This window comes from Salvelinus alpinus, chromosome 9 (assembly GCF_045679555.1).
Source record: "Salvelinus alpinus chromosome 9, SLU_Salpinus.1, whole genome shotgun sequence".
In the NCBI taxonomy this organism is placed as follows: Eukaryota; Metazoa; Chordata; class Actinopteri; order Salmoniformes; family Salmonidae; genus Salvelinus; species Salvelinus alpinus.
In genome coordinates this window covers 58006736-58078824 of record NC_092094.1, presented here as the reverse complement: position 1 = coordinate 58078824, position 72089 = coordinate 58006736, and the positions used below count along the sequence as shown (strand labels likewise).

The 72089-nt window shown below is 44.8% G+C and overlaps 2 non-coding genes and 2 pseudogenes across 2 annotated transcripts; all 4 read right to left on the bottom strand.

Moving 5' to 3' along the window:
- Positions 1–22467: 22467 nt before the first annotated feature.
- On the bottom strand, positions 22468–22584 carry LOC139531153 (U5 spliceosomal RNA). Its single transcript, XR_011666260.1, has one exon. It is a non-coding gene; the product is annotated as a U5 spliceosomal RNA (small nuclear RNA).
- Positions 22585–22907: 323 nt separating this feature from the next.
- LOC139531052 (U2 spliceosomal RNA) lies at positions 22908–23088 on the bottom strand (annotated as a pseudogene).
- A 19871-nt stretch (positions 23089–42959) lies between these two features.
- LOC139531152 (U5 spliceosomal RNA) lies at positions 42960–43076 on the bottom strand. Its single transcript, XR_011666259.1, has one exon. It is a non-coding gene; the product is annotated as a U5 spliceosomal RNA (small nuclear RNA).
- Positions 43077–43395: 319 nt separating this feature from the next.
- On the bottom strand, positions 43396–43571 carry LOC139531054 (U2 spliceosomal RNA; annotated as a pseudogene).
- Positions 43572–72089: the final 28518 nt, after the last annotated feature.

Genomic DNA, 72089 nt, shown 5'->3' with positions numbered 1-72089 from the left:
TCCACAATGGCCAAGACCAGAGAGCTGTGTAAGGACATCAGGGATAAAATTGTAGACCTGCACACGGCTGGGATGGGCTACAGGACAATAGGCAAGCAGCTTGGTGAGAAGGCAACAACTGTTGGCGCAATTATTAGAAAATGGAAGAAGTTCAAGATGACGGTCAATCACCCTCGGTCTGGGGCTCCATGCAAGATCTCACCTCGGGGGGCATCAATGATCATGAGGAAGGTGAGGGATCAGCCCAGAACTACACGGCAGGACCTGGTCAATGACCTGAAGAGAGCTGGGACCACAGTCTCAAAGAAAACCATTAGTAAAACACTACGCCGTCATGGATTAAAATCCTGCAGCGCACACAAGGTCCCTTTGATCAAGCCAGCGCATGTCCAGGCCCGTCTGAAGTTTGCCAATGACCATCTGGATGATCCAGAGGAGGAATGGGAGAAGGTCATGTGGTCTGATGAGACAAAAATATAGCTTTTTGGTCTAAACTCCACTCGCTGTGTTTGGAGGAAGAAGGATGAGTACAACCCCAAGAACACCATCCCAACCGTGAAGCATGGAGGTGGAAACATCATTCTTTGGGGATACTTTTCTGCAAAGGGGACAGGACGACTGCACCGTATTGAGGGGAGGATGGATGGGGCCATGTATCGCAAGATCTTGGCCAACAACCTCCTTCCCTCAATAAGAGCATTGAAGATGGGTCGTGGCTGGGTCTTCCAGCATGACAACGACCCAAAACACACAGCCAGGGCAACTAAGGAGTGGCTCTGTAAGAAGCATCTCAAGGTCCTGGAGTGGCCTAGCCAGTCTCCAGACCTGAACCCAATAGAAAATCTTTGGAGGGAGCTGAAAGTCCGTATTGCCCAGCGACAGCCCCGAAACCTGAAGGACCTGGAGAAGGTCTGTATGGAGGAGTGGGCCAAAATCCCTGCTGCAGTGTGTGCAAACCTGGTCAAGAACTACAGGAAATGTATGATCTCTGTAATTGCAAACAAAGGTTTCTGTACCAAATATTAAGTTCTGCTTTTCTGATGTATCAAATACTTATGTCATGCAATAAAATGCAAATTAATTACTTAAAAATCATACAATGTGATTTTCTGGGATTTTTGTTTTAGATTCCGTCTCTCACAGTTGAAGTGTACCTATGATAATAATTACAGACCTCTACATGCTTTGTAAGTAGGAAAACCTGCAAAATCGGCAGTGTATCAAATACTTGTTCTCCCCACTGTATATAGTTAGCCACACAATTTTGCTCAAGTGACTGAACAAACACGGCTCGGTCAATCTCATTATTGGGTGCATAAACGTTCTAAAAATGTAACACTTAAAAGCTTACACTCAACTGTGCACTTCCCTAATATTCTGTACACTATCCCGCTCAATTCAAATTGCAACCCCACATGTTCTCTCACTACCATTATTAAAATAAAGCAAATCCATCCACCGCTTTCTTATTCTATCCATCATACTGTCAGTCCAGTGTCTCTTGAAGGCATAAAATATCAGCCTGAAGTAGGCTTCCTGTCTGGTCTAACTTTTCCATATGTCTTAGTCCATTAATATTGACAGACATATGACTCACCATGAGTAGGAGTATGATGTTTATTATTTCCATCATCAAGACCCAGTCTTTTTCTTCTTCTTGACCTGCCTCCTTTCCTTCGCTTCTTTTCTCGACCTTTGGACTTCATCCAAGGACACGTCACCCACAGGCTGAATACAAATTCGGCACACTTTAACCTCACTAGGGTATGTGGGGCGGTAGCGTCCCACCTCGTCAACAGCCAGTGAAACTGTAGGGCGCCAAATTCAAAACAACAGAAATCCCATAATTAAAATTCCTCAAACATACATGTATTTTACACCATTTTAAAGATACACTTGTTGTAAATCCAGCCACAGTGTCCGATTTCAAAAAGGCTTTACGACGAAATCAAACCAAGCGATTGTTAAGTCAGAGCCAAGTCACAGAAAAAGTAAGCCATTTTTCAGCCAAAGAGAGGAGTCACAAAAAGCAGAAATATAGATAAAATTAACCTGTTATGGCTGCAACCTTTGTTCTCAATTTCTGCCTGAAGACAGATTAGGGTATAACTGCCTGTAGCTCAGCTCCAGAAGCAAGGATATGTATATTCTTGGTATCATTTGAAAGGAAACATTCTGAAGTTTGTGGAAATGTTAATTGAATGTAGGAGAATATAACACAATAGATCTGGTAGAAGAAAATACAAGGAAATAAACATACGTTTTTGTTTTTTATTGTTGTAGCATCATCTTTCACATGTACTGGAATAGCCAAACAGTTAGATAGGATGCTGGGGACAATTTAGATGGACAACACAAGAGGGCAACTGTAGTTGTGCAAAGTTTTAGACTGATAACTTCAGGAATGGGTGAGCTACATGACATTTAGCATGAAGTCACCCAGGTGTCCCACACAAGTTGCCCAAATGTGCCCAAGTGGCCGAATTGGTGAAATGACCTATAACTATATATAACAGTGCAAATAACTATATACAACATATCAAAAAGCAATTCTAAACACACAAAAAAAATAATAGAAATATTAGAAATAAAAATAAAAACAGGGGTAGAGCCTTTAGAAGTCCTCTACACAATATTTTTCTGCCTGTGCCATGTCCCATAGCAGTCTCTTTCTGAGGTAAAGCAGAGACAAACTGAACACGTGGTGCAGATGATGGGGGACTTCATGTGACACAGAACACAACGCCGCCTCCATGCTGTGGCCTTTTGTCCATGAGGCACAGTCATGCCTGCAGTAATGAACTGTGGCATATGAACACCACTGGAGGCAGGAGTAGAGGGGGCAGGAGTAGAGGGGGCAGAGGTAGAGGGGGCAGAGGTAGAGGGGGCAGAGGTAGAGGGGGCAGAGCGTGATGCAGTGGGCTTTGTGCGATAGGCAGCAAGCTCCTTGATGAGCAGCTCCCTGAAGGCTAGCTGTGTGATGGGGGGCTGTCCACAGCTCTTCGCCATTTCCTCCTGCAGGATGAAGGAATTCACCACAGCAATGTCAATGAAGTGGTAAAACAATGTTTTGTACCACCTCTTGGTTTTATGAAGAACATTATAGTACCCTATCAGTGCGTCTGATAGGTCTACACCTCCCATGCTCTTGTTGTAGTCCTTGATGGCTGCAGGAATGGGGACATTTTTGTTGTTCCATGCACCCAAAGCATCTTTTACACGCCTACTGACATGGTCGCCATTGAATGACTTGTGAATAGTCGAACACATCACCACCTCCCGAGTGTCCATCCACTTCACAAACAGCAGGCCATCTTCACGGATCCATCGCATGGTACCCCGCTCAGCCCGCTTAGGCATGTCATTTACCTTTGTCTTTGGAAATCCCACTCTGTTGGTCCGAATAGTGCCACAAGCCCACACATCCCACTTCCTCAGGTCTGCAAACAGGGTAGGGCTTGTGTAAAAGTTGTCCACAAAGAGTTTGTAGCCCTTTCCCAGCAGTTGGAAATCCAATAATGCCATCACAGAGTCATAGCTAAGTCCCTTACCAGTCGCACAAGTGTTCTTCCCCTCATAGACAAAAAAATTGCATGTGTATGCACACACAGAATCAGCCAAAACAAACAGCTTGTTACGCATGTATTGTTTTAGGCCAATTCTGGCCTTTGAGGCTACCATCCTTTCATCTATGGACAAGTTCTGTGCGGGCTGAAAATTGACTTTACAAGCCTCAACCATGCTCTGGTAGAGAGGTTTGACTTTGCAGAGCCTGTCAAACCGTGCGGTGCCTCTCCTCCTGTCATTCTCCTCATCATCTTCTGGGTCACTGATGTGCAGCGCCCGTGAGATATTTAAAAACCTGGTAGAGGACATGACAGTGGGGGGGAAAGGCAGTTGATAGAGTTCGGATGTTTTCCAGTAATCCTTTAGGGTTTTGAACTTCACCAGCCCCATGTAAATTACCAGTGAAAGGTAGCAGAAAATGTCAGACATGGAAATGGGCTTCCATGCCTGTTTCTTTCCTGCTTGCTTCCGAGCCCCATACTTGTTAGTATTACAAACAAGGGAATCAACAACTGCCGGGGTGAAAAACAGTTGGAAAAGTTGCATCGGGCTATACTTCGAAGTCATATCCAGTTGGGGTCCCGGTTGCCGTTTAGGTCGGAAAACTGGAGCACGGGGCTCCACATCTTCCTCCAGCACAGAGTGCCATTGCCCCTCTACCTCTCTTCCAGCAGGTTCCATATTTCCCTTCCTCCGCTTCTTTGGTACCCTCTTCCCACCTTTAGATGGCCGGGCGGGGGTAGGTGTGGAGCCAGAGACAGCAGGAGTCCGGCTGGATGAACCCGCTTCAGTGGGGGATGGGCACCTTGGCACCGGAGGCAGTCGGAGTCTCTATCACTGTGAAAGAAAACATAAAACAATTATTTGTATTGTATGAGCCTTTTATCATCACATGAAATAAACAGATATGTATTGTATAGAATACTTCACTATGGTGAAGTGCTGTTCCATTCAACTGCGGCCATTGTTTTGGGCCTGCCCTCCTCCCAACAGCACCCAATTGCTATTTCATATGAAAATGGAGAGGAGTAGCAGTGGCCATGTGTTTTCTGTTGTATTCCATACCAGATATATATATATATATATACATCCATATATACATACATACATACATACATACATACATACATCACACACACACACCCACACCCAAACAAACACACACACGTGGCTTATGTGCCCATGTGTGTGTCTTTTATTCCAGTTGAATAAAAAATGGAAAATATATATATCTGACATGGCATATATATATATATATATATATACATCCATATATACATACATAGATACATACATACATACATATATACATACATACATACATACATACATACATACATACATACATACATACATACATCACATACATCACATACAGATAGACATACAGTGGGGAGAACAAGTATTTGATACACTGCCGATTTTGCAAGTTTTCCTACTTACAAAGCATGTAGAGGTCTGTAATTTTTATCATAGGTACACTTCAACTGTGAGAGACGGAATCTAAAACAAAAATCCAGAAAATCACATTGTATGATTTTTAAGTAATTAATTTGCATTTTATTGCATGACATACAGTGGGGAGAACAAGTATTTGATACACTGCCGATTTTGCAGGTTTTCCTACTTACAAAGCATGTAGAGGTCTGTCATTTTTATCATAGGTACACTTCAACTGTGAGAGACGGAATCTAAAACAAAAATCCAGAAAATCACATTGTATGATTTTTAAGTAATTAATTTGCATTTTATTGCATGACATAAGTATTTGATCACCTACCAACCAGTAAGAATTCCGGCTCTCACAGACCTGTTAGTTTTTCTTTAAGAAGCCCTCCTGTTCTCCACTCATTACCTGTATTAACTGCACCTGTTTGAACTCGTTACCTGTATAAAAGACACCTGTCCACACACTCAATCAAACAGACTCCAACCTCTCCACAATGGCCAAGACCAGAGAGCTGTGTAAGGACATCAGGGATAAATTGTAGACCTGTACAAGGCTGGGATGGGCTACAGGACAATAGGCAAGCAGCTTGGTGAGAAGGCAACAACTGTTGGCACAATTATTAGAAAATGGAAGAAGTTCAAGATGACGGTCAATCACCCTCGGTCTGGGGCTCCATGCAAGATCTCACCTCGTGGGGCATCAATGATCATGAGGAATGTGAGGGATCAGCCCAGAACTACACGGCAGGACCTGGTCAATGACCTGAAGAGAGCTGGGACCACAGTCTCAAAGAAAACCATTAGTAACACACTACGCCGTCATGGATTAAAATCCTGCAGCGCACGCAAGGTCCCCCTGCTCAAGCCAGCGCATGTCCAGGCCCGTCTGAAGTTTGCCAATGACCATCTGGATGATCCAGAGGAGGAATGGGAGAAGGTCATGTGGTCTGATGAGACAAAAATAGAGCTTTTTGCTCTAAACTCCACTCGCCGTGTTTGGAGGAATAGAAGGATGAGTACAACCCCAAGAACACCATCCCAACCGTGAAGCATGGAGGTGGAAACATCATTCTTTGGGGATGCTTTTCTGCAAAGGGGACAGGACGACTGCACCGTATTGAGGGGAGGATGGACGGGGCCATGTATCGCGAGATCTTGACCAACAACCTCCTTCCCTCAGTAAGAGCATTGAAGATGGGTCGTGGCTGGGTCTTCCAGCATGACAACGACCCGAAACACACAGCCAGGGCAACTAAGGAGTGGCTCCGTAAGAAGCATCTCAAGGTCCTGGAGTGGCCTAGCCAGTCTCCAGACCTGAACCCAATAGAAAATCTTTGGAGGGAGCCGAAAGTCCGTATTGCCCAGCGACAGCCCCGAAACCTGAAGGATCTGGAGAAGGTCTGTATGGAGGAGTGGGCCAAAATCCCTGCTGCAGTGTGTGCAAACCTGGTCAAGAACTACAGGAAACGTATGATCTCTGTAATTACAAACTAAGGTTTCTGTACCAAATATTATGTTCTGCTTTTCTGATGTATCAAATACTTATGTCATGCAATAAAATGCAAATTAATTACTTAAAAATCATACAATGTGATTTTCTGGATTTTTGTTACAGACCTCTACATGCTTTGTAAGTAGGAAAATCTGTAAAATCGGCAGTGTATCAAATACTTGTTCTCCCCACTGTACATATACACACACACCCACACCCAAACAAACAAACACACGTGGCTTATGTGCCCATGTGTGTGTCTTTTATTCCAGTTGAATAAAAAATGGAAAATATATATATATATATATATGCATACATACATACACTATGTATAGCCAATGTGTACTTTACCCATTTCATCACACATTTCATTGCAAATTGCAAAAAAATATATATATATATTTTTTTTTTTGCAAAAAATAACGAAATAATTAATAATATTTATATTTAAAACATTTATATTTAAAACAACGGCATTAGCACTCACCGATCGAGAATTGCGTCCTGTCCTTGCAGAAAAAGCTCCTCGATGTTGGAATCATAACTGTGTTCACTCATCGATTCTTCAAATAAATATTCCGTGTCACTTTCTCTATCAAGCTCATCAAGAATGTCGTGCAAATCTGTATATCGAGACTTCGATTTCACTTTTCCAGATTTGTTGGCCATGATGCCTACAATGAAATCTTACAAATAACACTACAAAAACTACTTTCAAAACTTTCAAAACAATTCCGTGCGTAATAAGATGTGGTGCTACTACGATGGTGGTCGATGGCGAAAGAACGCCTGTTGCGCATGCCTTCACGAACAAAGAATGGTGGTCCAACCCATAACATCACATACTGGCATTTAGCTCTACTCATTGGCTATCGATCCAGCTAGATTTCAAGAAGATCTGTGGTCATTGGGCAGAAATACAGTCAATCAACGACGCTTCGCCAGTATTACAGGTGCGCAAACATGTCATTCCTTGTTGTCGTCAAATCAGCTCACTTCGGTCAATACTCACCGCAAAAAAAACAGTTACGTCTGACTGTGTCGCAAACATCCAGAAGATTACAATGAAACCAACCATGAGTAGATAAATGATTGTTTACTGTATGTAATTGCTTCGAATGCGCCGTAAAAAGTTGATAGAGATGGAAATCGCTACGCAAACGTTATCCTAAATGTTTCGTTTTAGGCTACAAAAATGGATTTTATCAAAGAAAACGGCACTTTGTTTGATCACAGGGACACTCGGGAAGAAAAAGAAGAGCAAGATATCAGAATGTAAGTCATAATTTTACCTTCAGAAGTGAATTTGTCAAACGTGTCATGGCGGAAAATGGTTGTTGTTGTTGATCGCTCTTCTCAAACAAAAGCATGGCATTTGTTCTCTGTAATAGCTATTTTAAATCGGAAAACGTAGTTTGATTACCAAGATTCTAATCTTTTGAAGCATGTAAGACACTTGCATTTTGAAAAATGTTTCATGTTACGACGTTGTATATAAGTTAGTCATTATGAAATTTCACCGGATACTGTACCGGTGTCGGGCTGCAGCCATAAGAAGTTAATCACTAACCTTTGATGAACTCCATCAGATGACACTCATAGGACTTCATGTTACACAATACATGTATGTTTTGTTCGGTAAAGTTCATATATATATCCAAAAATCTGAGTTTACATTGGCGCGTTATGTTCAGTAGTTACAAAACATCCGGTGATTTTGCAGAGAGCCACATGAATTTCCAGAAATACTCATAATAAACATTGCTAAAAAATACAAGTGTTATACATGGAATTTGATGCACTTCTCCTTACTGCAACCACTGTGTAAGAATTCAAAAAAGCAAACCGTGCAATAATCTTGAGGTCGGCGCTCAGAGCCCAATCAAGACACAAATATAGCCGCCAAATTATGCAGTTAACAGAAGTCAGAAGTAACATTATAAACATTCACTTACCTTTGATGATCTTCATCAGAATGCACTCCCAGGAATCCCAGTTCCACAATAAATGTTTGTTTTGTTCGATAATGTCCATCATTTATGTCCAAATTCCTCCTTGTTGTTCTAGCATTCAGTACACTTTCCAAACTCACGTCGCGCGGGCAGGTCCAGCTGAAAGTACGGACGAAAAGTTTAAAAAGTTATATTACAGTCCGTAAAAACATGACAAACGAAGTATTGAATCAATCTTTAGGATGTTTTTAACATAATTCTTCAATAATGTTCCAACCGGAGTATTCCTGTGTCTTCAGAAGTGCGATGGAACAGAGCTCGCTCTCACGTGAACGCGCATGGTCAGGGCATGTTCAGGTCATGATAGACCTTACTCATTCCTCTCTCCTTCGGCCCCACTAAACAGTCGAGGCATCAGACAAGGTTCTAACGACTGTTGACATCTAGTGGAAGCCTTAGGAAGTGCAACATCACCAATATCCCACTGTATCTTCAATAGGAGCTGAGTTGACATTCGACCAACCTCAGATTTCCCACTTCCTGGTTGGATTTTTTTCTCAGGTTTTTGTCTGCCTGATGAGTTCTGTTATACTCAGATATCATTCAAACAGTTTTAGAAACTTCAGTGTTTTCTATCCAAATCTACTAATAATATGCATTTTCTAGCTTTTATGGGTTTGTAGCAGGCCGTTTACTCTGGGCATGCTTTTCATCCGGACGAGAAAATACTGCCCCCTACCCCAAAGAAGTTAAAGTGCTTTCTGGACCGTTTTTCAAAATTATTTCGTCAATTATACATGTATAAGAACTGTATGAACATACTTTTGTCATATTTTTTTTAACTTGTCCATAAGGCATATGTTTTGTCCATTTGCAATATGATTTCAAAGGAAGTCAAAAGTCAGTGAACCATTGCCAAATGCAATATGAAAGTATTGAAAGTGCCCAATTCAGGATGTTATGTCCATTTACCATGTACGATCATAGGAAGTTGGTTTCCGAACCCAAAAGTCAGTGAACCATGTCCAAATGGCATTTATACTGCTCAAATTAAATATATCACTATGTTAAGCCATGAATCAACCTAGATTGTCTATTTGTCATGTATGATGAGGGAGAAGTGGGACGGTTGTTTTTATTTTAAAAAAGTTTTTAAACGTCTAAAAAAAACAGGGGCAAAAGTTGGGGTCCGTCTCTATGGGCGGAGGCGGTTTCAATGCACCTAGTCTTGTGACTCTGGGACTTTTCTAAATGTCATAATTTTCGTGATGGTCAAAATGAATTCTAGTTATTGCAAATGTACGAGGCTGTTTCTCGTTCTGAGAACCTTCTAGAGCTACATAACTCACCGTTTTGGAAAGAAGTGACTTTTTTACCCTTCAAAACAGGCCCTGTGACCCCAATTTTAAAGGCACTTCCGGTTAGCACAGGAAGCTTAAAGTAAACACATATCCTCATTGGGGTAGGCTTTTACAGAATCCAGTTCTTAACGTCTTTACGTTAAGAACTTACTGATTTACACATGGTTGAATGCAGTGATTTTCACAAACTGCAGGTTGGTTATATTTAACCACTTCCGGTTGCTCCGAGAAGCTTAGAATCGACACAGGTAGACCCCATAGTGGCCTGATGGATTGTCATTGAAGACAGGTTCATAAGGCATTCATAACCCACATAGGCTTCAGGTTGAATTTAGGGGAGAAGGCAATTTATTCCTATGGGGAGAGAAGTCATTGAAAACTGTTTGATGTAAACACCTTATTTTAACTGTTAAGGGTTAATGCCACACAGTCAAGGTTAGGCTTGCACAGATCGGGAGGACCTCAGGAACGTTCCTGAGGTTGAATTGTGCTTCTAACCTTAATGGTTCCCCCGCTGTCACCCAAAAGAACCAGAAATTTAGGGCCAGGCTTAATTTTGGGCCTACTTTTTTTACGGGCGAGCTACGGTCAAACGGGGCATCTCGTTGAACTCAGCACGGCCTTGAGATGATGGTAATTCCATTGCAGGCTCTGTGTGTCTTTAACTTCTAACGAGTCAGAAACCCGGATCCGGGAGCAGGGGGACCAGTAAAAAAGCTGAATAGCATAGCTAGCATAGCGTCACAAGTAAATAGTAGCATCTAAATATCATTCAATCACAAGTCCAAGATACCAGATGAAAGATCCACTTCTTGTGAATCCAGCAATCATTTCTGATTTTTAAAATGTTTTACAGGGAAGACACAATATGTAAATCTATTAGCTAACCACGTTAGCAAAAGACACCATTTTCTCTCTCCACCAGTAGCTATCACCAATTCGGCCAAATAAAGATATTGATAGCCACTAACCAAGAAAAAACCTCATCAGATGACAGTCTGATAACATATTTATTGTATAGGATAGTTTTTGTTAGAAAAATGTGCATATTTCAGGTAGAAATCATAGTTTACAATTGCACCCACCATCACAACTCGACTAGAATAAATACAGAGAGCAACGTGTATTACCAATTTACTCATCATAAAACATTTCTTACAAATAGACAAAGCATAGCATTGGAAAGACACAGATCTTGTGAATTCAGACAATATTTCAGATGTTCTAAGTGTTTTACAGCGAAAACACAATAAATCGTTATATTAGCATACCACATGTGCAAACGTTACCCGAGCATTGATACAAGCCAAAGAGAGAGATAACGTAATCATCGCCAAAATGTATTAATTTTTTCACTAACCTTCTCAGAATTCTTCCGATGACACCCCTGTAACATCATATTACAACATACATATATAGTTTGTTCGAAAATGTGCATATTTAGCCACAAAAAAACGTGGTTATAACATGACAATACTAGCAAAACTAGCCTGAAAATGTCGGGCTCCATTTTGGACAGTGATCTGGCGTAATGAATAACTAGTTTATGAATAAACTTGACTAAAAAATATAGGGTGGACAGCAATCGAAAGACAAATTAGTTCTTAATGCAATCGCTGAATTACATTTCTAAAAATATCCTTACTGTGCAATACAGGGTTCGCCAAGCGAAGCTATACCAAAAAAAATGGCGGAATATGCGTATAACATTTTTCGACAGAACAACGATTTATCATCATAAATAGTTCTTACTGTGAGCTGTTCTTCCATCAGTATCTTGGGCAATGTATCCTTTCTTGGGTCTAATCTTCTTTTGGTCGAAAGCTGTCCTCTTGTCCGTCGAAATGCCCACTAACGTTCGACCGGGACCCCGAAACGTGCCCGGTGCTTCAATGTGCATCACAAAGCAATGCCTCAAAATCGCACTAAACGGATATAAATTGCTATAAAACGGTTAAAATTAACTACCTTATGATGTTTTTAACACCTATAACGAGTAAAAACATGACCGGCGATATATAAGTGGCTAAACCAACGCTTGGAAAGAGAGAGAGTCCGACGTCCATCTTGCGTGAGGCGCAGCAGGAAAAGAACGGTGCATCCGGTCTTTTCTGTTTTATACTGGCCCTGATTGCGCAATCGACTCCATTCAAATTGTCACCTCTTACTGACATCTAGAGGAAGGCATGGGCAGTGTTTGTATCCTCATAGGATTTACAGGGACTTTAAAACTGACCTGGGACCAGAGGCCAAAATGTCTGAAATCTCACTCCATATCAGGAAAAGTGCTGTAGAATCAGTTCTGTTTCACTCAGAGACATAATTCAAACGGCTATAGAAACTAGAGAGTGTTTTCTATCCAATAATAACTATAATATGCATATTGTACGAGCAAGAATTGAGTATGAGGCAGTTTAATTTGGAGACGATAAATGCTAATGTTGAAACAGCACCCCCTATATTGAGAAAAGGTTTTAAGCCCTGCACTGTGTAACTTTATTCTTTTACATTTTTGGGGGAGAAATTACTGATTTACAGTTCATGAGGGTTTCCTAATCACACACATGAAGTTTTGGAAAGATCTGACCCTTTTAACCCTTCGAAACAGCCCCTATGACCCCAATTTAAGGCACTTCCGGTTGGCACAGGAAGTTGAAAGTAAACACATATCCTCATTGGGGAAGGATTTTACAGAATCCTGAGTTTTAAGTCTTTACCTTAACTGACTTATTTACACAGGGTTGAATGCACTCTTTCTCACAAACTGCAGGTTGAGTATGGCAAAACACTTTTAGGGTGATTTTAACTACTTCCGGTTGCTCCCGGAAGCTTAGAATCAACACAGGTGGCCGGATGGATTGTCATCGAAGACAGTTTGATATGGCATTCATAACCCACAAAGGCTTCAGGTTGAATTTAGGGGGAGAGATGTCATTGTGAGATGAAAAAACCCTGTTTTCACTGTTAAGGGTTAATGCCACACGGTCAAGGTTAGGCTTGCAAATCGGGAGGACCTTAGGAACATTCCTGTGGTTGAATTGTCCTTCTAACTCTAACGGTTACACCGCTGTCCCCCAAAAGCACCTGAAATTAGGGACAGGCTTCATTTTGGGCCTGCTTTTTTTCACGGTCGCTGCGCTCAGAGCAAGCTACGGTCAAGAGGGGCGTCTTGTTGAACTCTGCACGGCCTAGAGATTACGGTGATGCCATTAGTTATTTTTCAGTGTGTCTAAGTTTCTAGTACAAATTGTGCTTCCTGAACAGCAGTAGTACAGTCTACAGCAGGACTTTATTGTTTATTTCACTTTTGTTTATTATCTACTTCATTTGCTTTGGCAATGTTAACATATGATTCCCATGCCAATAAAGCCAAAATATTTTTTCCAACCTTCACAGACAATAACACAAGGCAGTGAAAGTTCAACACTTACAAATTAAGTGACAAACTAAATACAAACCTTAAAAAAGCACAACACAAATAATTACTCAAATAGTTATTTAATAAAACAGAACAAACCTTTACATTATAAAGAATCACAGCAAAATAGAAAATTGAACACGTTACTCTTCTAAAATCTGAACAAGAACACCAAAATAGAAAATTTAACAAAAATCTAAACAAGCACACCAAACAAAATCAGAACAGCGTAAATGTGAGTATTCAGACGAGGAAGTCCTGTTGTTGGTCGGCTCCCCTTCCTTCGAGCTGCATCAGGGCTACCCTCCTTCCTTTTGCACCTTCTCCTGCAGCTTTAACCTCCTTGAGGCAATGGCATTTTTTAGTCTGACTATATTTGAGTTAAGTTGGTGCATACCTTTCAATGGGGGAGTGGTGGTGCGACTTGATCTTCACTTTGAGGGGTGAGACTAGCATGGGGCTGATGGCGACCACCATGCGGTGCCTGAAGATCGTCTGCTTCCTCTTTGGGGCAAGTTCCATCTCCACCTGAGGATTGGTCACCTTGGAGGGTGTCTTCTGACAGAGCAAACAAGAAATTAGATATCTCAAAATTCACACTTGACTGTTACATAGTTTACAAGTACATTTTGATAATTGAATGTGTCCTGTCAGAATAGCTGATCTTACTGGAGGTTGTCTGGCCGTCTGTTCCTCACCTTCCTCCTCCGAGTCCCCGGCGGACGTGCCAGGCTCCTGGTACATCACCTTGGTCTCTTCAGGGGTGGTGCTCCCCTCGGAGAGGGAGGCGTCCTCTCACCTTCCGCTTTCTTTTTCCTGAGGTGGAGGGCTGGTTCTCTGCGGCGACTGTGGTGTCTTACCCATTCAGTGCAGCCTCAAAGAGTGCCCTGGTTTCATTGGCTTAGGATGGATTTAAATTGATGGCATAAAATTAGTCTGCCGTCTGGATGTTGTAGCACATGAAGTCGGCCACCCTTTCCCTGTCAATCTTCGGGAGCATGTTTTTTTACCTGTAAGACCCACACACACACATCATTTTATTGATATTACTTCAGACAACAGTAGAATAGGACCTTACAATAATTAGATTCCTATCTAATCTGACCTACATGAGTGACAATGGAGGTCCGCAGGTCAGTGAAGGAAGGACTTTCGGACAGACCCATCTCCTTCCACACCTCCCTCAGGTAGGCAGGCAGGTTCTTCAGCTGAGTGTTTGTGGAATTGAAAAACAAGTGCTGGGCCTTCTTTCCCCCTGAGAGACAGTGCTTGAATTTCAGGAAGTCTGAAAACCAACTGTACTCCTCCTTCGTCAGCGACATCTGGACCATGCCATACTCTCGATTAGTTGTGTGTTCCCCCACCTAATAGAAATTGAACAGAAAAAAAAACACAAAAATACACATTACGCTCCGGCGACTGCAATTGTTTCCAAAAATAACCAACCAATAAACACAGCCAGCTGTATTTTATAGACTGACATTGATCAGATACACCCCAGACTGGTCACGTTTTGCCTCCTCCGCCTCTTTCACCAACATGTTTTTATACAGGCCTAGTCTGTGGCCGTATATGTAGGCACACAGGTACCCATAAAACCATTACTGATTCCTGTGTCCTTGTTTTTTTCCAATGTTTCTGTGGGAACATGAAAATATAAAAAGGCAGCTTCATAATCCCACTCCATAATGCACTCTATACATCTCTGACATCTATAAGTGTGTATAAACAGTGACATCACAGATTGAGAAAAACTTACTCAGCACTTGAGGTATTTTTGCCTTGGCAAGAGACTGGCACTCCAGCAGGCTCTTTTTGGACACCACCTTGCCTTCCTTGTTGTCTTTCACCTTTACCTGGTGAAGGGAAACTGGTTGTTTAATGCCCTTCATAAACCGGTTGATCCCCTTCCATTGGTTTACGGTCAGCCGGCAGGCAGGTGGAGGGGTCTCCTCGGTATATTTAAGAAATGCGCCAATAGTCAAGGTGTAGTGGTTGACTGTGGTGATGGAATTGAACCCATCTAAAACACACACACAATCAAATACTGTATTGTTAATTAATGCTTGTGAGACTAAAGAGAAAGAAAGAACTCTGCTTACTTCCTTCTTTTGTCATGGTCTGTCAGAAAAATTAGAGAGGACTGGTAGGTCTCATTCTTCGCCATGGAGTTCAAAAATTGCATCACCCTCTTGACCTTTGAGGCACAATTTTCCCTCAGCTTATAATTTGAATTGGGGCCCTCACAGGTCTTCCTGATCCCCCGATAAACACACCTTATCAACAAAAAAAAAAACATTTTAGACTAACCCTTCGAAACAGCGCCTATGACCTCAATTTAAGGCACTTCCGGTTGACACAGGAAGCTGAAAGTGAATACATATCCTCCTTGGGGTAGATTCTTACAGAATATTGAGTTAAGTCTTTGTGACGAAATTACTGATTTACAGAGGGTTGAATGAGTGTGTTATTTCAAAAAATCACAGAAATCTCGCAGAGCTCTGAAACCCACCTTAATGGATTCGTCAGAACACGCCGCAATTGGATCTAACTTTTTTGGGGAAAAAACACATTTCTTTGAGCATCACCAATTGTACGATTTCTCTTAAATTACGATAAATAAAGGGCTGGTTCTTTTTTTCCTGACACCGTAGGTTCATGTACTTTGACGTGAAGCGGTCAAATTAGCGCTCTATTTTCATTTTTGACCTTTGATCCCAGAAAACTGGCCGCCCAAAACTCAAAAAGCGATGAGTTCTCGACGCCATCTTGTTTCTGGGCTAACAGCCCATTAGTCCAATCCTATGCTCACCAAGTTTCATCTTCAAAGTCTTTTCCGTTTAGGAGAAATGGCCATGTTGTGATTGATGTTTTGTATATTTGCAATAAGATCCCATTAGCCATCTGGTGGAATTTACCGGGACAGCGGAAAAATTACCAACATTTTTACATTTTATCAAACGGAAAACGAATGTCCGAGAGACAGGCAGACCTCTATCTTCAACCCAAGCGATGGAGTCCCTGATCAACTGTAGGTTCCATCTAATAGAGCTTCCCTCTACCCCACACGTCTGATGCGGCCATTGAAGTGACAACAAACCAACTACCATTGATCCCCCCGGGACACCCGTCAAGACTTCGAGTACCACCGGTCCAAGTATACCCCAAAACTTGAGGTAAAACTCGGCCGGTAGCCCATCCATCCCAGGCACCTTCCCTTTTCCCATCCTGCTGAGGGCGCTCTCAACCTCTTTGAGGGAGATCTGAGCCTCCATCGCTTCTCTAACGTCCTCCGGCAATCGCCGGGACAGGTGTTCTAAAAACACATCCTCTTCTTCCCCCATCCCCTGCTCCCCCTCCAGCTGCAGACGCGTACGACCTCTGTCGAGCCGGGCAATCCCGCCACAGGTGCGCTGACGAACCACACCCGTGGCATGCCTTGGCCTCGTCACAGTCCTTGGCCTCGTGCTCACCCGACCCGCAGAATCTGCACTTCCTTGTATTGCACAAGACATGACCGTAGGCCATACACCGCCTGCAGAAAGGAGGCTGACGGGCATAATACAACGTTCCCCTGTCAGCCCCTAGGGAGAACATCGCAGGAGGATGAAGGTAGCCACCCACACCCTTTGGGTCCTCCCTGAGTAACGCCTGGAACCCTCTCCTCCCGTTGCAGAAACCCAGGGAGTCCCTGAGGAGCCTCGCTGAGGAGATATTGTCCATGTACCTCCCCAGAAAGGCCCTCACCTCTTCATCCTTCACATGGGGGTTATACATATTCATGGTGACCACCCTGAAATTGTTTTTAGCCAGGCTGGTCACCTCATAATGGCACATCGGCTTTTCCTTTCCCACCTCTCTTGCCCTCTTCAGCACTTCGTGTTTTTCCTCCTTGTGGAAAGTCACATCGTAGGCCTCCATTGGATTCGCTTGGAGGCACAGAACATATTTCACTTCCAACTTCATTCTCCCAAAAGTCTACCCTCCCGAACGGCTCAACCTCCTCGTTCCTCTAAGCGAATCGCACCGTGTTCGCTAATCCAATACCTGCCATTTTGGTTGCTGAGTTGCGTTCCCTTCTACACCGAGCCCATGTCAAAACAAAATCCCGTCTTACCTTTCCTAACAACACCCGTGCCCTAGCCCATACTACTCCGGCAAAGGCACAGTCCCAAAAGGCATGACGCACAGTCTCCTCCCTGCCACAAGATGGTCTTGGACAGGTGGGGGATCGCGCCAAGCTATGCCGGTACATAATGGAACGTACCGGCAAGCACTTGTGGAGGCTCAACCAATTCAGGTCCTTGAGCCTGTTGTCCAGACCCCGCGCCTGCACCCCCTCCCAGACCCCCGCCGGGATGCCCACCACAGGAGCCGGACTCCCTGCCTGTTTGACCTCCTTGTACAGGTGCCTGTGGTCTAAACCTACTCGGGCAACTTCAACCTCGGGGTGCGCACGCAACCACTTGGCCGCATGACCAAAGTGCCACGGCAGCTGTTCCGCCCGAGGACCCGTTTTAGACCACACCATTACGCTTCTCGCCTGATACGAGAAGAACACCCGCAGGAGGTAACCGGACGGGTGTATCACTGGATGAGCAAGCTCTGTCAACAAGAAAGAAACAAAAATTGCGTCCAGCTTGAGGGGGAGATGTGGTACCCCCCTACCTCCCTCCCCGATGGGACAGAGCTTGCGTGCCCTGACGACCCTCTCGTACCTGCCACCCCACATGAACTGAAACACAAGCCTCACTAAAGGCCTCCTCAGACAAGCCGGCAATGGGTAGATGTACGCCAAATACAAAAGAGACGGCAATACATCCACCTTGAGAACCAGGACTTTGCCTATAAAGGACAAAGACCTAGCCCTCCACATCGCTAGCTTCCTCTGTACCACTGCGATACCCATGTTCCAGTTCAGCGTCGCTGAGCCGGAGGTCTCAAAATGGACCCGAGTATCCTCAGAGCCCCGTTACAGAGAGATAACCCCCCGGGCACATCCGTCCTACCGCGCCATCTTCCGAAAAACTTGACGGAAGACTTTGCGTGATTCAGAACCGCTCCCGACGCTCGGGTGAAGTCCCCAATTATGGCAAGGGACCTTGTCAGGCACGAGTCCTTGCACAACAGCAAGGAAGTGTCGTCGGCGTACTGCGTCATCTTAACACGCAGCCCGCCACTTCCAGGGATCAACGAGCCCTCCACCCCTGTGTCTGCCCTAATGGCAGCCCCCAGAGGCTCCATGTACAGAACGAAGAGGAGAGCCGAGAGCGGGCACCCCTGCCTGACCCCAGACGAGAGGTCAAAAACGTCACCCAAGTGACTGTTTACACTAACTCGGCACCCCGCTCCGACATATAAAGTACGGATCCAACCTATAAACTTCTCCCCAAATCCTAACTTACCTAACACCCTGTAAAGAAAATATCTATTCACGCGATCAAAGGCTTTCGCCTGATCTAGCGCTGCTACCATTAAAGGCAACCCTCTATCTTCTACCCAAGCGATGGAGTCCCTGATCAACTGTAGGTTCCACCTGATAGAGCGGCCCTCTACCCCACACGTCTGATCCTCATGAACGACGTAGGGAAGGGCTGTGCGCAACCGATCCGCTAGGACCTTTGCAAGTTGTAGTCTACACACAGCATGGTCAAAGGCCGCCAGTTGCCAAGGTCTATGGCGTCCCCCTTCTTGTAAAGAAGTGACAGCACACTGACGGCCATTGATCCCCCCGGGACGCCCGTCTCGAGGATGGCCTTCAAGACTTCGAGGACCACCGGTCCGAGTATCCCCCAAAACTTGAGGTAAATCTCTGCCGGCAGCCCATCCATCCCAGGCACCTTCCCTTTTCCCATCCTCCTGAGAGCGCTCTCAACCTCTTCGAGGGAGATCTGAGCCTCCATCGCTTCTCTAAAATCCTCCGGCAATTGCCGGGACAAGTGTTCTAAAAACACACTTCCCTGCTCTACATCTACTTCCCTCTCCTTAAAGAACCCTCGGAAATGGTTAGTGGTCACCCTGACCATCTCCTCTGGCTCTCTAGCTACACTACCATTTTCTTCCCTAACCCCGTACATTACTTTCCTACTCTGTCTGGCCCTAACCGACTTAAAGAACATAGCGGAACAAGTCTCATTATGTTCTAAAAACCCACTATGCGCACGCTCCAGGAAAGCTCGAGCCTTTCGCTCCTGCAGCTCCCTGAGTTGTGCCTTCAGGGCAGTGGATCTCTCCCAGTCGACCGACCCGCCGAGGTTGCCTGCCTCGAGCTCGAGCAACCGTTGGATATGATCCACCTCCCTCCTTTCCTCCCTTTTTCTCCTCTTACAATATCCTATAATAAAGACCCTAATCCTTACCTTGACTAAGTCCCACCAATCTAACACCCCCTCGCACATGGACCGGAGGCCTTCAAGCCCCCGAAATACACCAATAAAGTCATTAACGAAAGCTTGCTCATCCAGCACATCCCGATCTAATTTCCAGTACCCCCTACCGAAGAGACAGACTGGAGAACTCACCTGCAGGAGCACCCCGTCGTGATCTGAAAAGAAAACAGGCAACAGCCGACCAGACAACTGACCCAAAGACCTGGATAGAAAAATATAATCAAGCCTCCGCTCAACCCCCCGGGAGTTGCGTCAAGTGGGACCAGCCAATGTCGGAGTAGTGTGCAGGCCTCCATCAACCAGACCATGGCAAGCCATTAGCCCGGTGATGGCGCCTGCACTGCTATCCCCCCAGCACCAACTGCCTATTTGTGACACACAGGGGCGTCAGACAGTCCACCATCTCCCTCCTGTCTGCCGCCACCTGTGGCCCGTACACCCCAACTAATCTATATCTACAATCCCTTAATGTGACATCCACCCCCAAAACCCTCCCTTGCATAACAACAAAAGTATCCTCAACCTTAACCTCCCTATTCCCAAATAATATCCCTACCCCCGAAGAGTGAACCCCCCCTATACCCCAAACTGATTCCCCCTTATCCCACTCCCTCTTAAACCTAACAACATCCCCCCATCCCTTAGGTGAACCTCCTGTAAAAAACTGAAATCAAACCCCACACCCTCTAAATAACTAAAAACCGCCCTTCTTTTAACCCTAGCCCTCAACCCCCTTACATTTAAACTAACAAAAGTAATTTTATCCATAATGAAAACATCAAACAAAACTACTCATAACAAAAACAAAAACAGGAGGCTCACCCGATGCTCCCCTGCTCCATGTCCTCCGTCAGGGATGCAAAAGTGATCCCCTTGTCCGATGAATACAGGTCTTCCTCAGTTGAGGCCCTCTGCTCGCACCCAACTACAGACACCCTGTTTCCCCCTTCCTCTATGTCATCTGCCCATGACGCCGGGAAAGGGTTGGGGATGGAGGTTTCCGGCTTCCCTGAACAGCCCTGCGACCCTCCATCCCCAGGAGGCAGAGAGAGAGTGGAAAGCGTCATGTCCATTTCCACTAGGGGTAAAGGGAGGGAAGAGTCCTGCGATTCCTGGGGAGCCACTTCAGCGGCAAAGTATTTTTCCCCCATCGGACGCTTGCCCGCCCTCTCCCCCAAGCCTCCCACCTCAATCTGCCCCTCATCCTTCCGCTTATTCCTCTTTTTCTTGCCGACTTTGTGTTGCTGCTCCGGCTCCGGTATTGCCCCCCCGACTGACAGTTCCTTTTCATCCTGCCCGGGCATGAGCAGCGCTTCGGATTCTGAGGCCCACTCCCCTGCCCTTAACCCCAACCCTGGAAGGTTATCCACCATCTCTGCCAGGGCCCCAAGCCCCTCCGCCTTATCAAGCGATGAGCCCATCTCCTCCAATCCGCCACCTGCCCTCTCCTCCGGCTGCTGGACATCTGACCCCTCACCTCCTTTCACCGACGGCCCGATTCCACCTCCTTCCTGGCACTTGTAGTGGGCGTTGGTGAGGATGGTCTCTCCTGCTCCTTCCTCTCTGGGTCCTTCACCCTAGAACCAGGGTCCTTTCTCTTCCGTTGTTCCCCCACAGAAACTCCTTCCTTCCTTCCTTCCTTCCTGCCGCTGCCTCGGCATATGACTGCCGACGAGACGGGCAGTCCCGGAACAGGTGCAGCTTACTACCACACCCGTGACAGTCCTTTGCCTCATGCTCCGCCGATTTGCAAAAACGGCACCTCCCCGTACTGCAGGCAGCCGTGACGTGCCCATACTCCCTACACTTTTTACAAAAAGGGGGTTGACGGGTGTAGAACAGCATCCCCCTGTCTGAGCCCAGTGAAAAAAACGCCGGGGGATGGAGGAAACTGTCAAAACCTCCCTGATCTGGCCTAAGGAGTACCTGGAACTGACGGCGGCCATTCCAGAACCCCAAAGAGTCCTTCACATATCTTGCCCCCGACGTTACATCACAAAAACGGTCCCCTTATGGCAATATCCGTTACGTGAGGATTGTACATTAATGGTCCTGAAATTGGTCATAGACAGACAAGTAACATTAAAAAAAGACAAGGGCCTCTCTCCAGCAGCCGCTTTGGCTCTGTCCATTATAATATCGCACATACCTTCTGTATGAAAAGTCACGTCATATGCTTCCTCCATAGCATTTCCCTGCAGACACATCACCTCCGGGACTTTGACTTTCAGGGCACCCATCAAAACAGTTCTTCCAAAGGTATCTCTTGGCAATCGTGTATCTTCTTCCTTCTTCCAAGCGAAACGAATAGTATTCTTTAGTCCAGTCCTGGGGACCGACCCTGCGCTGCTGTTGTTGGCCATCTCCTCAAGGAAAACCCCGTAATCCACGTTCTTACTGGGGAAAAGAACTGGATATCCCTCTTACACCCTCTTACGCCCTCCGGCCTTCGGCTTTTGACTCAGCGGGCTCTGGGGCACCTCAGTACCAAGATTGATCTGAGCCAAAAGGCCGAGAAGCGATAACCCACAAATGGACCCCTGCTACCGCCGGGCATCCGGGGGTCTCGGCAGGGTTTGGCAAAAGGTGGCTCCTCCTCCCCACCCACCCAACCTTTCCCTGGCGACAGACAGACAGACATGCGGGTGTTTTTTTTTTTTTTTAAGTCGCCAATGCGTCTTTAAGTCACTAGCTCTTTGAGCTCAATTGCCCTTAGCGACAACTTGGAGTGGAAAAATACACCGGTCAGCACGATTGAAGTCAAACGCATGAGCAAAAAGTCTCGTCGGTGGGTGGGCATCATCATCTCTGTCAATTTCTCTTGAAACAAGATATACCGGGCTCTGCCAGAAGCAAAGCCCATCCAAAAATACGTGGAACTCGTGAGTGTTCCCCTCCACGGAAGTCTTTAGTAAAAGGCGAAAGGCTTGTGCGTAATGAAGAGAAACCAGAGTCGTATGGAAGTCAGAGGTCGGGGCCCGAGACACACTCTGTGCACTCTAGGCCGGGAGCTCGCGGGTGGCCACCCAACCCACTCTGCCAACTTTTCCAGGGCTGTGTGTGGGTAAAAAGTCAGACAGACCGACAGACTAACTCTCTCACTCACTCACTATCCTGACCAACTTTTTTTTAAAGTAAAATGGCGGGAAACGGGGGAACCCACGAAGAGCGCTTCGCCCTACTTTCACTTTGGATGTTTTTTCTTTTTTCTTTCCTTTTCTTCTTCTGCCAACTGTTTACACTGGCTTTGTGTACTTTCTTTCCTTGACAACGGGAGAAATGTGTTGCACCGTTCCCGGAGGTACTGCAATACCGGGTCGATGCGTGGAGCGGACGGAGCAAGCCCCATTTCCGACTCCCTGTTCGAAAAATCCATTTAATATGTAGTCCCCCGATGGGGGACGTATCAGATATTAAACTGATAAGAACAGATTTTTTTTCTTTTTTAGAAAAAAATAATTTATTACGTTAAATACCATTTCATTTTTACAAAATCATATTTTAGCAATCAAAATCAAATAATGGCATTATTTTAAATCTATTTACAAAATGAATCAACAAACAAAAACCCTCAGGGGAGCATCATCCCTCCCCGTCATACCTAACCAATACCTTTCCCTATCTCCCTGTCCCTAATCTATACCCTTACATACCTAAATTAATCCCAGCCATAAACCCCCTTTCCACCTCTCCTGAGCAGCATGCTGCCCCCACTTCCTCTTCATCCTCCCCCTTAAATCTCCTTCCACCCTCCTCACTATCCCTTCCACCCCCCAATCTTTCCCTGTCTTTACCAAATTCTGCCTGGCTTCCCACAGCCCCCGTTTAAAGAGACTCATGAGAAGCCAGAGCAGAAATCTATCCCTATCCGTCCCCCTCGCTCTCCCTACACCTCTCTCTAATCTTGCCCATGTTAATACAAAATCACCTCTTACCCTACCTAACAACACCCGTGCCTTAGCCCAAACTACTCCGGCAAAGGCACAGTCCCAAAAAGCATGGCGCACAGTCTCCTCTCTGCCACAAGCAGATCTTGGACAGGTGGGGGATCGCGCCAAACTATGCCGATACATAATAGAACGTACCGGCAAGCACTTGTGGAGGCTCAACCAATTCAGGTCCTTGAGCCTGTTGTCCAGACCCCGCGCCTGTACTCCCTCCCAGACCACTTCCGAGATACTCCCTGCCCGTCTGACCTCCTCGTACAGGTGCCTGTGGTCTAAACCTACTCGGGCGACTTCAACCTCGGGGTGCGCACGCAGCCACCTGGCCGCATGGCCAAAGTGCCACGGCAGCTGTTCCGCCCGAGGACCCGTGTTAGACCACACCATTACGCTTCTCGCCTGATACGAGAAGAACACCCGCAGGAGATAACCGGATGGGTGTATCACTGGATGAGCAAGCTCCGTCAACAAGAACGAAACAAACAATGCATCCAGCTTGAGGGGGAAATGTGGTACCCCCCTACCTCCCTCCCCGATGGGACAGAGCATGCGTGCCCTGGCGACCCACTCGTACCTGCCACCCCACATGAACTGAAACACGAGCCTCACTAGAGGCCTCCTCAGACAAGCCGGCAATGGGTAGATGTACGCCAAATACAAAAGAGACGGCAATACATCCACCTTGAGAACCAAGACCTTGCCTAAAAAGGACAAAGACCTAGCCCTCCACATCGCTAGCTTCCTCTGTACCACTGCGATACCCCTGTTCCAGTTCAGCGTCGCTGAGCCGGAGGTCTCAAAATGGACCCCGAGAATCTTCAGGGCCCCGTTACAGAGAGACAACCCCCCAGGCACATCCGTCCTACCGCGCCATCTCCGAAATACTTAACGGAAGACTGCATGGTTAAGAACCGCTCCCGATGCTCGGGTGAAATCCCCAATAATGGCAAGGGACCTTGTCAGGCACGAGTCCTTGCACAACAGCAAGGAAGTGTCGTCGGCGTACTGCGTCATCTTAACACGCAGCCCGCCACTTCCAGGGATCAACAAGCCCTCCACCCCTGTGTCTGCCCTAATGGCAGCCCCCAGAGGCTCCATGTACAGAACGAAAAGGAGTGCCGAGAGCGGACACCCCTGCCTGACTCCAGACGAGATGTCAAAAACGTCACCCAAGTGACTGTTTACACTTACTCGGCACCCCGCTCCTACATATAAAGTACGGATCCATCCTATAAACTTCCCCCCAAATCCTAGTCTACCTAATGCCCTGAATAGAAACGATCTATTCACGCGATCAAAGGCTTTCGCCTGATCTAGCGCTGCTACCATTAAAGGCAGCCCTCTATCTTCAACCCAAGCGATGGAGTCCCTGATCAACTGTAGGTTCCATCTAATAGAGCGTCCCTCTACCCCGCACGTCTGATCCTCGTGGACGACGTAGGGAAGGGCTGTGCGCAAACGGTCCGCTAAGACCTTTGCAAGCAGCTTATAATCTACACACAGCATGGTCAATGGCCGCCAGTTGCCAAGGTCTGTTGCGTCCCCCTTCTTGTAAAGAAGTGACAGCACACCGACTACCATTGATCCCCCCGGGACACCCGTCTCAAGGATGGCCTTCAAGACTTCTAGTACCACCGGTCCAAGTATACCCCAAAACTTGAGGTAAAACTCGGCCGGTAGTCCATCCATCCCAGGCACCTTCCCTTTTCCCATCCTCCTGAGGGCGCTCTCAACCTCTTCGAGGGAGATCTGAGCCTCCATCGCTTCTCTAACGTCCTCCGGCAATCGCCGGGACAAGTGTTCTAAAAACACATTTCCCTGCTCTACATCTACATCCCTTTCTTTAAAAAACCCTCGGAAATGGTCAGTTGTCACCCTGACCATTTCCTCTGGTTTATTCACTACACTCCCATTTTCTTCCCTAACCCCATACATTATCTTCCTACTCTGTCTGCTCTTAACTGACTTAAAGAACATGGCGGAACAAGTCTCGTTGTGTTCTAAAAAGCCACTATGTGCACGCTCCAGGAAAGCTCGAGCCTTCTGCTCCTGCAGCTCCCTGAGCTGCGCCTTCAGGGCTGTGTATCTCTCCCAGTCAATCGACCCGCCGAGGTTGCCTGCCTCATACTCGAGTTCGATTAACCTTTGGATACGATCCACCTCCCTCCTTTCCTCCCTTTTTTTCCTCTTATTATATCCTATAATAAAGGCCCTAATCCTTACCTTTACTACATCCCACCACTCTAACACCCCCTCGCACATGGACCGGAGGCCTTCAAGCCCCCGAAACACCCCTGTAACGGCATTGACAAAAGCTTGCTCATCCAGTAGATCACGATCTAATTTCCAGTACCCCCTACTGAAGAGGCAGACTGGCGACCCCACCTGCAGGAGCACCCCGTCGTGATCCGAAAAGAAAACAGGCACCAGCCGCCCAGACAACTGACCCAAAGACCTGGATACAAAAATATAGTCGAGCCTCAGCGCAACCCCCCTGGAGTTGCGCCATGTAGGACCGGCCATTGTCGGAGTAGTGTGCAGGCCACCATCAACCAGACCATGGCAAGCCATTAGCCCGGTGATGGCCCCTGCACTACTATCCCCTCCTACCCCTAAATCTATATTAAAATCTCCCCCTATCACCAAGTGCCTATTTGTAACACACAGGGGCGTCAGACAGTCCACCATCTCCCTCCTGTCTGCCGCCACCTGTGGCCCATACACCACCACTAACCTATACCTACTATCCCTAAAAGTGATATCCACCCTCAAAACCCTCCCCTGCATCACAACAAAAGTACCCTCTAATTTTACTTCCCTATTCCCAAACAAAATCCCCACCCCCGTTGAATGAACCCCACCTATACCCCAAACTGACTCCCCCTTATCCCACTCCTAAACCTATCAACATCCCTCAGGTGAACCTCCTGTAAAAAACAAACATCAAAACCCACCCCTTCCAAAAAACTAAAAACCGCCCTCCTCTTAACAAAATCCCTCAAACCCCTTACATTTAAACTAAACAAATTAACAGACATATTCGTTAATAAAACAACATCTCAACCAAAAAAAACAAACCAACAAAAAAAAGCAGGAGACTCACCCGATGCTCCCCTGCTCCATTTCATTCGGCAGGGACGTCCTCTCCTCTCCTGACGCCCCCCCGCCCTCCATCTCCCAGGATGCAGGCAGTGTATTAGGATTTGGAGTGCCCTGCCTCCTGGTTTCCCCCCCATCACCCTCCCAACTTCCCTCCCTGTAGCCTTCTGGGCTGAGTATAGGGGATCCCATCTCCCCAAACATAATTTGAGATTCCCCCCCAGATGAAAACCCCTGAGCCCCCTCCCTTGACTCACTCTCCGCCATAGGACAAGGGGCTGAGGAAAACAGCGTGACCAAGGTGTCCCCCATCACTCGCTTAGCCTCCACCTCCACCACCCCTCTCCTTCTCACTGCCTATCGAGCTCCCCCTCCTCTTACCTTTCTTCTTTAATGTCTGAGGTAACTGGGAGACACCACGCTCCTTTTCCCTTCGCTCCTCCTCCATTTCCTCCCTTACTTCTATGATACTCAACAGGCTATCCCCCCACCCCTGCTCCCCCTCTTCCCCCTCCACAGGCCCCACCACCGACACCTCCTCCACCACCTCTCCCTCCATTGTTGCTCTTTCTTTTTCTTCCACTCCCTTTCTTCCTTTCGCCTCCTTTCATTCTTCTGCTCCCGATTCTTCTCTTGCCTTTCCTCCTCCTTCTGTCCCTCCTTCCTCTTCTTTCCGTTCATCCTTACCATATGGGCCCACACTCTGGGCCTGAGATGGCCTTCCTTCCCCTCCTCTTCTTCCTCCATCCCCTGCTCTTGCTCCCCCTCCAGCCGCCGACGCGTATGACCGCTGACGAGCCGGGCACTCCCGCCACAGGTGCTCTTTAGATCCACACCCGTGGCAAGCCTTCGGCTCGTCACAGTCCTTGGCCTCGTGCTCGCCAGATCCACAAAATCTACATCTTCTATTACTGCACGAGGCCAGGATGTGTCCATAGGCCATACAGCGCCTGCAAAATGGGGGCTGACGTGCATAGTACAATGTCCCCCTGTCAGCCCCAAGGGAGAACATAGCTGGGGGATGAAGGTACCCACCAATTCCCTTAGGGTCCTCTCTGAGGAGGGCCTGGAAGCTTCTCCTCCCGTTCCAAAAGCCCAAAGAATCCTTGAGGTGCCTTACTGAGGAGACATTATCCATATATCCCCCCAGAAAGGCCCTCACCTCTTCATCCTTAACGTAGGGGTTGTACATATTGACGGTTACAACCCGAAAACTGTTCCTCGCCAGGCTCTTCACCTCATACAGGCCCATTGGCCTTGTATCTCCCACAGCTCTCACTTTTTTTAGCATCTCATCGTGCTTGTTCTCGGTGTAGAAGGCCACATCAAATGTCCCATCCAGAGAGTTGCCTTGCAGGCAAAACATGTCTTTTACTGTCAGCTTCAGTATTCCAATAAGGATTGTTCTCCCAAACGTCTCCCTTCCAAATGGCTCCACATCCTTTTCCCTCCACGCAAAAAGCAGGGTATTTGCAAGTCCGATCCCCGGGACCGACCCATTCGACGACCTCTGCGCCATCTCTGCAAGGAGAATGACGCACTCAAAAATCCTCTCCTCTCCTCCCGCTTTCCTCCAGACAAAAGCAAAATAATAAAAAACAAGCAAAAATCCAAAAATGAAAATTGTCAAAACAAAAAAAATTCCTCCCTCCGGGCTTCCTTCGACCTTTTGACTCAGCGGGCTTTGGGGCACCTCGGTACCAAGCTTGATCTGAGCCAAAAGGCCGAGAAGCGATAACCCACAAATGGACCCCTGCACCCGCCGGGCACCCGGGGGTCTCGGCAGACTTTGGCGGTTTGGCAAAAGGTGGCTCCTCCTACCCACCCAAGCCCCAAGGCATTACTTTCCTCCCTTGCCCTATCCGTCTCCTTGAAAAAAACCCTCTCCCTCATCTCGCGTCCTAATTGTCTATCATACTTTTTAAGCTCCCACTCATATTCCCTTTCCCCCCATCTCCCCAACCTCCTTTTGTATATCTGCGTGCACCCTCGCAAATTCCCCTGCCTCCCATCCCACCAACGGCCCTCTCTCCCTCGCCCTTTCTAATACCTTCCCAAGGGTTATTCTTTTTATCTCCTCTTCCCTCACCTCTGCTGTCCTATCTGGTTTCTCCCCCCCCCCTCTATCCCCTTCTCCTTCCTTTTCTCTCCTTTTGCCTCCTTCCCCTCTGTCCCGACCACCTCTCCTTCCATCTCAACCTCCTCATCTTCTGCCCCAGCCACCTCTCCTTTTCTCCTGGCTCCCTCTCCTTCTGTCCTGACCACCTTTCCTTCTGTCCCGGCCCTACCATCCTTCTCCCCCGACAAACCCTTCTCCCTAATCTCCTTCTCAAACGCCGTCAACACCCTCTCATATTCCCCTGCCCTCCAGCACTTCACCGGCCCCTTTACCCTTATCCTCTCCTTCAGCATTCCTAAGAGCACCTGTTTCTGTCCCATGTCCAACTCCTCCACCTCTTCTTCATTCCCCTCCTTTCCCTCTGTCCCAGCCACCTCTCCTTCTGTCCCGGCCCTCTTCTCCTCTTTCTCCTCTTCTTTCTCCGGCTCCTTCGGTGCATTTCTGTTAGTGGAATTCAATAATTCCTCTAATATACTCATTAATTAAATTCAATCTGTCTATTTATAAGAATTTGTAAGATACTTATTAACATAAAATAGACAGGATACAGTCTTATTAAAATTAGATAATAGTGTTTATTCTCGGAGCACGCTGCCATTTGATCATAAACACAGGTTTATATACAAGATATGACGTCATAGGTTACAGAATGAGTCTCATTGTCCTGACAAATAGAAAACAGGTTCAAAAGTTCATTCTAACCTCAGGGCACTCACATGAAACACCATATAATCATTTATCCTGAAGGCTCACTATAATTGATTACCACTTTAGCAGACAACTCAAGATAATGGAAGACCTAAAAAGTTTATCTAAACACCTCAGGGCTAAGTTGGGTCAGTTCAACCATAGTTTAACGACCCTTTCTACTTATTTTATGACCCACAACACAAATCTCTTTTCCCCAGGCATGCAGAGTTCAATTAGTTATAGTTTTATCTAAAGTTAGAATTTGTTTTAACTATTTATTAACAAAATTCCTAACAATCCACCCTAAATAACAAAACAATTCATAGCTACATATCAAAAATCATATAGAAACATAAATGTTATACAAGAATAAAACCAAACCAATATATGTATTTACACTCCATCAACATCAATGACTGTTCTAACTTATATCAGAATTATAACACTTCTATTAGGATTTTCGTTACAATCTTCATTAAAGAAACAGTCTATACATTGAAACATGTTGTCACGACTTCAACCGAGGCAGGCTCTCCTTCCCGTTCGGGTGGCGCTCGGCGGTCGTCGTCACCGGCCTACTAGCTGCTACTGACTCTTTTTCCTCCCCCTCCTTATGTGTTTATGGTTATCACCTGGTTTGAGGGAATTAGCAATCAGGGTGGCTTTATTAGTCAGCCAGCCTGACTGCTTCTTTGTGCGGGATTGTTCGTCTTTCTTTGGATTTCGGGAGTGGTTCGTGTGTGTGTACTGGTTTTGTCTTCATGTTGGAAGACAGGTGTTTATTTGACACCCAGTAGTCCGGTTTGGACATTGTTTGTGTACGAGTTGGGTATTAAACTCAACCTATTGAAGCTCTGCTGTTCCTGCGTCTGATTCCACAAACACCCCGACACCTAGAGCGTTACAGAATCCCGCACCGTTCATGGAGTCAGCAGGAGCAGCAGCTAACCCTCTCCCATCGATGGAGGAACGGGTTCTCCACCACACCACCGTCCTCCATCGGATCGGATCCGCCATGGATCAAATGATGGAGAGAATGGAGCGATGGGAGAGGAGTGGGCTCCTCTCTCCACCTTCGGCTCCCCCTCCCCAGGATTCTCCATCCCCCGGCTCCAGCGCGCTCCGTCTTACGCTCCCGAGGGATTATGATGGAACAGCGGCAGGTTGTCAGGGGTTTTTACTCCAACTGGAGCTATACCTGGCCACTGTTCGCCCCACTCCCTCGGGAGCGGAGAGGGTGAGTGTCCTCGTCTCCTGCCTAACGGGTCCTGCTCTGGAGTGGGCCAACGCAGTCTGGAATGGCCCGGACTCCGTGAAGGAGCACTACCCGGAGTTTACCCGTCGTTTTCGTGCCGTGTTCGACCACCCCACAGACGGCCGAGCGGCGGGTGAGAGACTATTTCATATAAGGCAGGAGAGGAGGAGCGCACAGGATTTCGCGCTGGAGTTCCGGACCTTGGCCGCGGGATCAGGGTGGAACGACAGGGCCCTTATTGACCACTACCGGTGTAGTCTCCGGGAGGACGCCCGTAGGGAGCTAGCGTGTCGGGACATCGCTCTGTCGTTGGATGAGCTCATCGACATGTCCATCCGACTGGACAATCTGCTGGCTGCCCGCGGGCGTTCGGAGAGGGTCCTGTGCGTTCCACCACCCAGCGCCCCGGCTCCCATCCCGATGGAGTTGGGAGGGGCCGCGCCTAGGGGTATCGGAGGACGAGGCCTCCCCTGCACCAACTGTGGTCGGAGAGGACACACGGCCGATCGGTGCTGGGGGGGTCTGTCTGGGAGTCGAGATGTCAGGCGGGACGCTTCTCGATCACCCCAGGTGAGTCAGCACCAAACTCACTCAGAACCTCCTGTCGGTCACATGTTTGTCTCAATTTTTTTCCTTGATTTTTTCCCCTCTTCTCAGCATAGGGCACTAGTCGATTCAGGTGCAGCTGGGAACTTTATGGATCGCGGACTCGCCCGAGAGTTGGGCGTTCCGCTTGTGCCGATAGATTCTCCCTTCCCCGTGCACTCCCTAGATAGCCGGCCATTAGGGTCAGGGGTGGTCAGGGAGGCCACAGTTCCCCTGGACATGGTGACGCAGGGGAATCATAGGGAACTTATCAGTCTATATATTATCGATTCGCCTGCGTTTCCAGTGGTGCTGGGTATTCCCTGGCTGGCCCGGCACAATCCCAATATTTCGTGGAGACAGGGGGTTCTCCAGGGGTGGTCAGAGGAGTGTTCTGGAAGGTGTCTGGGAGTTTCCATTGGTGCCACGTCGGTGGAGAGTCCAGACCAGGGTTCCACGGTGCGCATTCCCCCCGAGTATGCCGATTTGGCAATCGCTTTCTGTAAAAAGAAAGCGACGAAATTACCACCACATCGACCGGGTAGGGATTGTGCGATAGATCTCCAGGTTAACGCTGCGCTTCCTAAGAGTCACGTGTACCCTTTGTCCCAAGAGGAGACGTTGGCTATGGAGACATATGTCACGGAATCTCTGGGACAGGGGTACATTCGGCCCTCCATCTCACCCGTCTCCTCGAGTTTCTTTTTTGTGAAGAAAAAGGAGGGAGGTTTGCGTCCGTGTATTGATTATAGAGGTCTAAATGCCATCACGGTGGGGTTTAGCTACCTCTCATCGCTTCGGCGGTGGAATCATTTCACGGAGCGCAGTTCTTTACAAAACTGGACCTCAGGAGCGCGTACAGCCTGGTGCGTATTCGGGAGGGAGACGAGTGGAAAACCGCATTTAGTACCACATCGGGCCACTATGAGTACTGCGTCATGCCGTATGGGTTAAAGAATGCTCCAGCCGTGTTCCAATCCTTTGTAGACGACATTCTCAGGGACCTGCACGGGCAGGGGGTAGTTGTGTATATCGATGACATTCTGATCTACTCAACTACTCACGCCGCGCATGTATCTCTAGTGCGCAAAGTGCTTGGCAGACTGCTGGAGCATGACTTATACGTCAAGGCTGAGAAGTGTGTGTTTTCCAAACAAGCCGTCTCCTTCCTGGGTTATCGCATTTCCACCTCGGGGGTGGTGGTGGAGAGTGACCGCATAAAGGCCGTGCGTAATTGGCCGACTCCGACCACGGTAAAAGAGGTGCAGCGGTTTTTGGGTTTTGCCAACTACTACCGGAGATTTATCCGGGGTTTTGGTCAGGTAGCGGCTCCCATTACCTCACTGCTGAGGGGGGGTCCGGTGAGGTTGCGGTGGTCAGCGCCGGCGGACGGAGCTTTCAACAGGTTGAAGGTTCTGTTCACGGAGGCTCCCGTGTTGGCGCATCCGGATCCCTCTTTAGCATTCATAGTGGAGGTGGACGCTTCCGAGGCTGGGGTGGGTGCCGTGCTATCACAGCGCTCGGGTGCGCCACCAAAACTCCGCCCCTGCGCTTTCTTCTCTAGTAAGCTCAGTGCAGCGGAGCGTAACTATGATGTGGGGGATCGGGAGTTGTTAGCGGTGGTCAGGGCTCTGAAGGTGTGGAGACACTGGCTTGAGGGGGCTAAGCACCCTTTTCTCATCTGGACCGACCACCAGAATCTGGAGTATATTCGGGCAGCTAGGAGACTGAACCCACGTCAGGCAAGGTGGGCCATGTTTTTCACCCGGTTTAGGTACAGGTTGTCCTATAGACCCGGTTCAAAAAACGTAAAGGCAGACGCACTGTCCCGTCTTTACGACACGGAGGAGAGGACCACTGAACCCACTCCCATCATCCCCGCCTCGAGGCTGATCGCGCCAGTGGTATGGGAGGTGGACTCGGACATCGAGCGGGCGCTACGGGCGGAACCCGCGCCTCCTCAGTGTCCGGCGGGCCGTAAGTACGTACCGCTTGGTGTTCGGGACCGCCTTATTCGGTGGGCTCATGTCCTACCCTCCTCGGGTCACCCTGGGGTGACAAGGACTGTGGGGAGCCTTCGGGGGAGGTATTGGTGGCCTACCTTAGCTCGAGACGTTAGGGTTTATGTCTCCTCCTGTTCGGTATGCGCTCAGAGTAAGGCTCCTAGGCACCTTCCTCGAGGGAAGTTGCAACCCCTCCCCGTTCCACAACGGCCATGGTCTCATCTGTCTGTAGACTTCCTGACCGATCTGCCTCCCTCTCAGGGAAACACTACGGTTCTGGTAATTGTGGATCGGTTTTCTAAGTCCTGCCGTCTCCTCCCGTTGCCCGGTATCCCTACTGCCCTACAGACTGCGGAGGCCTTATTCACTCACGTCTTCCGGCACTACGGGGTGCCGGAGGATATTGTTTCTGATCGGGGCCCCCAGTTCACGTCCCGAGTGTGGAGGGCGTTCATGGAGCGTCTGGGGGTCACGGTCAGCCTGACTTCCGGGTATCACCCCGAGAGTAATGGGCAGGTGGAGAGAGTGAACCAGGAGGTGGGTAGGTTTCTGCGGTCGTATTGTCAGGACCGGCCAGGGGAGTGGGCGAGATACATTCCCTGGGCTGAGATGGCCCAGAACTCACTACGCCACTCCTCTACTAATGTGTCCCCCTTTCAGTGTGTGTTGGGGTACCAGCCGGTCCTGGCACCATGGCATCCGAGCCAGACCGAGGCTCCTGCGGTGGAGGAGTGGGTACAGCGCTCCAAGGAGACCTGGAGGGCCGTCCGGGAGTCCCTTCAACAAGCTACTGGAAGGCAGAAGAGGAGCGCTGACCGCCACCGCAGTGAGGCCCCCGTGTTTGTACCGGGGGAAAGGGTCTGGCTCTCGACCCGAAACCTACCCCTCCGCTTGCCCTGCCGGAAGCTGAGGCCGCAGTGTGTAGGGCCATTCAAAGTCCTGAGGAGAATAAACGAGGTGTGTTATCGATTAAAACTCCCTTCCTATTATCGTATTAACCCCTCGTTTCATGTGTCTCTCCTCAGGCCGGTGGTAGCTGGTCCCCTGCAGGACGGTGAGGTACCGGAGGTCCCTCCTCCCCCTCTGGACATCGAGGGGTCCCCGGCGTACACGATACGGGCCATTCTGGACTCGAGACGCCGGGCGAGGGGCCTACAGTACCTCGTGGACTGGGAGGGGTACGGTCCGGAGGAGAGGTGCTGGGTACCGGTGGAGGACATGTTGGATCCATCTATGGTAAAGGATTTCCATCGCCTCCATCCGGAGCGCCCTGCGCCTCGTCCTCCGGGTCGACCTCGAGGCCGGTGTCGGCGCGCTGCGGGAGCCGCGCGTCAGAGGGGGGGTACTGTCACGACTTCAACCGAGGCAGGCTCTCCTTCCCGTTCGGGTGGCGCTCGGCGGTCGTCGTCACCGGCCTACTAGCTGCTACTGACTCTTTTTCCTCCCCCTCCTTATGTGTTTATGGTTATCACCTGGTTTGAGGGAATTAGCAATCAGGGTGGCTTTATTAGTCAGCCAGCCTGACTGCTTCTTTGTGCGGGATTGTTCGTCTGTTTCTTTGGATTTCGGGAGTGGTTCGTGTGTGTGTACTGGTTTTGTCTTCATGTTGGAAGACAGGTGTTTATTTGACACCCAGTAGTCCGGTTTGGACATTGTTTGTGTACGAGTTGGGTATTAAACTCAACCTATTGAAGCTCTGCTGTTCCTGCGTCTGATTCCACAAACACCCCGACACCTAGAGCGTTACACATGTAACCGTCTAAATTCTCTAAACATCAAATACAGTCTCGTCCAATCTCGGTTCCTCATAATTAAAAGATCCGGCCCCATACATTCATCCTTCCACTGGTCAGAGCTTAGAATTGATCCGTACTTCATCATCTGTTGTGTCATTGATTTCTCCAGATTCCTGGAAATGAGAACTTTCACACACGGAATCAAATCACACCCGCACAAAACTAACACAGTCACACAGGTGAAGGTAGCCCATAACACAGTAATCATGACATTTTTCCATTTCCCAAACATACTGTCAAACCAATTAGTCAGAGAATTATCCACCCCTGAGGTCACTGCCAACTCGTGAGCTAGGGTGGTTAAACCTGCCAAGGCCTTGGTCACTGATCCATCCGGAGCTGTGTTACTTGGGATAAACGTACAGCACATCGACCCGAATAACACACAAACCCCACCCTTTTCTGCCTATAACATATCTAACGCGATTCTATTCTTTTCTGCCAAGCCATTCATTACATCTCTGGTATAATTAATCTAGTCCACATTCTTATTGAGAGTGGACCACTAGAAAATACTTGACTCTAATCCTGCTAAGATCTAATTCCTCGCTTTGAATAGGATCTGAGTAAGGGTAAAGAGCATGCCTAACTGCACTAGTGCATAACTACCTTTCCAATTGGTAGGCAGATTAGGTCACAGCTTCATACCTCCACACTCTAAACCTTTTCATCTGCCAGTCAGGTCCCTCATTGTCTTCTCGGTTGTAACATACTCAGTCCTATTGCATGTACTGACTTCCCCTACTTCCCATCCGTGTGTTATGTAGCGATCCATAAAATCCTGTCACTGTGAATGAGAAAATCTGGATGTAATCGGCACCTGGGGACACATATCACAGATCAATGCAACTGTCATAGTTCAGCTTCCTGCCCTCTTGAACCGCTTTATCATACAGGCCATTCCATGGGTGTAGCAATTCCATCAAATGGAAAGGAAATGGTTATGAACTGAGATTTTGCTGAGGCATGCCTAGCATTATTCTTTCGCCACAGATCTGGCTTTATATTGAAACAATTCTAACCATAGGTTAAAATCCCCATAACAGTTTCCACCTCAATCACTTCCTTAAAATCTTTCATCTGAACCATCCACATCGGCCCTTGGCTCTGGACAACTCTACGGTCAGTATCTGCTTTGTCTGGGGCTCTGCTTGTATTCTGGCTGACTATCATCTGCTCTAACTTCTCGTACTCGGAATGGCACTAGGTTGTCAACTGAAACCCTTACTTTCACTACTCTCCATCTTCCATACTGGGTATGTAGATTTATGTAGCCCTCATGATGTGAGCTATAACCTGTTTCCATGAGCTACACAGGAACTTTCATAGATGCCTTCCACAATGGCTGCTCTTAGTCCTAAACTTCCAAGGAGTCAGAGGCCCCATTTGGTCTACATAGAACTCCACAGAGACATCCTTCCCAATCTCTACTCTAACTTCCTGTCAATCCAGATCAAGTGATCTCTTATGCTTGGTTAATACAAAATCCTCATTGTCTAACTATGTGTCAATATTACCCTCTGGCCTTCTTGGGGTTCATGGTGTATCAGGAATATGGCTCCCACAACCAGACAGCTCAGGATGGACCGCCCACCTATAAAGCCCCACCCTCTCCCAGAGAAAACATCATCAGCAAGAAGCCAGACACACCTTCACTTCTATGAACAAACACAGGAATGGAATGACGGGAAAAGGAAATCTTCATCCGAGAGATGGCCCCCGGAATTCTGTTAATTCCAGTTCTCCTCTCGGACACTGTGCTTGTTCGACAGTGTCAATGTGTCTTACCCTCCCGCAGTGTGATATGAATCCGGGTAGCTCTTTCAGCTAGCTGTTACCAGGAGTCCTTGGTATGGTCCCCCCAACAGGCCTCAGGGACTGGATTGAGTGACTTCACCTGTAATTCACCTGTAGTGCATAAAATCTTGGACATACAGGTTTGGTTAAACAAACAACCTTTTCATGTAATTAACAATACTTCTTTCTATTTCTATATCTGCTTGTTTAGCTAGATTTTTTTTATTTATTAGTTTATCATCCAATAGGCCACATCCTATCCTAGACCACAACTTACCCATCCCCCCTTTGTTACCTGGCTCTGCCAGGTAACAACCTTGCCTAACCTAACCAATGACTTAGGTAAAATTTATGTAAATTATCCTTATGTCTGACATTGTCATGTAGGAACGCCCCTTTCATTCGCCACATGTCCAATTCTCCCTTGGGCGTCCATTCATATCTATCCTTTTCCAATTCTCTGTCAAGTGACTTATCTACTTTAAAAGGTATCTGTGCTGCTTATATATGTTCTTAAATATATATATATTTATTGATTTAAACCGTATCCCTCTTCTCACCATCTTATTTCACAGCCTACCTTGCTCATGTCCTGGTCCCCCCTCTCCACTCTGCTCTCAAACCTTCAAGATCTCAACAGTGCGTGGCAGACCCCTCTGTCTGCCCTTTTCACATAATAGTCAATAACAACTATGTGTTCCATCCAAATATTAACTAAGTCCCTCACTGCTTTGGCTTTGTCTAAAATCATGGATAAAAAAAAAAAAACATGTCTTATAGTGTCAATCTCTAAAGTCCTTACATAACCTTAATCAACCTATCAATAATCCTAAATCATCACATATGCCATATACCCCTGTCAATTTTAATACTATTTAAATAAAAATCTTCTAATGGCCAAAACAAATGGTAACCATATCACATCCCTTCTTTACTAATAAGCTCTCTCCCCCAGGAGTCCACTGTTTTTTATTAAATAATAACATTAAACTCAGTCCCATAAATAATTAATATATGTTTTACAGTGTGGATACCTTATCCACAGTAAATTACCACTCCTAAGAACTAAAACTTATTTATTCTCATAAATAATTTTAATGCTTATGAATTTTCCTGCCATATTGGCTTAAAATATCTCCTGCCCAAACCTAAATGTATCATATCTTCCCTCATTTATTATTGACGACAAAGGAGATTTTTCCTGTTGTAATACCAAATCAATAATAGCCAATTAATGTACCTCAAAACTAGTATCCCAAATGACCACAAATGCATTATCTTCATGGCCCTCCCCTGAAGCTGATCAGACCTCAAGAGACAGCCATGATAAAGGTCAAAGGTTATACCACCCCTGTATACCATGTTCCTAGACATTTTAAAGAACCCTTTATCCTTTAAATCAAAAAAATTCACTTGTGTAATTAAAACTCAGAAAATAAAAACTCAGAAAACTCCATATGAGCATGCCCCTTTAAAATTCCTTTGCAGTAAAACAAATAGTCCTAACAAATGTTTTATGTGTGTATATTTGCAAACCTTAATGAAAAAACAAAAACCTTTCAGGCCCTTTCCAATTTGGTCGTTTATGGCCTCAATCTCACTCCTCAATCTCTCCCCAAGATAATAGTCGAAGGAAACATTCAAGAAGACAATAAAACTCGCACTCTCCCAGGAAAAACACAAAGCGCCTAACTAGCATTCACTGTGCTACATCGATTCAGAAACTCAAAAGTGAACTATTAACCAAACCTAATGATAATTTCCAATTTACCTCAAATCATTAATCATAAGTTTTAAACAACGTCCATGTATATGCCTACTTAAGTGAACATGCTAGCCTTAGATGCAATTAACCTGATATTTATTATCTAACCGTATTACTTTTTTCCTCTGTCGCAAATGTCGTACATTTCTCAGTGTAAGAAATCAGTAATTTAATCCCAGGTATTTAATAAAAATGTAAAACGTATTTTCCCATGGCTCCTTCAACTTACATATTTTAGATAACTTCCATCCGTCCCGGAAGAAGGAATCCTACTTAAACACACCAGAATACAATGTTTATAATCAATAACCATCAGAATCCATTATTACTATGTTTTACGATTCAGACATTCAGATCTCCCTTCACACAGGTGAATATAGTCCAATAAACACCATAACTCAATGATGCCCACCTAGCGAATCTGTTTCTAGTTTTTAGCATCTTTCCTAACTACCCTGACGATTTACAGCTACTTTTAAAAATGTATCTGGAAATGTTTATTAACTTCTGAAAAGTGACTCAAAACCATAATGGACGCATTTCCCTTCTAAATGTCACAAACACTTTTCTCTGCCACACCCCAGTCACAACATCATTGCCGTGGCGACAAAAGTGCCTTGTGAGTGATGTCATCAACAGGCGCTCAACCCAGACCCAAGCCGCAACGACTTTCAATGAATTGTAAATAATTGTTGGCTGTCTGCAGCAACAGTAGTACGGGTTCGATAAACCAAACCTAATTTATCACATCTGTTGAATCAGAACTTACAACATCTCTCAATCAAAATTGTACTGCCAGAAGTACAGAAAAGAGTGTACCTGAACAACGGTCAAACCAATTTAAATAACTTTATTGTTTATCAAACGTAATGTTGCAGTTTTACGTTATTCCATAACGAACCTCTAACAACTTACTCTGAAAATTAGTAGCCTACAGAGCAACTAACTCTCTTCCTTACTCACACCTAAATCACTGTCAACTTTACATATTCCATTCCTTTTTCCCAATGGGCAAAAATATATATAACCCCTCTCATTTCCACTTTTTTCCCTACCCCTATCGTAAGCTTAAAAACCAAACTTTATAACTTCCTCTTCTCTTTGCTCTTCACACTTATGAAATGTATCCTATTTCTTTAAAAATAACACACGCAGCGCCAAAATTATAACATATGTCAGTCAATCTATAAGAATGAAAACATTTCGGTTTAGAATTTCTTTAATTTAGGCAACTGTCTCTTCCTTGATTCAGAATTTTAATTACGACTATATTCCCAATACATTATTCAAACATATAATTTAGGCAACAGACATCGTCTTGCATCGAAATTCGCTTCGTTATTATTTTAAGTGGATTTAAGAAATCCACTCGAAGGACCAATTGTTAGTGGAATTCAATAATTCCTCTAATATACTCATTAATTAAATTCAATCTGTCTATTTATAAGAATTTGTAAGATACTTATTAACATAAAATAGACAGGATACAGTCTTATTAAAATTAGATAATAGTGTTTATTCTCGGAGCACGCTGCCATTTGATCATAAACACAGGTTTATATACAAGATATGACGTCATAGGTTACAGAATGAGTCTCATTGTCCTGACAAATAGAAAACAGGTTCAAAAGTTCATTCTAACCTCACAGGGCACTCACATGAAACACCATATAATCATTTATCCTGAAGGCTCACTATAATTGATTACCACTTTAGCAGACAACTCAAGATAATGGAAGACCTAAAAAGTTTATCTAAACACCTCAGGGCTAAGTTGGGTCAGTTCAACCATAGTTTAACGACCCTTTCTGCTTATTTTATGACCCACAACACAAATCTCTTTTCCCCAGGCATGCAGAGTTCAATTAGTTATAGTTTTATCTAAAGCTAGAATTTGTTTTAACTATTTATTAACAAAATTCCTAACAATTTCTTCCCCCTATGCAACCACCTTCTTCCTTCTCCTCTCCTCTTCTACCCCCATCCCCCGCTCTCGCTCCCCCCCCCAGCTGCAGACGCGTATGACCTCTGCCTAGCCGGGCAGTCCCGCCACAGGTGCGCTACTGAGCCACACCCATGACATGCCTGGACAGGGTATCCTGTGTACCACCGAGCCACACCCGTGGCACGCCTTAGGCCTTAGGCTCACTACAATCCTTCGCCTCATGCTCTACAGACCCACAAAATCTGCACCTCCTTGTGCTACACGAGGCGAAGATGTGGCCATAGGCCATACATCGCCTGCAAAACGGGGGCTGACGTGCATAAAACAACGTCCCCCTGTCAGCCCCCAGGGAGAACATTGCCGGAGGATGGAGGTAACCACCCTGTCCCTTTGGATCCTCCCTGAGGAGGGCCTGGAATCCTCTCTTCCCTGTCCAGAAACCCAAGGAGTCTCTGAGGAGCTTGGCTGAGGATACCCTGTCCATAAACCTCCCCAGAAATGCCCTCACCTCCTCGTCCTTTACATGAGGATTGTACATTGTCACCGTCACCACCCTGAAACTATTCTTCGCCAAGCTCGTAACTTCATACATGCACATCGGCCTCTCTTCTTTCAGTTCCTTCACCTTCTTCATGATTTCATCATGCTTCTTTTCAGTAAAGAATGTTACGTCCTGCGCTCTCTCTATCGGGTTATCCTGGAAACAGAGGACATCCCCCACCGTCAACTTCAGGGCTCCCATCAGTAATGTTCTTGCAAAAGTCTCTCTCCCGACTTGCTCAACCTCCTTATGCCTCCATGCAAAACGCACCGTGTTGGCCAATCCAATCCCCGGAGTCTCCCTTTTCTCCATATTTTCCATACCAACTATCTTCCAAAAATGCAGAACACCAAAAAACAATACATTTTCCTCCCTCCGGGCTTCCTTCGACCTTTTGACTCAGCGGGCTTTGGGGCACCTCGGTACCAAGCTTGATCTGAGCCAAAAGGCCGAGAAGCGATAACCCACAAATGGACCCCTGCACCCGCCGGCAGACTTTGGCGGTTTGGCTCTCGCTCCCCCCCGGCTGCAGACGCGTATGACCTCTGCCTAGCCGGGCAGTCCCTCCACAGGTGTGCCACCGATCCACACCCGTGGCACGCCTTAGGCTCACCACAGTCCTTCGCCTCGTGCTCTACAGACCCACAAAATCTGCACTTCCCTGTGCTACACGAGGCGAGGATGTGGCCATAGGCCATACATCGCCTGCAAAAAGGAGGCTGAAGGGCATAATATACCGTCCCCCTGTCAGCCCCCAGGGAGAACATAGCTGGGGGATGGAGGTAGCCTCCCAGACCCTTTGAGTCTTCCCTCAGGAGCGGCTGATAACTTCTCCTCCCATTCCAGAACCAAGGGAGTCTTTAAGGTGCCTTGCTGATGAAATGTTATCCATATATCGGCCAAGAAAAACCCTCACCTCCTCGTCCTTAACATGTGGGTTATACATATATTAATAGTCACCACCCTGAAGTTGTTCTTCGCCAAACTTGTAACTTCATAGAAACTCATGGGCCTTGCCTTCTCAACCTCTCTCACTTTCTGCAGGATCTCCTCATGCTTTTCCTCCGTATAAAAGGTGACATCAAAAGCTCCCTCCAAAGGGTTTCCCTGGAGGCACAAAACATCTCCTACCGTCAGCTTAAGCACCCCCATAAGCAGGGTCCTCCCAAAACTCTCCCTCCCCAACGGCTCCATGTCCTTTTCCCTCCATGCAAAACGCACTGTATTTGCAATTCCAATCCCAGGGATCGACTTAGATGTTGACTTTCGTGCCATCTCTTCCTCGAGAATGGCTCACTCTGTATTGCTCCGGCTCTCTACACTAAGAAAGTAGAAAACAAAATTTAACCAAAAAATTATTCCCTCCAAAACCAAACCTTTTACCGCCCTCTTATCTCCGACCTTCTGACTCAGCGAGCTCTGGGGCACCTCGGTACCAAGCTTGATCTGAGCCAAAAGGCCGAGAAGCGATAACCCACAAATGGACCCCTGCACCCGCCGGGCGCCCGGGGGTCTCGGCAGACTTTGGCGGTTTGGCAAAAGGTGGCTCCTCCTCACCCACCCACCCACCTTTCCCTGGCGACAGACAGACAGGACAGACGGGTGTTTTTTTTTTTTTAAGTCGCCAATGCGTCTAAGTCACTAGCTCTTTGAACTCAATTGCCCTTAGCGACAACTTGGAGTGGAAAAATACACCGGTCAGCACGATTGAAGTCAAACGCATGAGCAAAAAGTCTCGTCGGTGGGTGGGCATCATCATCTCTGTCAATTTCTCTTGAAACAAGATATACCGGGCTCTGCCAGAAGCAAAGCCCATCCAAAAATACTTTGAACTCATAAGTGTTCCTCTCCACGGAAGTCTTTAGTAAAAGGCGAAAGGCTTGTGCGTAATGAAGAGAAACCAGAGGTCGGGGCCCGAGACACACTCTGTGCACTACTAGGCTGGGATCTCGCGGGTGGGTGGTCACCCAACCCACTCTGCCAACTTTTCCAGGGCTGTGTGTGGGTAAAAAGTCACAGACAGACCGACAGACCGACCCACTCACTCACTATCCTGACCAACGTTTTTATTTATTTTTTATTTTTTTTAAAGTAAAATGGCGGGAAACGGGGGAACCCACGAAGAGCGCTTCGCCCTACTTTCACTTTGGATGTTTTTTCTTTCCTTTTCTTCCTCTGCCAGCTGTTTACACAGCTTTGTGTATTTTCTTTCCTTGACAACGGGAGAAATGTGTTGCACCGTTCCCGGAGGTACTGCAATACCGGGTCGATGCGTGGAGCGGACGGAGCAAGCCCCATTTCCGACTCCCTGTTCGAAAAATCCATTTAATATGTAGTCCCCCGATGGGGGACGTATCAGATATTAAACTGATAAGAACAGATTTTTTTTTTTTATAAAATATATTTATTACCTTCAAATCCAAACAAAATATTCCAATCTTACATAATTTTAAATTATATATCTTCTCTAAACATCAACAACAACAAAAAATCCTCCTCAAAACCTACTAAACAATATCCAAAACCAAAAACAATAATCCGGGGAGTATCTTCCCTCCCCCTCTCACCTATAAACTACACCTAAACACCCCATTCCCAATCAAAAAATCACCCAAGTCCATCTCCCGGCGCCTGCCCCACACTCATGTCCATCTCCTCACCCAGACTACTGACCGGGGACCCCACGTCCCCATACAGGTAACCTGTGCCTCCCTCCATCGCCCAGCCCAGTGCCATCACCGGGAGGTCCAGCTCCTCCAGAGGTGTGAAAGAAGAAGAAGGAGAGGGAGCCCACGAAGGTCCTGCCACTTCTCTCTCCCTCCTCCTCCCGCTATCTATAGGTTCCACCTTTTTCTTCTTCTTTTTCTTTTGCAGTGCCACCAAGAGGTTTTTTCTCTCCTCTATCCTATCCTTCTCCCTGTACAAACCGTTCTCCCTCATCTTCTCTCCAAATTCTTTTTCATATTTTTTTTAGCTCCCTCTTAAATTCCCCTTCCCCCATCGCCTCAACCTCCTTCAGGAAACCATTAAACACCTGGTCCCTTCCCTCCATTCCCCCTTTTATCAGCCCTCTCTCCCTCACCAATACTGTCATTTTCCCAAATATTATTCTTTCCTCCTCCTCCCTCCTCTCTAATATCCTATCTAGTTTCTCCCCTCCCTCCTCCTCCTTTCTCCCCTTCTCCTTCCTTTTCCCTCCTTTTCCCTCATTTTCCCTCCTTTTCCCTCCTTCCCTTTTGTCCCAACCATCTCTCCCTCCATCTCAACCTCCTCTTCTTCTTCCCCAGCCGCCTCTCTTTCTGTCCCGACCACCTTTCCTTCTTTCCCAGCCCTACCCTCCTGCTCCCCAGCCAAATCCTTCTCCCTAATCTCCTTCTCAAACTCCATCTTCACACTCTCAAATTCCCCCGCCCTCCAGTCCTTCACCTCTATCCTCTTCCTCAACATTCCAAGGAGTTCCTTTTTCTGTCCCATGTCCAATTCCTCCACTTCTACTTCCTTCCCCTTCTCTCCCTCTGTCCCGACCACCTCCCCTTCCATCTCGACCAGCAGTCCTTCTGTCCCAGCCACCTCTCCTTCTGTCCCGGCCCTCTTCTCCTCTTCCTCCTCTTCTCTTTCTGGCTCCTTCGGTACAGTTCCTCCTCCTCTGCCACCACCTTCTTCCTGCTCCTCTCCTCTTCTACCCCCATCCCCTGCTCTCGCCCCCCCCCCCCCCCAGCTGCAGACGCGTATGACCTCTGCCTAGCGGGGCAGTCCCGCCACAGGTGTGCTACTGAGCCACACCCACACAGCTCCTCGCCTCGTGCTCACCAGATCCACAGTATCTGCATTTCTGAGCTTTGCACGAGGCTTGGATATGGCCATAGGCCATACAACGCCTGCAATACGGGGGCTGACGTGCATAATACAACGTCCCCGTCAGCCCCCAGGGAGAACATCGCTGGAGGATGGAGGTAACCTCCCACGCCCTTTGGGTCTTCCCTAAGGAGCGCCTGGTAGCTTCTTCTCCCCGTCCAAAACCCGAGAGAGTCCCTGAGGAGCCTTGCTGAGTAGATGTTATCCATAAATCTCCCCAGGAAGGCCCTCACATCCTCGTCCTTTACATGTGGGTTGTACATGTTAACTGTCACAACTCTAAAGTTCCTCTTCGCCAAACTTGTCACCAAATAGTGACTCATAGGCCTTTCCTTCTCCACCTCTCTCGCCTTCTGCATTATCTCCTCGTGTTTTTCCTCCGTATAGAAGGAAACCTCATATGCTACCTCCAACGGGTTCTCCTGAAGACAAAAAACTTCTTTAACTTCTCTGGGATATGTGGGACGTTAACGTCCCACTTGGCCAAAACCAGTAAAAATGCAGAGCACCAAATTCAAATAAATTACTATAAAAATCAAACTTTCATGAAATCACACATGAAAGACACCAAATTAAAGCTACACTTGTTGGGAATCCAGCCAACATGTCTGATTTCAAAAAGGATTTACAGCGAAAGCACACCAAACGATTATGTTAGGTCAGTACATAGCCATAGAAAAACACAGCCATTTTTCCAGCCAAAGAGAGGAGTAACAAAAAGCAGAAATAGAGATAAAATTAATCACTAACCTTTGATGATCTTCATCAGATGACACTCATAGGACTTCATGTTACACAATACATGTATGTTTTGTTCGGTAAAGTTCATATTTATATCCAAAAATCTGAGTTTAGGCTGCCTCACTTGGCCAAAAGCCAGATAAAATGCAGAGCGCCATATTCATATAAATTACTATAAAATCAAACTTTCATTAAATCACACATGAAAGATACAAAATTAAAGCTACACTGGTTGTGAATCCAGTCAACATGTCAGAATTCAAATAGGCTTTTCGGCGAAAGCAAACGATGCTATTATCTGAGGATAGCACCATAGTAAACAGAGAGAGAAGCATATTTCAAATTTCAAATTTCAAATCCATATATAATAGTAAATAAGGTTTTCCAAGCAATAATAATAACCCTAGAGCAGTAACAACAATACAAATAAATACATACAGAAAATGTTTATGGAAGGTGTTGAAAATGCTCCATTGTAATTACTTCGCCAACAGCCTATTTATTGCCTTACCTCATTTGCACACACAGTATATAGATTATTTATATCGTGTTATTGACTGTACGTTTGTTTATTCCATGTGTAACTCTGTGTTGTTATTTGTGTCGCGCTGCTTTGCTTTATCTTGGCCAGGTCACAGTTGTACATGAGAACTTGTTCTCAACTGACATACCTGGTTTAATAAAGGTTTTTTTATTTATTTTTTCAAACCAGTCTGGCACAAAGAGAAGATTCAAGTGTGAGACAGGCCTACACACAATCTATATAATGTACATGCAGTGCATACGGAAAGTATTCAGACCCCTTGACCTTTTTTATGTTACAGCCTTATTCTAAAATGGATTAAATATGTATTTATTCTCAGCAATCTACACACAATACCCCATAATGACAAAGTGAAAACAGGTTTTTAGAAATGTTTATGAATGTATTAAAAATAAACAGCAATACCTTATTTACATAAGCATTCAGACCCTTTGCTATGAAACTCGAAATTGAGCTCAGGTGCATCCTGTTTCCATTGATTATCCTTGAGATGTTTCTACAACATGATTGGAGTTCACCTGTGGTCAATTTAATTGATTGGACATGATTTGGAAAGGCACACACCTGTCTATATAAGGTCCCACAGTTGACAGTGCATGTCAGAGAAAAAACCAAGCCATGAGGTCGAAGGAATTTTCCGAGAAGCTCCGAGACAGGATTGTGTCGAGGCACAGCTTTTGGGAAGGGTACCAAAAATGTCTGCAGCATTGAATGTCCCCAAGAACACAGCGGCCTCTATTATTCTTAAATGGAAGAAGTTTGGAACCACTAAGACTCTTCCTAGAGCTGGCCGCCCGGCCAACCTGAACAAATCGGGGAATTAAGGGCCTTGATCAGGGAGGTGACCAAGAAACCGATGGTCACTCGGACAGAGCTCTAGAGTTCCTCTGTGGAGATGGGAGAACCTTCCAGAAGGACAACCATCTATGCAGCGCTCCACCAATCAGGCCTTTATGGTAGAGTGGCCAGATGGAAAACACTCAGTAAAAAGCACGACAGCCAGCTTGGAGTTTGCCAAAAGGCACCCAAAGGACTCTCAGATCATGAAAAACAAGATTTTCTGGTCTGATGAAGCCGAGATTGAACTCTTTGTCCTGAATGCCAAACATCACATCTGGAGGAACCCTGGCACTCTCCCTACGGTGAAGCATGGTTGTGGCAGCATTATGCTGTTGGGATGTATTTTTAATTTGAAATGTTATTTCACTAGGCAAGTCACTTAATAACAAAATACTGAGTAAAGGGTCTGAATACTTAGCTTTTTTTTGCTAAAAAATCTAAAACCCTGTTTTTGCTTTGTCATTATGGGTTAGTGTGTGGATCGACGAAGGGAAAAAACAATAATCAATTTCAGAATAAGGCTGTAACGTAACAAAATGTAGGAAAAGTCAAGGGGTCTGAATACTTTCAGAAGACACTGTATGTGTCCTTTGCTATATATCCGAAGCTAAATATTTGTTTAATTTAGTTAGACCTCGCCCATTTTCTTTTATTCTTTATCAAAAAATTCTGCTAATGGAAATCCACAATGGACAAAAGAAACGTTCAGTTTCTCCTCTCTTCAGCCACAGAATGCTAGGGTATATCTGGTGGGCTTTCTGAAATATGGACAACCGTATCGTGGTAGAAAGGGCAACAAATTATAAAGTCTTCGCTCCCCTGGTATGCTTTAGGAGGGGTCGCAACATCAGAGACAGCGTTGTGCAGTGTGCTGCCAAATCCTGCCCCTGTGCCGTTTACCTGGCTCCCAGGTCCCCATAATGGTGTCTACCTTCGCAGTCATTGTACACATTGTTCCAACTTATGTAACACAAAAGTATTCTATCACACACTTTCAGGTAAAGAAAAGAAAGTTTTTAACTTAATCAATTGTAGTACAACACATGTTGTTTATATGCTCAAATGCCCATGTGGGCTTGTTAACATTGGTCAGACTAAACATGCGCTCAAATTAATAATAGCTGAACACCAAACAGCTATCCGCACCAAAAATATGGACTATGCGATCACGTAGCAATATGTGAATCCTGACTCAGTCTCTACCTTGAAATTCTGGGGAATTGAGAATGTTTCCTCCAGAGGTGGCAATATAGTGAGGAAATAGCTACAGAGAGAGGCACTTTGGTTCGACTGCTTAGATGGTGTCGAGCGAAAGGGTCTGAATGAACAGCTCTCTTGCTCATATTTTTTTGTAAATATGTTCTGTATTTTGCTATTCAAGTGGAATGTATCTGTAGGAATCTTGAATGGTGATCATACTATTGCTTGAATAACCTGTGTAGTTTCTACTACTACTGACGTGATTGATATGTTTGATTGACATGATGAGTCCCTCTCCCCAGAGAGGGTATAGACAGTAGCAGTCAAAAGTTTGGACACACCTACTCATTCAAGGTTTTTTCTACATTTTTACTATTTTCTACATTGTAGAATAATAGTGAAGACATCAAAACTATGAAATCACACATATGGAATCATGTAGTAACCAAAAAAAGATTCTGCAAAGTAGCCATCCTTTGCCTTGATGAAAGCTTTGCACACTCTTGACATTCTCTCAACCAGATTCAGCTGGAATGCTTTTCCAACAGTCTTGAAGGAGTTCCCACATTTGCTGAGCACATGTTGGCTGATTTTCCTTCACTCTGCAGTCCAACTCATCCCAAACCATCTCAATTGGGTTGAGGTTGGGTGATTGTGGAGGCCAGGTCATCTGATGCAGCACTCCATCACTCTCCTTCTTGGTCAAATAGCCCTTACACAGCCTGGAGGTGTGTTGTGTCATTGTCCTGTTGAAAAACCAATGATAGTGGGACTAAGTGCAAACCAGATGGGATGGCGTATCACTGCAGAATGCTGTAGTAGCCATGCTGGTAAAGTGAGCCTTGAATTCTAAATAAATCACAGACAGTGTCACCATTTAATACTGATGTCATCAGAGCGCGAGGCATGTTTGTTGCTGTTGAACGCTGTCGAACGCCGAAACTGAAACCTGTCGACGGCTGAAACCTGAATTAAAGACCTTGGTTTAAAAGCTGACAGTGTTTTTATATACTTATTTTATTTTGAATCCTGCGGCTCTGCTTTGAGCGCTGCTATCTGTCCTGGGATCCTGCCAGATTCCATAAAGGGGGATAGACGCTAAAGCCTAACCGGCTCGACGGCCTCAAATGGAGGCCGCTATTGAACGTTTCCAACGTTACAGGAGCTGCGTTTACTTTGCTTTGTTCCGGGACATTGTGGACCGCATTGACTTTCAATGTAGCACCTGCATGCTTGCGGAGGACTAGGGGAACGAAAAAACTACTCTTAGCATGCAAGTTGCAAACCTACATAAGCTACTGGTGAACCCACGCCCACCTACTTTTTTTTTCTTCCACCCCATTAGCCAGACAGCGCTCTGGTCTGGTGGAAGTTTCACCGCCGTGTCGGCTCTCCACAGCCGACTGGCCGGTGCTAGGCAGGGTTCCATCCCCGTAAGGGGTCTCCCACACCCCTGGAGAACGGAGCTGATCTTGACCCAACCAACCAGCCATGGAGGTATGTCACTCGCCGTGGAAGTCGAAGAAGGCGTCCTCTGGCAATGGGGGTCACCATGGAGATGTTGAGCCCGGAACTGACAGACCAGAAACAGCAATTCAATATTCAGAACCACATTCCTGTAAAACTTAGAGACTAACTAATGTTAAATACTGTTGAAGTAATATGGTTACAGGTTAATCTGCCTCACCTAAAGCCCATTCTTGTGGGAAGCTGCTATAGACCACCAAGTGCTAACAGTCGGTACCTGGAAAATATGTGTGAAATTCTTGATAATGTATGTGATATCAACAGAGAAGTATATTTTCTGGGTGATTTAAATATTGGCTGGCTATCATCAAGCTGCCCACTCAGGACAACACTTCAAACTGTAACCAGTGCCTGCAACCTGGATCAGGTTATCAGTCAACCTACCAGGGTAGTTACAAAAAGCACAGGAATTAAATGTATTGATCACATTCTTACTAAAGCTGCAGATATTTCCTTTAAAACTGTATCCAAATCCATAGGATGTAGTGATCACAGTATAATAGCCATATCTGGGAAAACCAAAGTTCCAAAAGCTGGGCCTAATATAGTGTATTAGAGGTCATACAAGAAGTTTTGTAGTGATTCATATGTTGATGATGTAAAGAATATTTGCTGGTCTGTGGTGTGTAATGAGGAGCACCAGGCGCTGCACATGACGCATTTATGAAACTACTTATTCCAGTTACTAATAAGCATGCACCCATTAAATGACTGTAAAAACTGTTAAATCCCCTTGGATTGATGAGGAATTTAAAAATTGTATGGTTGAGAGGGATGAGGTAAAAGGTATGGCAATTAAGTCTGACAGCCCAACTGATTGGCAAATGTCCTGCAAACTAAAAATTCATGAAACTACACTGAAACAAAAATAAATTCTATAAGGAATAATAGTGAAAAGCTTTGGGGCACCTTAAATGAAATATTGGGGAAAAAAGCCAACTCGTCTCCTTCATTTATTGAACCAGATGGCTCATTCATCAAAGCCCACTGATGTTGTAAACTACTTTAACTTACTTTTTCATTGGCAAGATAAGCACACTTAGGGATGACATGCCAGCAACAAACGCTGACACCATACATCCAAGTATATCGGCCCAAATGATGAAAGATAAGAATTATACTTTTGAATTCCGACCCCCCGGGGTCTGACAATCAGGGTCTGACAAGGTTTTTACTGAGGATAATAGCAGACAATATTGCCACTCCTATTTCCCACATCTTCAATTTAATGGAAGCCTATCAAATATAATCCAGTTAGAATCAGGAATTCCCCAGGGTAGCTGTTTAGGCCCCTTGAATTTATACATTTTTACTAACGACATGCCACTGACTTTGAGTAAAGCCAGAGTTTCTATTTATGCAGACGACTCAACACTATACACGTCAGCTACTACAGCGACTGAAATGACTGCAATACTCAACAAAGAGCTGAAGTTAGTTTCAGAGTGGGTGGCAAGGAATAAGTTAGCCCTAAATATTTCTAAAACTAAAAGCATTGTATTTGGAACAAAGCACTCACTAAATCCTAAGCGTTGTAATAAATATTGTGGAAATTGAGCAAAATTAGTTGACTAAACTGCTTGGATTAACACTAGATTGTAAACTGTCATGGTCATAACATATTGATGCAGTAGTAGCTAAGACGGGGAGAAGTATGTCTATAATAAAGCGATGCTCTGCCTTCTTAACAACACTATCAACAAGGCAGGACCTAAAGGCCCTAGTTTTGTCGCACCTTGACTACTGTTCCGTCGTGTGGTCAGGTGCAACAAAAAATAACTTAGGAAAATTGCATTTGGCTCAGAACAGGGCACCACAGCTGGCCCTTGGATGTACACAGAGAGCTAATATTAATAAAATGCATGTCAATCTCTCCTGGCTGAAAGTGGAGGACTTTTATTTATGTAAGGGAACTCCCCCCTCAATTGTACAAAATAACATGGCAACTTATTGGCAGAGAGCGAACCATATACACGATGGAAAAGTACACTATTTCTGGCGGTGTTTCATCCAAAGTTGATGGCAAATGCCATATTGTAAATGAGCTGTGTAACACCCCAAAAATCCTATAGTGGGCGAGTGAGTTCTATCTTAATTTTTCATAGGCTTACTGTAACGCAAGTCAAGACCCAAATTTTGAAATTTTGAAAGTTTTGGCTAAAACTTATCACCCCCTTAAAAAAGTGCTTTCTGGACCGTTTATCGAAATTCTTTCGATTTTTATGTCAATTACACATGTGTAAGAACTGTATGAAAATACTTTTGTCAAATTTTATTAACATAATTTTTTGGACATTTTTATTTGGACTTAAGGAATATGTTTTGTGCATTTGGAAAGTGATTTCATAGGAAGTCAAAAATGTCAAAAATTTGGAAAAAATGTATCACCCCCTTTAAAAAAGTGCTTTTTTTGAAATTCTTTCGATTTTTATGTCAATTACACATGTATAAGAACTGTATGAAAATACTTTAGTCACATTTTACTATCATAATTTTTTATAAATGTTTACTTGTACTTAAGGAATATGTTTTGTGCATTTGGAATGTGATTTCATAGGAAGTCAAAAATGTGAATAAATTAGAAAAAACGTATCACCCCCCCCAAACCACTCAGGCCAGCAACCATTGATTTGGGGCCGTAGTATAGTGCTCCCATATTGGGCATGGACGTCTGGATGACACCTAAAAGCATTTAAAACCGTTTTGAAAAATGACGCCTGGTAACCCAAAACATGAAACATAGAATATTTTTTGACTTTGTTTGGAAAAACTCCATAAATCACTTAGGCCATTGACTCGAGAAGAAAAAACATAAAATATTTTCCAGAAAAAAAACCAGAATATTTTCTGACGTTTTTGGAAAACCTCCATAAATCACTCAGGCCAACACCCATTGATTTTTGTCCGTAGAATAGTGCTCCCAGAGCGGGTATGGAAGTCTGGATGCCCCCTAAACGCAATTTCAACCATCTTGAAAAATGGCACCTGGTAACCCCAAAAAAATACCAGGTGCACGAACAGTTTGGACTTGTGTGTGTGTGTGTGTGTGAGCTTTTCTTTGACATCTGTTTAGAGAAATGACTGATTTACAGTTCATGAAGGTTGCCTAATCACATACTTAAAGTTTTGGAAAGATCTGACCTTTTTAACCCTTTGAAACAGCACCTATGACCCCATTTTAAGGCACTTCCGGTTGTCACAGGAAGCTATAAGTAAATACCTATCCTGATCGTGGTAGTAGTGGCCTGATGGATTGTTATCAAAGACAGGTTCATAAGACATTCATAACCCACATAGGCTTCAGGTTGAATTTAGAGGAGCAGTCAATGTATTCCTATGGGGCGAAATGTCATTGTAAACTGTTTGATCTAAACACCTTCTTTTAACTGTTAAGGGTTAATGCCACACGGTCAATGTAACTACCACAGGCACTGTCTGCCCCTCAGTGTGTCCCTCCATCATTTCTGTTTGGGTGTGTAAATTTTTCTTTGAAATCTGATGGGACTAATGACTGATTTACAGTTCAGGAAGGTTGCCTAATCACAAATATGAAGTTTTGGAAAGATTTGACTTTTTTAACCCTTCGAAACAGCTCTTTTGACACCAGTTATGGCACTTCCGGTTGTCACAGGAAGCTATAAATAAACACATATCATCACTGGAGTAGGCTGTTACAGAATCCTGAGTTTTAAGTCTGTATGTTAAAAATTGACTGATTTACATAGGGCTGAATGCACTATTTCTCTCAAACTGCAGGTTGGGTATGGCAAACACTTTTAGGGTGATTTAACCACTTCCGGTTGCTCCAGGAAGCTTAGAATCGACACAGGTAGACCTCATGGTGGCTTGATGGACTGACATCAAAGACAGGTTCATAAGACATTCATAACCCACATAGGCTTCAGGTTGAATTGAGAGGTGCAGTCAATGTATTCCTATGGGGCAACATGTCATTGTAAATTGTTTGATGTAAACACCTTCTTTTAACTGTTAAGGGTTAATGCCACAAGGTCAAGGTTAGGCTTGCACAGATCGGGAGGACCTTAAGAACGTCCCTGAGGTGAAATTGTGCTTCTAACCTTAACGGTTCTCTCTCTGTCTCCCAAAAGCAAATAAAATTGACATTGAGGTCAAAGGGTCATTTTGCTCTGTCTTCTTGTCACTGTCGCTGCGCTCAGACCGAGTGAGCTACGGTCAAGCGGGGCATCTCGTTGAACTCGGCACGGCCTGGAGATAATAGTAATGCCATTGCAGGCTTTGTGTGTCTTTAAGCACAGTACTTTTTCACTCCATCCTTCCTTTTTGTGTGTGTGTGTTTGTGTGAGAGAGCTTTTCTTTGACATCTGTTGGGAAAAATGACTGATTACAGTTCATGAGGGTTGTCTAATCACACAAGTGAAGTTTTGAAAAGATCTGACCTTTATTACCCTTCAAACCTGACCCTGTGCACCATTTTAAGGTACTTCCAGTTGACATAGGAAGCTGAACGTGAACACATACCCTCCTTGGGGTAGGCTCTTATTTAAAATTGAGTTTTAAGTCTTTATGTTAAGAACTGACTTATTAACAGAGGGTTAAATGAGTGTGTGTTACTTCATAAAATCACATAAAATCACAGAACTCTCGCAGAGCTTCGAGACCCACTTTAAAAATGTACGTCTGAACACACTGCAACTGGATCTGTGATTTTTTGGAGAAAAAAAATTCCTCTTCGTGAACATCACCAAATGGACAATGTACTATTTCTCTTAAATTACGATAGATAAACGGCAGTTTTTTTTTCTTCCTGACACCATATGCTTATGTACTTTGACGTGAAGCGGTCAAATTGCACCCTATTTTTTGTTTTTGACCTTTGATCCCAGCAAAATGGCCATAACTCAAAAAGCGCCGAGGCCTCGACGCCATCCCGTTCGGGGCCAACTGCCCTTTACTCCAAACCTACGCTCGCCGAGTTTCGTCTTCGAAATATTTTCAGTTTAGGAGAAAAGGCCGCACTCGTTTGCCCCGTGTTCGTGCGCCTGTAATATGATTTATTTTCCCCCTTGTGGGAATTTTCGAGAATGCGGAGTCCAAGTCAAAAATTTGTTATTTTTATAAAACGGCGACCGAATGTCCGAAACGATTTCTCAGATGACTTCCCGAAAGAGCTCCCCCCCGCCCTCGGCCCGACGCCGTCCGCGATTTTCCGAGACGACGTCGGACGTCTAGTAAGGGACCGTACATTCCCAATGGGAGAATCTTCACCGATCATACGGCTCCCGTACTAGATGTCCCTTAAGGTATGGTAGTGAGAGAACATGTGGGGTTGCAATTTGAATTGAGCGGGATAGTGTACAGAATATTAGGGAAGTGCACAGTTGAGTGTAAGCTTTTAAGTGTTACATTTTTAGAACGTTTATGCACCCAATAATGAGATTGACCGAGCCGTGTTTGTTCAGTCACTTGAGCAAAATTGTGTGGCTAACTATATACGTTGGGGGTTTTTAACGTTCGTTTGACTAAACATGCATTGTTGCAGTGCATTGTTGCGCTCTGATCCGTCTAAGCTAGTCTTGCTGGGGGTAATGAGGGATCATTGAGTGATGTATGTCGGGGTATGCATCCAGGTGAGAGCTTTCTCGAGGAGGCAGGTTGTTTTAAACTGTCTCAGGCAAAGCCACATTGATTAATGTTTAGCGGCTATAAATGTGGTGCAATATGTTCACAAGATTAGGTATGATTTAAATGTAAGTGATCATGCCTCTCTTGGGTTCCTGCTGGATCATGGTGTGCCTACTAGAGGGCGTGGTGTATGGTGTTTGAATGCTGAGCTACTAAAAGAAGAAAAATGTATTGATATGATTGCCGATTGTATTAAACAGAGAAATGTTGAGTGATTTTAAATGTGTTAATATTGGATTGCGGTGGGAGGGTCTAAAAGAGAAGATTAGAGGGTTGAGTGTTGACTATGCAAGACAGAGGATTTTTCTTTGAAAGAGGGAGCATATAGCTTTGAATAAACGACTTAACATTGAGCTGGAAAAAGTTGATGAGGGTTAGGATGAGGCAGGCTTTATGGAAGCTCATGCTGCTGTACATAACTTTGAAAAGAGTGCATGTATGGGGCAATGGGGGGTGGCGATCAAGGCTGTAGTGAGGTGAGGTTTTATTGATGCTAAAATATCTGATGCTGAACGAAAAATGTATGACATAGATATGACAGTTAAGGAGATACGGGAGGCTATCTTGGCCAGTAATAGGGAAAAAAGTCCGGGATCAGATGGGCTGAAAAGTGAGTTTTATCATCAATGTGGATATTTTACCACCTGCATTGTTGAAACAGGCACATGCACATGCCAATACAACTGATCAAAAACCCTAACTAATAATGGTTCAGACACAAAATATTATACAAACCATAAAGGTAAGATGCCCGCCGGATGCCCATGATACCAACCCAACCAAATCACCAGACCCCATCCAACCTCAGCAACAGTGGTGCCTGGAAGCAATTTAAAACAATTTAACCTCTTTGGGGCACCCCCCCTTCTCAATTTCCACCTTAAAGACATACCCTAATCTAAATGCCTGTAGCTCTGGCTCAGAAGCAAGGATATGCATATTCTTGGTATCATTTGAAAGGAAACTCTGAATTTTGTGGAAATGTGAATTGAATGTAGGAGAATATAACACAATAGATCTGGTAGAAGAAAATACAAGGAATTAACCTCTTAGCGCTAGGGGTCAGATTATTATTATTTTTTTAAATAACGTACCCAACCTAATCGGAAACTTTCTCTGGCCCAGATCGTAGAATATGCATATAATTTACAGATTAGGATAGAAAACACTCCAAAGTTTCCAAAACTGTCAAAGTATTGTCTGTGAGAAAAATTATATTTATTCTGCAAGCGAAATCCTGAGAAAGATTTACCCGGAAGTGGTATTTAAAAAAAAGAAATCTTTGTTTCCTTTCCCCTCTAACCTCCATTTAAAGGGGTATCAACCAGATTCTTTTCCATTGGCTTCCTCAGGCTGTGACCAGGCTTTAGACATAGTTTCAGGCTTTTATTAAAAAAAAATTGAGATTTTTCAGAAGTAGTCAGGTGTACTCTGAATATTTCCTGCGTGCCAGAGGGGAGCTCTCCATTTTCCTTTTGTCTCTTAATGAATAGGTTATGCTCCGGTTGAAATATTATCGATTATGTTTGTTAAAGACAACCTGAGGTTTGATTATAAAAAACATTTGGAATGTTTCTACGACCATTTCAGATACTTTTGGGGATTTGTCGAACGGAACACGGCTTTTGTTTTCTCAAAATATTGCGCAAACTAAATGGCGGTGTTTTGTGATTAAAGTAATATTTATCGAACAAAAATAAATTTGTTGTGTAACTGGGAGTCTCGTGAGTGGAAACACCCGAAGATTATCAAAGGTAAGCGATTAATTTGATTGCTTTTCTTACTTTCGTCACCAAGCTAGCCAAGCTAATATAAGGCTAAACTGTTATAGCATTGAAAGCTACACTCACAAAAGCTTGGATTTCTTTCGCTGTAAAATATATTTTCAAAATCTGACACCATAGGTGGATTAACAACTAGCTAAGCTGTGTTTTGGTATATTTCACTTGTGATTGCATGATTATAAATATTTTTAGGAATATTTTTGAATTTGGCGCCCTGCAATTCAGCGGTTGTTTAGGAAAGTGAACCCGTATTCGGTATCCGTAGATCAGAGAAGTTAACTTCTTCAGGCTGCAAGCCCGACATCGGGATCAATATGACAACAGCCACTGCAAGTGCAGGGCGCGAAATTCTAAATCTATTTTTGTAAAATATTTAACTTTCACACATTAACAAGTCCAATACAGCATTTGAAAGATAAACATCTTGTCAATCCAGCCAACATGTCCGATTTTTTAAATGTTTTACAGAGAAAACACCACATATATTTATGTTAGCTCACCACCAAATAAAAAAGAGGACAGACATTTTTCACAGCACAAGTAGGATGAAGTAGCATGCACAAGCCAACCTAACTAACCTAAAACCAACCTAGAAAAAACTACCTCAGATGACAGTCCTATAACATGTTACACAATAAATCTATGTTTTGTTCAAAAAAAATGCATATTTTAGCTATAAATCAGTTTTACATTACTGCTACCATCATAGCTACAGTAAGAAATCGCACGGGAGTAGCCAGAGAAAATACAGACACCAACGTCAACTACCTTATTACATATCTGAAAACATTTCAGAGAAATATATGGTGGATAGCTAATGAAAGAGAAAGATCTTGTGAATACAGACAATATTTCAGATTCTTTAAATGTTTTACAGCGAAAACACCACATATATTCATGTTAGCTCACCACCAAATACAAAAAGAGAGACAGATATTTTTCACAGCACCGGTAGCATGCAGCTAGCATGCAAAGCCAACCTAACTAACCTAGAACTAACCTAAATAACCTAGAAAAAACTCCCTCAGATGACAGTCCTATAACATGTTACACAATAAATCTATGTTTTGTTCGAAAAAGTTGAATATTTTAGCTATAAATCAGTTTTACATTACTGCTACCATCTTAGCCACCATCATAGCTACAGTCAGATATCGCACGGCAGTAGCCAGAGAAAACAGACACCAACGTCAACTTCTAATTTCACATCAGAAAAGATTTCAGAAAAATATATGGTGGATAGCTAATGAAAGAGAAAGATCTTGTGAATACAGACAATATTTCCGATTTCTGAAGTGTTTTACAGCGAAAACACAATATATCGTTATATTAGCTTACTACAATAGCTAACACACAGCAGCATTGATTCTAGTCAAACGCTAGCGATAGCACAGTTCGACAGATATATGAAAAAGCATCCCAAATTGGGTCCTTATCTTTGTTGATTTTCCATCAGAATGTTCTCCAAAGGGTCCTTTGTTCAGAACCGTGTTCATTTGGACCTAGAACGAACGATGTCCCTGTTGAATTAGCATGACACACTGGCCATGCCGTGCTAACCTCTCCGTCTTGACAAAATTCTTGCGTCGCATCACGTCTAAAGTCCAGAATAAATTTCAATAATATAATTAAAGTATATTGAAAAAACATACTTTAGGATGATTTTGTGACATGTATCAAAGAAAATCGAAGCTGGAGGTCATATTCACCTATAACGAGTGTTTTCCAGGAGCGCAGTCCAGTTCCTACTTCGCGCCCAGAAAAAAATATAAAGTGCGCACTTATCACTCAAAGAGGTTCCTTTCAGTCCCTGACAGAGATAATCAAGTCCTTTTTTCTCTCACTTCCGCATGACAACCAGGGGAAGATGTGTGACGTGTTTGTACAGTCCTAAGTGCCAAGGCCTTTTATAGAGAGTATCTTGAAGAGAGACATAGCTTCTTGGAAATGTCACTTTTTCCAGAAAATGGGCTGTAAAAAGAGTTATGTTTCACTTAGAGAAATAATTAAACCTGTTTTAGAAACTAGAAGGTGTTTTATATCCAAAGGTAATAAATAATATGCATATTGTACGAGCAAGAATTGAGTACGAGGCCGTTTGAAATGGCCACCTCTTTCCACTGCTTATACTTACGGCTGATTTTTGAGCCATAAGAGGTTAAACACAGTTTTTCACAATTCCTGACAATTAATCAGAGTAAAAATTCCTTGTTTTAGGTCAGTTAGGATAACCACTTTATTTTAAGAATGTGAAATGTCAGAATAATTGTAATGGCTCTCGTCGAAAGGAGTGGACCAAAGCGCAGCGTGGAAAGTGTTCATGATTTTATTTATCAAAAAACACTCAAACAAAGCGAAAACGAACGCGAACAGTTCTGTCAGGTACAGACACTAAACAGAAAACAAGACCCCACAAAACCCAAGGAAAATGACAACTTAAATATGATCCCCAATCAGGGACAACGATAGACAGCTGCCCCTGATTGGGAATCAACCACACCAACATAGAAATAAGGAAACTAGAATGCCCACCCTAGTCACACCCTGACCTATCCAAAATAGAGAATAAAAACCTCTCTATGGCCAGGGCGTGACAGAGAGATTGATTGATTTATTTCATCACATTCCCAGTGGGTCAGAAGTTTACATACACTCAATTAGTATTTGGTTGCATTGCCTTTAAATTGTTTAACTTGGGTCAAACATTACGGGTAGCCTTCCACAAGCTTCCCACAATAATTTTGGTGAATTTTGGCCCATTCCTCCTGACAGAGCTGGTGTAACTGGGTCAGGTTTGGAGGCCTCCTTCCACGCACACGCTTATTAAGTTCTGCCCACAAATTTTCTACAGGATTGAGGTCAGGGCTTTTTAAGCCATTTTGCCACAACTTTGGTAGTATGCTTGGGGTCATTGTCCATGTGGAAGATCCATTTGCGACCAAGCTTTAACTTCCTGACTGATGTCTTGAGATGTTGCTTCAATATATCCACATAATTTTCCTGCCTCATGATGCCATCTATTTTGTGAAGTGCACCAGTCCCTCCTGCAGCAAAGTATCCCCACAACATGATGCTGCCTCCCCGTGCTTTATGGTTGGGATGGTATTCTTCAGCTTGCAAGCTTCCCCCTTTTTCCTCCAAACATAACGATGGTCATTATGGCCAAACAGTTCTATTTTTGTTTCATCAGACCATAGGACAATTCTCCAAAAAGTACGATCTTTGTCCACATGTGCAGTTGCAAACCGTAGTCTGGCTTTTTCATGGCGGTTTGGAGCAGTGGCTTCTTCCTTGCTGAGTGGCCTTTCAGGTTATGTTGATATAGATACTCGTTTTACTGTAGATATAGATACTTTTATACTTGTTTCCTTCAGCATCTTCACAATGTCCTTGCTGTTGTTCTGGGATTGATTTGACCTTTTTGCACCAAAGTACCTTCATCTCTAGTCGACAGAACGCGCTTCCTTCCTGAGCGGTATGACGGCTGCATGGTCCCATGGTGTTTATACTTGCGCACTACTGTTTGTACAGATGAATGTGGTACCTTCAGGCATTTGGAAATTGCTCCCAAGGATGAACCATACTTGTGGAGGTCTAGAATTGTCTTTCTGAGGTCTTGGCTAATTTCTTTAGATTTTCCAATGATGTCAAACAAAGAGGCTCTGAGTTTGAAGGTAGGCCTTGAAATACATCCACAGGTACACCTCCAATTGACTCAAATTATGTCAATTAGCCTATCAGAAGCTTCTAAAGCCACGACATCATTTTCTGGAATTTCCCAAGCTGTTTAAAGGCACAGTCAACTTAGTGTATATAAACTTCTGACCCACTGGAATTGTGATACAGTGAATTATAAGTGAAATAATCTGCCTGTAAACAATTGTTGGAAAAATGACTTGTGTCATGTACAAAGTAGATGTCCTAACCGACTTGCCAAAACTATAGTTTGTTAACAAGACATTTGTGGAGTGGTTGAAAAACAAGTTTTATTGACTCCAACCTAAGTGTATGTAAACTTCCGACTACAACTCTAGATGCTTAAAAGGGATAATTTGACCAAATAGTGTGGACCTCAAAACCCCCTCTAACCGGCTGAAGAAATGGCGTTCACTACGGCCGCATCCTGCACCACTTCTATCGATAGACCTGAGTCTGAGCCAGCAACTGGTGTACAGCATCCAGTTGAAGCTATTGACTGCCTTTTCTCTCAGGAGTGCAAAATAGGTCCACGTGGAGTAAGCATGGAGAGCGATCCGTTCTTAAACTTCTCATATTGCTGGAAAACTGGTTGGCAAATGGTCAGACATAATAGGAGTTGTGGTGGGGCTCAGGTGAGACACTGAAATTGGGACATTATCATGGGCCATCCACTTTGAACTGTGAAGCTATCTGAAGAAGAAAAATGAAGATATGCCAGAAGATTGAGTGCCGGGAAAGGGAGGGGTTGGTCATTTGTGCCCGTAATTGATTTAGACTTATCTAAAATTGTTATTGTGGGGTAACAGGTTGATGGGAAGGTCTACACTACTAAATGTATAGTAATTTAGGCTAAGAATGCACTGAGATACTGATCTGTAATTATAACCCTGATTAGTTAACTTCTCTAGGACAGGGGGCAGCATTTTCACGTTTGGTTGAAAAGCGTGCCCAGAGTAAACTGCCTCCTACTCAGTCCCAGATGCTAATATATGCATATTATTATTGGTATTGGATAGAAAACACTTAAGTTTCTAAAACTGTTTGAATCATGTCTGTGACTATAACAGAACTTATTTGGCAGGCAAAACCCCGAGGACAAACCATTAAGAATAATATTTTTTGAGGTCACTCTTTTCAATAGTTTTCATTGGGAATCCAGATTTTCTAAGGGACCTTCCTGCAGTTCCTATCGCTTCCACTGGATGTCAACAGTCTTTAGAAATTGGTTGAGGTTTTTCCTTTGAGAAATGAAGAAGTAGCCATGTTCAGAATGAGGCTCCAGTGAAGTGTACTGTTTGTTAGAGGCGCGTGACCAGAAAGCATGCTACACATTGTTTTCCTCCGTTATTGAACACAGATCATCCCGTCTTCAATTTGATCAATTATTTATGTTGACAAATACCTAAAGTTGTATTACAAAAGTAGTTTGAAATGTTTGGACAACGCTTACAGGTAACTTTTGAGATATTTTGTAGTCACGTTGTGCAAGTTGGAACCGGTGTTTTTTTGGATCAAACGCGCCAAATAAATTGACATTTTGGATATATATCGACGAAATTAATCGAACAAAAGGACCATTTGTGATGTTTATGGGACATATTGGAGCGCCAACAGAAGAAGCTCGTCAAAGGTAAGGCATGAATTATATCTTTATTTCTGCGTTTTGTGTCGCGCCTGGAAGGTTGAAATATGATGGTCTGTGATTGTTAGCTGGGGTGCTATCCTCAGATAATAGCATTGTTTGCTTTCGCCTTAAAGCATTTTTTAAATCTGACACATTGGCTGGATTCACAACAAGTGTAGCTTTAATTTGGTATATTGAATGTGTGATTTCATCAAAGTAAAATTTTTATAGTCATTTATTTGAATTTGGCGCTCTGCATTTTCACTGGATGTTGGCCAGGTGGGACGCTACCGTCCCACATATCCCAGAGAGGTTAACGGGATTTTAGCCGTAAGAAGTTAAATTCATACCTCCAATAAACTCTTTATGGTACATCATGTTATATTACCTCTGGATGAATCCAAAACATCTGTCTCACTCTCTCCTTCTCCCTGTCTCTTTCTCTCTCCCTCGGCCAACTCAGACTGCCTCGGTGTGTCTTGCCTGCACGCCGGCATTGAGTGGTCGCCTGGGCAAGGATGGCTGGAGACAGGATTGAATTAGCTAGTCAGGCGACAAATTACCGCCACAATTAAAAGGCAGCCCTTCTATTTGTTTATGCCCAGGGAAACTAAACAAACTCAGCGGCGTCCAGGCAGGCATGACAGTTTACTGATGCATGCACAAGAATTTATGGTGGCCGAGGGGCTCCCTAAACTGAGGTAAATAGTAAATACCGTTGCAGCCTCCCTCTGAATAGACAAGCTCCATTTCCCCTTGTCTTAGGCAATGGCTGAGTTTATTTCCTGTTAGAGCCTTGGCTCTGGCCCTCACCCAACAAGCATCAACAAACACATGGCCAGCTTCAAAAGCCCACACATGGCGCACCCAGTCCCAAACCAATCCTTATGCCCTAAATCCTAGTCCCTGTTGATTATCTGTAGCCAATCTTGAATGATTGGATTGGTATCATAAGAAATAATGCTCCATAGTCGTTCTGAAAGAGTTTCCACCATTTTGCTTAGACCTATCCAGTATTTAACAATCTGCGAGGGGGGCAGCTTGCTGTACCACTGCCAAAACGCTTTTTTGTTGAATGAGCTAAAGCCTCCAAGGAATCTGGGCCATATATCATATCTGTTCTGCGCTTCATTCTGCAGCCAGGTGCTGTCTCCAAAATGTTTGTTTGCTGAGGACGTGCATTTTATATGGCGATATAACTTTACTGTATTTCATCAAACGTTTTACCTGCAGGGGGTGACATCACATCATTGCAAAATCCTCACACTAAACAGTAGTCAACCTCCCCGATTTTCCACGACACGTTCCAGAAAAAGCTATTGATTAATTCTTATTGAGGAATAATGAGCAGTAGAATAAATTCTCACAGAACGGGGGCTGCGTGATTAGGACAAATGGTATTTAGAAAGTGTGGCCTTTGTTAGACCCACCGAGGAGTGGGGATGGATAGAGGAGAACGATGGGGGAAAATGGGCCAGCCTTTGAGAAATTAGTCGAGGTAATCCATCAGATGCCAGTCCTCATTATGGCTGTGGTTACACCGTGACAATGGTCCTTTATCCGGGCTTCCTCTTCCTATTAGCGCCACCTATTATCGCCGCTGAGGGATAGAGGCAGCAGCCCTCTCCTGCTGGAACACCCTTTATCGCACTGCCTGTGTGTGCCAGCTACTCAGACCAGGCCTGCAAATGGGAATGGAGGTTAGGCGACTATAGATGTTGTAGCAGCTAACTTGGTCGAACCCCGCCATCTCCAGCCAACTTGACACAACTGTGGGAAGCATTGGAGTCAACATGGCCCAGCATTCATGTGGAACACTTTCGACACCTTGTAGTCCATGCCTGACGATTTGACGCTGTTCTGAGGGCAAATTGGGGTGCAACTCAATATTAGGAAGGTGTTACTAATGTTTTGTACACTCTGTGTATATTAATTTCAAGAGCCAAGGAGAAATGCAAACCAGCGGCACTGAAGCCCTTGCTGGCTGAAATCATGTACTGCTTTTTAAATGTCATTAAACTAATGACAAAACTAGTTTGTCTCATAATGGTTGGATTTACAAGGGATCCTGTCAAGGCTTCACCCCATCCTCTTAACTGACCAAGCTACGCTTTTTATTCTTTCTTCAGTTTAAGTTATTATATTCTATAAATCAAATCAAAGTTTATTGGTTGCATACACAGATTTGCAGATCTTATCGCAGGTGCAGCGAAATGCTTGTGTTTCTAAATTCAACAGTGCAGTAACACCTAGCAATGCAAAACAATACACACTTAATTAATCCAAAAGGTAAAGAGTCAGTCTGAAAAATAAGTAAATATATATGCAAAAGTTGTCAATAGATGTTAGAATCACCTTTGGCAGCGTTTGCAGCTGTGAGTCATTCTGGGTAAGGCTCTAAAAGCTTTGCACCCCTGGATTGTACAATATTTGCACATTATTCTTTAAATTATTCAAGCTCTTTCAATTTGGTTGTTGATTATTGCTAGACAGCAATTTTCAAGTCTTGCCATAGATTTTCAAGCTGATTTAAGTCAAAACTGTGATTAGGCCACTCAGGAACATTCAATGTCATCTTTGTAAGCAACTCCAGTGTGTATTTAGCCATGTGTTTTAGGTTATTGTCCTGCTGAAAGGTGAATTCGTTTCCCAGTGTCTGATGGAAAGCAGACTGAACCAGATTTTCCTCTAGGATTTTGCATGTGCTTAGCTCTATTCCGTTTATTTTTATCCCACTAAAAACTCCCTAGTCCTTGCTGATGACAAGCATACCCATAACTTGATGCAGGCACCTACAAGCTTGAAAATATAAAGAGTGGTACTTATTGATGCATTTTGTTGGATTTGCCAGAAACATTACACTTTGTATTGAGGATTTAAAGTTAATTTCTTTGCCACATTTGTTGCAGTTTTACTTTAGTGCCTTATTGCAAACAGGATGCATGTTTTGGAATATTTGTTATTCTGTACAGGCTTCCTTTTCACCCTCTCATTTAGGTTAGTATTGTGGTGTAACTACAACATCCTCAGTTTTCTCCTATCACAGCCATTAAACTGTAACTGTTTTAAAGTCACCATTGGCCTCATGGTGTAATCCCTGAGCGGTTTCCTTTCTCTACGGCAACTGAGTTAGGAAGGACAGCTCCCTACTCACAGGCTAAGCTCTGGATTGGGTCACAGCGATGTGGGCCGCTCAAAGTTCTGATCTATCATCTGAATCACGTTTTCATGCCCTCTTCAAGCAGGTTTTCGTCTATTCAGTTTCAGGTCGTCACACCGGGAACCTGTTATGTGAGCTGCAACAGGGCTGTCGTTCCACCACTGAGTATGCCATTGAGTTCCGCACCATGGCTGCTGGCAGTGGAGGAAGTGAACCAGCTCTCCTTACAGTCTACCGCAGGGGTCTTAATCGGGAGTTACAGATCGAACTTGCCTGCAGAGGAGATTTTAATGGACCTAATCCAATACATCCGGATGTCACTATCCATTGGCAACCTACTGGTGGACCGCAGCCCTATAGTCAGCCATTGCCTGCGAGTCTTCCACGTCCTTCTCTCGTCCACCACGGTCCAATAACCCCGAACCCATGCAACTCGGCCGCACCCCTATCACGACGGCCGAGAGACAACGGAGGCTATTGTGGCGAGAGTAACCACCTACTCACTAGCTGTTCACCACAACCTCCACTTACGCCCAGGTAAGCACCTCCACGTTTTTGAATATTACCAAAAGGCAGTTTGGTATCCCGGCTCTTCTTTCTGCTAATGGGGTCACTCAGTTGGTGGAGGGACTAGTGGACTTGGGGGCAGCAGGAAATTTAATTGATGAACAATTGGCACAACAGTTAACTTCACTAGGGTAGAGGGCAGCATTCGGAATTTTGGATGAAAAGCGTACCCAAATTAAACTGCCTGCTACTCAGGCCCAGAAGATAGGATATGCATATGATTAGTAGATTTGGATAGAAAACACTCTAAAGTTTCCAAAACTGTTAAAATAATATCTGTGAGTATAACAGAACTGATATGGCAGGCGAAAACCCGAGGAGAATCCAACCAGGAAGTCGTTTTGTTTGTGGTTTTGTAGTTTTCTATTCAAGACCAATACAGTATCCATTGACTTAGGACTCAAATTGCAGTTTCTATGCCTTCCACTAGATGTCAACAGAGAGTGCGTTTCTTGTTTACTTTCCATCCAAGCCCACCTTGGCTCAAAGCGCCTGGGTGGTCGCATCCACTACCTGGTGGATTGGGAGGGGTACGGACCCGAAGAACGGTCCTGGGTTCCCCCTCAGGACATCCTCGACCCAGGCATGATCTTGGCTTTCCACCATAACCATTCTGACTGCCCATCTCCATGCCCCCTGCTCAGCTTCCTAGGCCGCCAAGAGCCGGGGGGGGGGGGGGGGGGGTACTGTAACGTCTGTGTCCAGCTCACATTCACAAACACTTAGATCCCCGGAACGCAGCCCACTTTCCAGCTCACTCTCCAGATCCCAATCACCGGAATTCTAATCACCTGTTCACACACCTGCATGTCATCATCCCACACTATTTAGTTCAGTTCCTTGCACCCTATCACTGTGAGGTATTCTTTGTTTTGAGACACACTTTTTCGGAGCTCTGTTTTCTCCCGTCCTTCTCTCCTCCGGTGTATGATCGATTTTCCTGCCTCACTCACAACGCCTTTTGCCTATTCCCTTCCTGTACTGGTGCCATTTTTGGACCTACCGTGTATGACCTTCTGCCTGCCCCTGGACCCAGCTACCTGCCTCCTCCTACCTGCTGCACTCTGCGCTTGAAACCAGCTCTCTGTCTCCCTCGTGTTCATTACACATCCAAAGTGTAATTCATAATTTCCCCATTCTCAAAGGGATATTCAATGTCTGCTTTTTTTACCCATCTACCAATAGGTGCCCTTCTTTGCAAAGCATTGGAAAACCTCCCTAGTCTTTGAATCTGTGTTTGAAATTCCCTGCTCAACTGAGGGATCTTACAGATAATTGTATGTGTGAGGTACAGAGATGAGGTAGTCATTCAACAATCATGTTAACAACTATTATTGCACACAGAATGAGTCCATGCAACTTATTATGTGACTTGTTAAAACCTCTCTAGGATGAGAGTGGCGCTAGCGGCACTCCCCCCCCACCCCCACTGAAAAACCAGTGCCGCGAAATTCAAAAAAAATATTTTAAGCACATTTTTACTCCTGAATTGATTTAGGCTTGCCAAAACTATGGGGTTGAATACTTATTGAGTCAGGACATTACAGATTTTTATTTTTTATTAATCTTTAAAAATGTCTAAAAACATAATTCCACTTTGACATTGTGTGTAGACAAGTGACACAAGATCGCATTTTAATCTATTTTAAATCAAAAATGTGGAAATACGTTCTGAAGACACTGTACATATGAAGTGGGTAAAACAGTATGTAAACATTATAAAAGTAACCAGTGTTAGGGCAGAAGTCCCTAAGGTGCAGGATAGTGTCGGGTGGTAGCAGGCTAGGAACAGTTACTAAGGTTCAGGGCAGGGTACTGGATGGAGGCTGGCTAGTGGTGACTGTTTAAAACTTCTTAAGGCTAGGGGGCGGTATTCTCGTTTTTGGCTAAAAAACGTACCCATTTGAAACTGCCTATTTCTCAGCCCCCGAAACTAGAATATGCATATAATTGTCAGATTAGGATAGAAAACACTCTGAAGTTTCCAAAACTGTAATTTTTTTATCTGTGAGTTAAACAGAACTGATATTGATATATCTGATGGCCAGGATATAGAAGCTGTTTATCAGTCTCTCAGTCCTAGCTTCACACTGCACACTGCCCTAACCCATCTGGACAAGAGGAATACCTATGTAAGAATGCTGTTCAACGATTACAGCTGAGCATTTAACACCATAGTACACTCCAAACTCGTCATTAAACTCGACCCTGGGTGTCGACCACGCCCTGTGCAACTGGGTCCTGGACTTTCTGACGGGCCGTCCCCAGGTGGTGAGGGTAGGAAACAACATCTCCACTCCGCTAATCCTCAACACTGGGGCCCCACAAGGGTGCGTTCTCAGCCCTCTCCTGTACTCCCTGTTCACCCATGACTGCGTGGCCATGCACGCCTCCAACTCAATCATCAAGTTTGCAGACGACACTACAGTGGTAGGCTTGATTACCAACAACGACGAGACGGCCTACAGGGAGGAGGTGAGGGCCCTCGGAGTGTGGTGTCAGGAAAACAAAGGAGATGATCGTGGACTTCAGGACACAGCAGAGGAAGCACCCACCTATCCACATCGACGGGACAGTAGTGGAGAAGGTGGGTTAGTTTTAAGTTCCTCGGCGTAGACATCACGGACAAACTGAAATGGTCCACCCACACAGACAGCGTAGTGAAGAAGGCGCAACAGCGCCTCTTCAACCTCAGGAGGCTGAAGAAATGTGGCTTGTCACCACAAACACTCAAACTTTTACAGATGCACAATCGAGAGCATCCTGTCGGGCTGTATCACCGCCTGGTACGGCAACTGCTCCGCCCACAACTATCATCCAGAAGGCGAGGTCAGTACATGTGCATCAAAGCTGGGACCGAGACACTGAAAAACAGCTTCTATCTCAAGGCAATCAGACTGAAAACAAGCCATCACTAACATTGAGTGGCTGCTGCCAACATACTGACTCAAATCTCTAGCCACTTTAACCTGATGAGGACAGAGGGCGCTGTTTTCACTTTGGGGGAAATTCGTGCCCAATTTAAACGGCCTCGTACTCAATTCTTGCTCGTACAATATGCATATTATTACTATTGGATAGAAAACACTCTCTAGTTTCTAAAACCGTTTGAATTTTGTCTGTGAGTAAAACAGAACTCATTTGGCAGCACACTTTCTGACCAGGAAGTGGAAAGTCTGAAAATGATGCTCTGTTCAAGGGCCTGCCTATAAATGGGCATGATACGTATGAGTATACATGCACGTCATACACCTTCCCCTAGATGTCAAGAGGAAGTGAGAGAAGAAATGAAGTGTTTATCTTGGTCTGAGGTGGAATAAATCCTCTTGGAATGACGTGTCCGCCATTTCCTGTTTTCTGAAAAGTGCGAAGTTGGACCTGGAATTGCCTTCTGGAAAGCTGTCGTTATAGGCGAATACTATCTCCGGCTTTGATTTTATTTGATACATGTTACAATATCATCGTAAAGTATGTTTTTTCAATATAGTTTTATTAGATTATTGAAATTTTTTCGGGACGTTAGGTGTGTTGCGTTGTCTGTGTTTGTTGACGATGGAGAGCTTCGCGCCACTTGGCCAGTGTGCTTGCTAATTCAAGAGGGAAAAACGATGTTCTAAATCCAAACAACGACTGTTCTGGACAAAGGACCCCTTGTACAACATTCTGATGGAAGATCACCAAAAGTAGGACCCATTTTTTGATGCTATTTCATATATCTGTCCAACTGTGTACGAGTAGTTTTGCGCCCAGGTTTTGGCCACTCTCTCGCTATAACGTAAGCCTTATGTCGTAATGAAGATATTTTTTGAATTCTAACACTGCGATTGCATTAAGAACTAGTGTATCTATCATTTCCTATACAACATGTATTTTTTTGTAATGTTTATGAATAGCTATTTGGTCAGAATAGGTGAGAGTCTAATAGAAGTATCCGCACATTCTGGGAAAAAGATGCTACGTTAGCATAATGGATAACCACTGATTTCAGCTCTAAATATGCACATTTTCGAACAAAACATAAGTGTATGTATAACCTGATGTTATAGGACTGTCATCTGAGGAAGGTTTATGAAGGTTAGTGAAAATTAATATATTTTGCTGGTTTATTCGCTAACGCTAACGTGCCTATTGCTATCGCTAACGTGCCTTGATGAATGAATGCGGTTGTGTGGTAGGCTATTGTAGTAAGCTAATATAATGCTATATTGTGTTTTCGCTGTAAAACACTTAAAAGAATCGGAAATATTGGCTGGATTCACAAGATGTTTGTGTTTAATTTGCTGTACACCATGTTTTATGATGAGTATTTAGGTATTTCACGTTGGTCTCTATAATTACTCTGGCTGCTTCGGTGCTATTTCTGACGGTAGCTGTGATGGTAGCAGCAATGTAAAACTGATTTATACCTCAAATATGCACATTTTTCGAACAAAACAGGACTGTCATCTGATGAAGTTGTTTCTTGGTTAGTTTGGTTGGTTCTTGGTTAGTTTGGTTGGTTTCGTGCATGCTACCTGTGCTGTGAAAAATGTCTGTCCTTTTTTGTATTTGGTGGTGAGCTAACATAAATATATGTGGTGTTTTCGCTGTAAAACATTTTAAAAATTGGACATGTTGACTGGATTCACAAGATGTGTATCTTTCATTTGCTGTATTGGACTTGTTAATGTGTGAAAGTAAAATATTTCTAAAAAATATTTTTTGAATTTCGCGCTCTGCCTTTTCAGTGGAATGTGGGAGGAGTTCCGCTAGCGGAACGCCGGGGCTAGAAAGGTTAATAATAAAAAAATGGATGTAATAAATGTATCACTAGTCATTTTAAACAAAGCCACTTTATTAAATGTTTACATACCCTACATTACTCATCTCATATGTATATACTGTACTCTCTATACCATCTACTGCCTATGCCGTTTGGCCATCGCTCATCCATATATTTATATGTACATATTCTTATTCATTCCTTTACACGTGTGTGTATAAGGTAGTTGTTATGAAATTGTTAGATTACTTGTTAGATATTACTGCATGGTCGGAACGAGAAGCACAAGCATTTCGCTACACTTGCATTAACATCTGCTAACTATGTGTATGTGACCAATACAATTTGATTTGAGCTTTGATGCACCTGTACTGCCTTGTAGGTGGTAGCGAGTGAACAGGCCATGGTTCGGGTGGCTGTGGTTTTTGATGATCTTCTTTGCCTTCCTGTGACACTGGGTGCTGTAGATGTCAGGCAGTGTATTGCGTTGGGCTGACCGCACCACCCTCTGAGAACCCTGAGGTTGCAGGCGGTGCAGTTGCCATACCAGGTGGTGACACAGCCAGACAGAATGCTCTGTCGGGGTCTTAAGGGCCAAGCAGTATTTCTTTAGCCTACTGACGTTGAAGGGGCACTGTTGCGCCTTTTTTACCACACTGTAGGTATGGAGGGACCGTTTCCGGTGCCTAGTGATGTGCACGTCGAGGAACTTTTGACCCTCTCAACTGCGGCCAGGTCAATATGGATGGGGGCACGCTCTCTCTGCTGTCTCTTGTAGTCCACGATCAGCTTCTTTTTTTGTTGACGTTGAGGGAAAGGTTGTTTTCCTGGAACCACTCCACCAGGACCGTCAAATTACAGCACACAACCATATAATGGTGGCATACATGTTTGAAGTGGACAAAACTAGGAAGATGACAAAACCTCATTTAAAAACCCCATATATTCAAGTCAT